Source organism: Pristiophorus japonicus, chromosome 4 (genome assembly GCF_044704955.1).
Source record: "Pristiophorus japonicus isolate sPriJap1 chromosome 4, sPriJap1.hap1, whole genome shotgun sequence".
Taxonomy (NCBI): domain Eukaryota; kingdom Metazoa; phylum Chordata; class Chondrichthyes; family Pristiophoridae; genus Pristiophorus; species Pristiophorus japonicus.
Genome location: NC_091980.1, coordinates 201,718,172 through 201,790,260, shown reverse-complemented (window position 1 = coordinate 201,790,260; position 72,089 = coordinate 201,718,172).

The following is a 72,089-nucleotide window of genomic DNA, read 5'->3' as shown; positions in this document are numbered from 1 at the left end:
TTTTAGCAAAAATGTGTTTATGACGCTAGATAGCAGTTGCACACTTCCGTGTCACTCTCAGAGTAGCTCAGCAGGATTGCTTACAAAAATAAACTTCCCTTTCAGATGTTTTGAAGGACAAATCAGCTGCCACGTGATTGAGCGGAATTTGGATCAAGCATATATACAAAGCTAGAAGCTCAGGGAAGAATGAGCAACATTGTAATTAAATGTTAGCAGAATATATAGACTGAATAAAATGCAAAGGAATTCATTATGGGTAATCATTGTGCTGTCCAAAAGACTTACTTATCAAGTATGCAGAAAGTGAGATGGTTACGAGAAATAGAGCAGGCGTTTGAGTAATGTAAATCTAACAGTATTGAGCTTAACAACCTATTTTAAAGCCTAGAAAGCAAGACTGATATTATTTGTACCATTATATAAAGATAATAAAAATACAATCGGCGAATAATAATGAGGAAGGTTAAACATATCTGCTGGTTGTTAAAGTAAAATAGAGAGGGATTGAAAAAGGAAACTAGAGAAAGAGTTAATCAACAGAATGACCAATAACAGTGGATGAATTCCTGAGCCAGTTGGCATTAATGTGTAGCAATAGCTTGGCCACATAAGGCAAATGTGATAGCATTCAACTCCATTTGTGAAGTGGTCTCTGTCCGTGACAGCTTGCTGCCAGTAAATTTAATGAGGAGAACATTTTGTGTTCAAAGGCAGATTCTGTAAAAATTTTCAGCAAGCTATTTGGAAAAATATTATTTGTGTTCCCCACTAATGGCAATAATGAGCATGCCAATGTGCTATACGTTGCAATCGAGAACTCAAAGCAGATTAAAGTAAAAGGCTGTGCTTCATGTTTTAATCAGCTTGCAATCACCCATCCCAATGTAAAATACATTGAAATATTCATTAGAACGGTAATAATATTTAATTACTCTAAACTTTTGCAAAAATAAAGTAAAACTAAATTCTTTGATTCTGAAATGACACTGATTTGATTAGAATTTTGAAGACTATTAAAGAATGACTTTCCCTCTCTTCCATTGAGTGGTGCAACCATTGCAATCTGGGACTAATACTGTGTGCAGAATTTGTTAATTACTCTCAGCGATTACTCCCAAATTCTAACAAACAGATGTTTCACAGCTATACGTGCCAATTCTAACACACAGTGAGAGAGATACCATATTAGAAACAGGCTGCTGGAATAATCAGGCAGGTTTCTATTCCCCTGACCCTCTGTTCCACAATTTGTCACTTAGTTGTTATTATGCAGTATAAATTGCCAATCATATGTAGAGTTGATTTCTCTTAAGTATATGGCGTCACTGCCACCCAAAGTCGGACATATGATTGAACCGTGTACTTAAGCCCTGGGACAGGTGCAGTTATTTTTAAAATAGATGTTATAGTTTACGCTGTTTTTTTAAGGTTACTATCTTACTGTGCTTGGAGTTGCAAGGTATATAATTGTATTGTGTACTACAACATTCTAAGCAAGGCTAAGGCTTAATCCTCAACAACTTTTTAAAGAGCAAATATTCTATCAGTCTAGTTTAAGCTAACTTTTATCCCTTCATACATCTAAGGCTAACAGAGATAATAATAGTATATAGCATTCTCAGAACAGAGCATGTCAAAACCAGAACACTCTTGGCGGTTTTCTCGGTGGTACAGCATTTTTTGGAATAGAAACCGCCCGGTGAAAGTTTCCCCTTTACTTTTTAAGTAGAACCGCCCACATTTCGAAAAGACCGCCGGGGAGCAAACCGTCCACGTGCATCTATGTGCACCGCCGAGGAAAATGTCAGGATCGAAGGAGGCCCGTACATATCACCGTGGAAACCGCCCACGGGAAGCAGCCTGAAACAGGGTGGTAGGTGAGTAACCCGCAAAGAAAGATAAGTTAAAGGTTTAAAAAAAAATTTTAAATTCGAAAACAGCCATTACATTTAAAACTATCTTGGGAATATTTTTTAATTTTTTATTTTTTTTTAAGTGAAGAAATATTCTTTGAGTTTTCCCCGCTCCCTCGGCCCAACCGCAGCCTCGGATTAAATTTTAAATACTTACCATCCATTCAGGAAAGAACCGTCCGTTTTCCCTAGTTTCAGCTTTAACCACTGAGAATCTTGGTACAAGATTCATTTTCTCGCCGGGCGGTACTTCTTACCTCATTAATGGAAATTTTTGCCGGGTGTTAATTGCAGACGCTTAGCGGTCTTTTCTGGGTGGCAATCGGGCGGTGAGGGTTTTGGGGAAAGTCTAGCCCATAGTGACTGCATAATTATTATATATATAAAATTGCAGAACTAATATTTATGTTTTGAAACTAGATAAAAGAACCAGTTATCAATTATTTTTCACCAAGCCCAGTTTATTATTTATTCTGTAATTCAACCTGAATGTAACAAAACAAATATTTCACAGAAATGTATTTTTGATATAAATCTGACATTTAACACATGGTGATATCTGCAGGTAACCCTTAGCAACCCAGTGACTATATTTTATTTGATAGGCAGTAAAAAATTAATAACAAAAAATATTTTTTTACTGAGATTTTTTTCTAGTTAGGATTAGGTAGACAATAGAATATGAATTAATGGAAACAGTTTAATACACTGAAAATTTAAGTTTGTATCAAGCAGATATTTAACTAGAGTCTGCTATATGTATAGCCCGTTACACATTTGTCATTGCTACGTGCTTTCTATTGACTACTTCTGTTAAGCTGTTTCTTTTTGTGTGCCCAGGGTAGTTTTGGAACACACACTGGCTGTATTTTAAATTTTATATTGAGAAAAGTATTGCATTTATAATATGCTGCGCAAGCTGTAGCTAGGTTATCTGAAGTGCGGCCTTCTTTTAACTTACTCACCAGAGTGTAACTGGTTTTTATTCTCCTGCCTCCCTCCCTTCCAGCAGTATGTTGTGTTTAGTTACCCTACAAACCTAATTGCTTTCAAATTAAAGCCCAGAGGCAAGTAATCTTCCATTGATTTTTCAATAGTTCCGTTTCTTAAGTGTCCAATGCCCTTTTCTTTTACTTTTTTTTTGCTTTTGTTCAAAACACATTTATTGGATAGAAAGAAAAGGAATTGCAGGATTTTTCTACCAGGCAGTGGGTGGATCCTGTTAAAGGTTCTGGGGGAACTTTATAGAGTTCCACTTTAATTACCTCAGAGCGACTTGTATCTTGAGACACTACATGGTACAGGTGATGTAGGTACCTCTGCCATCTGATTCTACCGTAGGCATTTTTCTTTGTGGGGAGGAGGGATGAGTGGACATGATATCCCGTGGTTTCCTTTTGGGCCAGATGGGGCCTATCTTTCCGAATTCAAATGTATCCGAGATGTCTGCGCTCCTTGAATTCTGCACTCTTGAACATCCCTGATTATAATTGCCCAATCATCGGTGGCCGTGCCTTCAGCTGCTTAGGCCCTAAGCTCTGGAACTCCCTCCCTAAACCTCTCTGCCTCTCTACCTCTCTTCCCTCCTTTAAAATGCTCCTTAAAACCTACCTCTTTGACCAAACTTTTGGTCACCTGCCGTAATTTCTTCTTTTGTGGCTCGGTGTCAACTTTTTTGTGTGTTTTATAACACAACTATGAAGCGCATTGGAACGTTTTACTACGTTAAGGGTGCTATATAAGTTGTTGTTGTTGTTGTAAATGTTGTTCATTTAATCTGCCGAATCTCATATTATCTGTACATTACTATTAGCACAAATTATTCCTTTAGTGTTTATACTACCTCTGTGCTATATGACATACATTCAGTGAGACAGATGACCTCTACCAGACCAAAGAGTCATAAAATATAGCCTGGGTACACAGGAGCCAAAGAAATGTCCAGCTTTCAGAAATGCCTTTTGGTTTTAGAAATTGAATAAAGTTTATGACTCTGCAGGGGCTCATAACATATTTTATGTTGACTGCAATGTCCAACGCCTATTGTGCAAGTCCTTACGCTGCATTTTGTGATGGTTTGAGTCGGGTAAGTTTGCACTGCAGATTTCTCATTCATGCTGCAACTGCATGTTGGTGTTCCATTGCATTGAAATACTACATTGCCATGTTTTGTATCATCTGCAAACTTAAAATTGTTTGCCTATATCCAAGTCCAGGTCATTTATATATAACAAGAAAAGTAATAATCTTAATACCGAGCCCTGGGGAACACCAATGGATATTTCTGTCCAGTAGAAAAACACTATTCTCTGCCTCCTATCCCATAGCCAATTATGTACCAAAGTTATCACTATCCCTTTTTAATACCATGTCCTTCTCGTTTCTGAATAAGTCTGTCTTGTGGTACTTCATCAAATGCCTTTTGAAAGTCCATAGATACAACATCTACTACACTACTTTCTTCAACTTTGTTACTTTATCAAAGAACTCAATCTGGTTAGTCAGACATGACTTATCTTTAACATATCTGTGCTGGCTGTTCCTTATTAACCCAGGTGTGGACATTTTTCTTGGCTAAAGGTAAGAAAGAACTTGCACTATTCATGAGCTTTTCATGACATCAGGACATCCCAAAGTGCTTCATAGCCAATTAATTTAGAAATGAAATCACTGTTGTAATATAGCTAATGTGGCAGCCAATCTGCGCACAGCTAGGTCCCACAATCAGCAATGAGATAATAGCCAGATAATCTGCTTTTAGTTGAGGGATAAATGTTGGCCTGGAAAAAAGATGGCACCTCCAACAGTGCAGCACTCCCTCAGTACTGCAATGAAGTGTCAACCTGGATTATATCTTCAAGCCTCTAGTGTGGGGCTTGAACCCCAATCAACCTGAATTATGCCTTTAAGTTAATAGAGTGGGATTTGAACCCACAAACTTCTGGCTCAGAAGGCAAGAATGCTACCACTGAGCCAAGGCTGACACTTTAATAATGTTGTAGGTAATAGGGACAGGATGATGGTGGAGATTTGGATGAGTTGCACTGTGTGTATGGTGGAGCATAGGAGGCCAGTGAGGAATATGTTGGAAATAAATTGAGCCAGGAATAAAAAATATATAAATGAGAGTTTCAGTAGCATTAAGGGTGATGTAGGGACAAATGCAGCTTATATTACAGAAATAAAAATAAGCTGTCTTAGGTGATGGGTGATGGGTGGGGAGTGGAAGGAGCAGCATTGCGGCCTGGCCCAGCAGTCTGCACGGCCTGCAAGCACCATCGAAGCAGGCAGGGGAGCGGAAGGAGCAGTGTGGCGGCCTACCATTCCAGGGAGCAGCACGTGCTGCAACAGGAGGGCAACGGCAGTGAAAAGGGACATCACCAAGGTCCAGGTCGGTGATTGGAGCGTCGGCAGGTACAGTAGGAGCGGCGAGAGACTGTAGAGGGACGTGATTGGGGCCCAGGAGAGGTGCGAGTTCGGGGCCCAGAAGAGACGAGGGCCCAGGGGCAGCACGGGCCAGCCCACACTGCGATATGTGAGCGCACTAAGTCCGTGCAGCGGAGTTAATCTCCAGTCGTTGTGGTGATTCCTTGCTACTGGACCAAGACCTAGCTTTGTCAAGCCTGTGTGGTGGCTGGTGTGCAACAGTCACCAGACATTAAAAAAATCCAAGCACAGGCATCTTCCACCCTTCAAGATAGAGTTCGGGACCTGGAATTTTAGGACCATCATTGAAACACCTGTGAACTTTTTGACATGGAAACAAGTCATCCTCGGTTCGAGGGACTGCCTATGATGATGGATATGGAGATTGAAGTTCAGCTCAGGGTCAGACAGGACACCAGTGTTACAGATTCTGTGGTTGACGCTGAGAAAGCAGCTAGGAAGGGAGATGGATTCAGGAGCTAAGGGATCAAGAATCAAACAGTGGTGTTAATATTTAGTTTGAAGTAGTTGTAGCTCAGACAAGGCCTGGTGTTGTACAGGCCTACTAAATATATTCGCCTTCAAAGCTTAAATTATTTCCAAGCCAAAAATGAGAGTTTGCAGAAAATGTTTTTTTTTAAATTTATATTTTATTGATGATCATTAGCTAATTTACATCACAAGCAGCTACAAATAAAATAACAGAAGTTTAGTTTCAAAGTTTTGAAAATCAATTTATGATTGTGACAAAATTCTAATATCTCTGCAGCTTACCTGACATATTAAGGGACTTATTGAATGCAATAACCTGTAGCAGTGATCCTCATTGTCACTTAATTCCGAACATGTGTGATTCCTTGTAAGGTATTTACAAATTCACAGTCTCCCTCTCTCCATTCAAAGTTTCTTAATTCACATTCTGACACCAGCACAGTTAGAAATACACAAATAAAGATCAATTGGCGTTTTGCAGTACACTTAACTGGTCAGACGAGGGAGCTGCATCGTGCTAAAATGTTCTTGTCTTCAATCTCTGTTTAAAGGAACAGTGGCACGAATTTTGCGGTGGGTGGCGTAACTAAGGATTATATCACCGGCATCCGAACCAAGTGGGCACTTAGCTGCTGGGAAACCTCCTCCGAGAATTTGCTGTCAGACACTGTGGAGCAGAGGGCAGCGTAGTGGCCCACAGATACCAGGCACACACCATTTGTGGAAGCGTACCTGGGATCACGTGGGCCGGTGCTCCAATCAGCAAACAGAAGGTCTCTCGTTAATACTATTAGATATTGTAGGGCTATTCTCCATTTAAACTTCAGTACTTCAAAAATATACTTAAATTTGGGTCTGGATCATCTACATTTTCATTTTTGTTCCTCCCAGCAAACCATTTTAGAAACCTGTGAATAATGCTTCCTTTAAAAATATATTGGAAGACAGTTCTTTACTTTTCATGCACAATAAATACTTTACGTGGAAAATAAATATAACTATAATAATCCTGTGGGTCATGTGTCAATGCTTCCATTTCGGCTTCAGAACCTCAAAGATATCAGCCTCACTCAAAACACCACCTAGCTGATGCTAAGTTTGAAAGACTGGCTTGTAGTTTAAGCTTTTAAAATTGAATATATACTTGGTTTTGTCAGGAGGTAGCCCCTTACGCTGTACAAACACTGTAACATTTTCATACGCTGGGCAGTTGGTGGGCAATTAGCAAACGTCTGCGCCAGCAATTAGGATTTCAATGTCAGGGTGGATGATCTATCAAGTCAGAACTTGACAGATCGCAAGCTGGGGATTTAGAACATGAGCAATGGCATGCGGAAATCCCAAACTTGCTGTCCTTGAAAGGCTTACTCTGAGAGTACGTCGTCATACCGACTGCAAACTCTTCCCCAGTGCATTAGAGGAAACCGATATCTTTTTATAAAACAACTCGACCCAATTAATAATCTAGTCTGTGAGCTGCACAGTACAATATCACTGCAGTCGGAATGATGGTCTAAGCCTTTCCATGCTTAATACATCTTTTCATTCACCTTTGCTCGCTGATTTTCTTAATGGTTAAAATCTTGCATTTTTAAATATATCATAAGCATTACTATAATCTGCTCCTGATAAGTGGAAGTTGTTTTTTTTTCAATAAAAACAAATGAATTACTTGAGAATTAGAGCCAATTAATGTAAATAACACAGAAAAGTGTAAATTTAGTGTTAAAAATGTAATTATTAGATAATGTGAATTAAGAAACTTTGAATTAAGAGGAGTAGACTGTGAATTTGTAAGTACTTTACCAGGAACCACACATTTTCAGATTTGGGTGACAATGAGAATCATTGTAACAGGCTATTGCATTAGCTAAACCCCTTAATATGCTACTGTTTTATAACACACTCTTACCAATTTAATATCCCTGCATTGTTCATGTGATTTATATATTATATTAGACTATTTGTTTCATTCATTAATCTCAAAACGCAAAGGACTGGTGGTCCAGGAGCTCCTGCTCACAGCTAAATCAGACAATTGAAATGTTCATATGTAAAGATAAAACTGATAGAGAGTATAATAGAGAAACAGATTTGTTGGGAATGAGGTTAAAGTGTGCTTCAGGATGACTGTGCAATAATAAGGGTTTATAATATTTATTAACCAGAAGAGTGACATTGACGGAGTCCCTTGATTGTATAATTTTCTAGTAACTCAGTCCAGTCCATTTGTTATAACAGCAATAAGGAACAAGGAAGAGTGCACATATCATGCATTTTCAAACTCCAAGCCAAAACTGAGTGTAAAAATTTAGATAAAGCCATATCTTTAAATTCATTACTGCCATTGGGTTATGTAGCTCTGTTTAGTTTTAACTATTGAAATATATTTTCTGTTTGTGACTCTTCATAGCAGCAATTCTGATGCAAAAGTTCAAAATAAAAAAGTGCTTTATTTGTGTTAACTAAAATTCCTAATTAATATGAAACATTTTTTATTTGTATCCACAATCTGATTATAGTACACACCTTCAGTGTAAAATACAGTTTCTGATCAAATCAGCCCTGGGCAAACTGAATATATGGCATACACAATGAATAAAAGTCTGATTGAGGGTTGAACACAACTTGCCAAACAAGTATGACTCAACAGCGTTTTTTAAAAGAGGGTCTGGAATACACGGTCATTAGTTCCACGTGCAGTATCTGTTTCCACAGTATTACTTGCACGTTTGTAATGTTGATTCTGTTTATTGTCAATTCCTGGATGCAAGCATTGTGTGACGTACTGTAACCATAAGGCTCGCTGCCTCAGTCATTTTAATCTGGTCAAGTAATTTTCAAAGAGATTCCAGTTAGCAGTCCATTATATTATTAAAATGACATTGATCAACAGTCAACATAATAGGCTGAGGTGAAAACCCCAACTATTTCTAAGCAAGAGGTTCGGCACCTTGCTGTTTTTTTATTGCTTAATGGGGTTCAGATTGCAAACAGAAGCTTTCAGTTGAGGAAAGCGATAACCTTCCTTTCCCAGCAGGCTATGTTATAGAGGATATCCAGCAGAGAGTCATTGAATACCATAAATATTCAACAAATGAGCTGAATTCATAACCCACCAGCAGTTTCTTACCATTGTCTCCATGTAGAGCTTCCTTCTATTATTGAAAGAACTGTGATAACGTTTTACTGGTGTGGGAGGGCAGTTTTAGAAAGTTTGTAATGTGCAGTGCTAGTTTTTTTCCTGTTCACATGCAGAGATTTCCCACCCAGCAAACACACGTACTTCTGCATGAAGCTCAATGCATTTAATTGAATGTGCAAATGGGCACATTGGCCCTTTTATTTGTGCACTGACGATTGTTATGCCTTGACAGTGGATAAACTTATGCAGGGGTGAGGGATAATTTTAACTTTTATGCCCAGGCAAAAAACAGGTGATAATGAATAGGGCGGCATCTTGCATCTCGCCTGGTTCTCTTTTCCATGTGCGGTGTAAAGCGGGCAGACGATTCCCTAGCACCCCTTTTTTTCCGGCGGCAAAAGTTAAAAATACCCCTATGTCGTTATAAACTCAGGTTGTATCAGTGACTGCTGCCTCAGATTTGACTGCTGTCCTGAGGAAACAGGAATTCAGCATGCAGGATTAGGATGAACATTTAACAAGTTAAAAAACAAAATCGATATGAACTGATATGTATGGAGTGCTGACTGCCTGAGGTAGGTTCTGTCAGGGTCCTTATTCCTATTCACATTTAGGATTGCCACTTTTTGCCCAGGCCATAACTGGCCAAATCCTATGCCTGCAATCTTTTAATACCATAAAGAAAGAACTTGCAATTATGTAGCCACTTTCAGTCCTCAGGATGGCCCAATGCACTTTACAACAGATGAAGTACTTTTGAAGTAATCACTGTTGTAACATCGGACACACGGCAGCCAATTTGCACACAGCAAGCTCCCACAAACAGCAATGACCAGGTAATCTGTTTCAGTGATGTTGGTTTGAGTGCTAACTATTGGCCAGGACCCCATGGAGAATTCCCCTGCTCTTCTTTGAAATATTGTTGTGATATATTTTACGTCCTGAGAGAGAAGACGAAGCCTTGGTTTAACATCTTGTCCAAAAGTCGTCACCTCCGAAAGTACTGTGCCGGAGTGTCAGGCTAGATTTTGTGCTCAAGCCTCTGGAGTGGGACTTGAACCCACAACCTTCTGACTCAGAAGCAAGAGTGCTCCAACTGAACCATAGCGGAGGCTTCCTACTTCAAACGTGGCCAGCTGAACACGAGATAAACTGCAACAAAGACCACAAATTTCAAATCAGCAGTAGCTGGTCACCAATTAAACCATCCACTGATATTGGCAGGAGATGAATGGTTGTATGATACAAGAGACAGCCAGGGCCAAAGATGACCCAAATTTCATAGAAGCAAGTGAGGCAAGAAGGAGCTTCTGTTTCGAAAATAGATATTTGATTCAGGTTTACATTTTGGAGAGCCATCTCAGAAACGAGTCTGCCAGGTGCAAAACTGGCTGATAGTGAGCGCATTCACACTGCTGGCACTGAGTCTATTCACACTAGCAGTGATTTCATTCACACTGGTAGTGACTCTATTTACAATGTTAGTAGTGACTCTATTCACACTGGTAGTGAATTTATTCAAACTGGTAGTGATGCTATTTACACTGGTAGTGACTTTATTCACACTGGTAGTGACTTTATTCACACTGGTAGTGACTTTATTCACACTGCTGGTAGTGATTATGTTCTTCTTTTCTTAGGCAGTCCCTCGGAGTTGAGGATGACTGATCTTTTTTTCTTTTTCGGTGAAGGTGCTGACGATGGCTTGGAGTTCGGCCTCCGATTGTGCACAGACGCAGGCACCATCTGCTTACTGTAATTCAATGACGGAGAATGCAACGACCTTGGATCTGACCTGGAGGCGGCGGTGGTTGAACAGTTTCCTGTTTGTTCTGTAATTAGTTCCACTCTGGCAGGGAGCTTACTGAGGGTGAGATGGAGCATTGCAGCAAGGAAGATCGAGAAGAGCGTTAGTGCGATGACACAGCCCTGCTTGACCCTGGACCAAACGTGAATTGGGTCTGTGGTGGATCCATTGGTCAGGATCACGGCTTGCATGTCATCATGAAGCAGGCAGAGGATGGTGACAAACTTTTGGGAGCTGCCGAATTTGAGGAGGACGCTCCATAACCCCTCACGGTTGACAGTTTTGAAGGCCTTTGTGAGGTCAAAGAAGGCCATGTACAGGGGTTGGTGCTATTCCCTGCATTTCTCTTGGATTTGCCATGCAGTGAAGATCATGTCCATTCTGCCCCTGAGTGAGCGGAGTCCACATTGAGACTCTGGGAGGAGCTCTCCAGCCACAGAGAGAAGGCGATTGAGGAGGTTTCTTGCGATGACTTTCCCTGTGGCGGACAGCAGTGAAATTCCTCTGTAGTTACCACAATCGGACTTGTCCGCCCTTCTTGAAGATGGTCACGACTACTGCTGGTCCATTCAATTGCTGGTACTGACTATTCACACTGGTAGGGACTCAATTCACACTGCTGGTAGTGACTCTGGTCAAACTATTGATAGTGACTCTATTCACACTGTGGTATTGTCTCTCTTCACACAGCTGGTCATGACTCTATTTACACTGCTGGAAGGCACTCTGTTCACACTGGTAGTGACTGTTTTCACACGTACTGATTTAATTCACACTACTTTTACTGACTCTATTGGCACTGCTGGTAGTCTCTCTATTCATACGTAGTGAATTTATTCAAACTGGTAGTGAGTCTATTCACACTGTTGATAGTGACTCTATTCACATTGGTAGTGACTCTCTTCATGCTGCTGATAATGAGTCTACTCACACTGGTAGTGACTCTATTCACACTGCTGGTAGTTCTTATGTTTTCAGTACAACATCACAACACACATGCTGGAAGATGGCTGATAACTTCAGGAAGCCAATCACGTGACTTGTTCCCTCTTTATTGTGGTAAACAGCAATGGCTGCAATGCCACAATAATCCACTGGGTCGAGCTTTTTATATATTGCACTTCTCCCTCATTAATGAAGAAGTAATTATAACAAAATAATCATCATACATAACTTGCATGGTTATACATAACAAAAGATATGGACTTATTTTGCCATATTTACAAATCAAGCTTAACCACTTGTTTTCTGTTTTGAAGAGGATACCTTTGCTCTTGAACAGAACCTTCCAAACATGGTGTCGAACTTAGGCTCATTCTCGGCTGATCCTGAAGAAAGTTTTCCTCCAAGGGATGCCCTTGATTTACATTTGAACTCTCTACAACTTCAGACTGTTTGTCTGCCTGACTCAAACTCAGAGTTAAATTCTGACTTTTTCTTGGACGTGTTTCCAGTACATTTGATGCAGGATATGCTACTGACACTTTACTTGTATCAAAACTATCTGATGAGTCAGCAATAATCGAATCATTCCAACCTTCAACGCCTTCCACATCTGTAGGTAAAATATGATCAATGTGAACAAATCTAACCTGTCCATGATCAACCATCTTGAACAAATATGTGCGAGGATCACATATCTTCACCACTCTTCCTGATAACCACTTTAACCATTTATGGTGATGGTTCTTCACTTTCACCTTCTGATTTAATTTCACACTTCTCTCTCTTTTACTCTACCTCTATCATGATTCTCTTTCTGTCTTAATTGTTTCTCTTCTACGGACTGTGCCAAGTTTGATTTTAACAACGAGAATCTGGTTTGTGGCTGTCATTTGAGAAACAACTCCACTGGTGTTCTACCAGTAGTTGTATGAGGAGTATTACGACACGTAATTAGAAAATTAGCCAATTTGTGGTCCAATGACAACTGTCGTTTCTTTGGATTTGGATCCAACATTTGTTTAATGAGGGCACGTTTTACAATTTGTACAGTGCGCTCTGCTGCACCATTCGAAGCAGGGTGGTACGGTGGAACTTTGGTATGTTTCACACCATTTTTGCTCATGAACTGTGCAAATTCTTCTGAACAAAATTGTGATCCATTATTGGAAACAATTTCTTCTGGGAGGCCAAATGAAGAAAATAATCTTCGCAAAATATCTAACGTTTTACTTGATATTTTCCGCATTGGAAACACCTCTACCCAGTTCGAGTGGCTATCAATCACAATGAACAATTGTTGTCCTTCTAGCTCAGCAAAATCGATATGTAAATTTTGCCACATTCTGAGAGGCCATTTCCATGGCTGTAATGGTACTGATGGTGGTTTCTTGCTTACTGATTGACATGTTGTACACTGAGTGACGATGTACTCTATATCTTTATCGAGACCTGACCACCATAAGTAACTCTGTGCAAAACTCTTGGTCAAGCACATTCCCAGCTGCTGGTCATGAAGATCTCCTAATAATTTGGACCTGAATTTATTTGGTATAACCACTCTTGCACCTCACATGATACAATCTTTATCGACTGATAATTCATTCCTACGAATGAACAATGGATGAAGTCTGTTACCTGGATTGGCCAGCCATTTGCGATGTAATCATACACCTATGACATAAACTGCGTCACGTTTGGTTGCTCTACCAATCTCTTCAGCTGTGACTGGCAGTTCATCAATGTATGAAAAATAGAATACTTCTTCACTATCGGGTGTAACTTTTAATGGGGAAGGCAATCCAGACATAGCATCAGCATTACTGTGATCAGCTGATCATCTGTATTCAATATCATATGTATATGCTGACAAAATCAAAGCCATCTCTGCATTCGGGCTGCAGCTAATGTTTGAAATGGGGACTTTGGATGAGGATAGCTGTCGGGGGCTTATGGTCAGTAATGATGGTAAACTTACGACCATACAAGTATTTGTGGAACTTCTTGACCCCAAAAATTAATGCCAAAGCTTCCCTTTCGATTTGCACATAATTATGCTCCCTGGCACTGAGAGTGCGTGAAGCAAAATCAATTGGTTTCTCCTCCCCACTACGTAGTACATGAGAGATCACTGCCCCAACTCCATACGGAGACACGTCACATGCTAGCTTAATCTCCTTAGATACATCATAGTGAACTAACATGGTGCTCTCTACCAATTGGCTTTTACACTCCGTGAATACTGTGTCGCATTCTTCTGACCACTTTAATGGACCTGTTTTTTCAAAAGTTCATTCAATGGATGTAACACTGTAGCCAAATTTGGTAGGAACCTCCCATAATAGTTCAAAAGACCCCAAAATGATCGAAGTTCAGTGACATTCTTGGGAGTGGGTGCATTTCTAATTGCATCCAGCTTTCCCTTGGTTGGATGTAAACCATCTTTGTCTACTCTATACCCTAAGTACTCCACTGAGTTTTGAAATAACTCACACTTGTGAGCAGTCACTCGTACTCTGTGCTTCTCTAGCCATTTGAGGGCTTCATTCAATATGTTATTATGAATTTGCCTGTTTGGTGCTGAAATTAGTATGTCATCTAAGTAACATACTATCCCTTCAAAACCTTGCAAAATCTGGTTCTTCACCCCTTGGAATATGGCAGGAGCGGAAGACATTCCAAATTAAATTGATATAGGCCTAGATGAGTATTTATAGTCAAGCATGACTTGGACTCCTCATCTAGTTCAAGTTGTAAGTAGGCATTCGTAAGATCCAACTTTGAGAAGATCTGACCACCTGTCAGTGATATGAACAAATCTTCTACATTTGGCAAAGTATTGGGGAGATTACCTGATTTACGGTTACTTTATAATCACCACACAACCTTACCTTACCATCGGACTTAGGTACAACAACAATGGGTGTAGCCCAATTACATAGATCTATCTTAAAGATAATGTTCTCAGTTTCTAATCTTTTGAGTTGTTGCATAACTTTCCCCTTGAGTGCGTATGGTACGGGACGTGGCTTGCAGTAAACTGGTCTAGCGTCCTTCTGTACCCTGACATTCGCCTTGAAGCCTTGGATCGGACTGCCTGTTTCACAGAACACCTTCGGATACTTCTTGATGACATCATCCTTTGATGCAAATCTTGTTTCAACACGAAAAAATCTCACTCCAATCCACCTTTAGTGACCCCAACCAATTTCTTCTGAATAAGGCAGGCTTGTCTCCTGCCACTACTAATAGAGGCAAGCTCTGAAATTGATCCCTGTATTTCACCGGTACTGTGGTACGACCTATCACAGGAATGTTCTCTCCCGAGTAGCCTCGCAGCTCTATCTTGGATTTCTCCAACGGGAAATCACGCAATTTGTCGAGGTATAGCGATTCGGTTACTACACTCACGGATGAACCAGTATCGATTTCCATGGGTACCTTGGTTCCTACAACATCTACGTGGATGATGATACTTTTTGAATCGCTGTTGGATACCCTTGTGCTCCTGATGATGTGTAGCTCTAAAACCTCCTCGTCCTGTTGTTTTTCTTCCATGCTATGTAGTCTCTAGGGATTTCTACTTATAGCTTTGAAAGTTGGTTTACTCTTCAGTCAGCATGCCTTTGCAAGATGCCCAGTTTTCCTGCAGAAGAAACACTCTGCCTTCACATATGGACAACTTTAAGCAATGTGTTGTCCCAGGCACCGATAGCATGACTTCAATGCTCTGTTACTATTGCCAGTTGCTGAGACTTTGGGGCCCAAATGCCTTTTACTTTTCATCATCATCATCATCATTATAGGCGGTCCCTCGTATGAGGATAACTTGCTTCCACAAGAGTTCACAGATGTTTCAATGAAGGACCCGATGTTGCAATCCTGAACTCCAATTGGGTGGGTGCCCCTGACCTGTGTGAGAACACCACTACAGGTCCGGGCTATAAATAGAGCTGGAGCCCCGGGCCCTGGAACATCGTGTACGTTTAACCTGCAGGTGATTCACCTCGGTTGTCTGTCAACTGGAAATGGTGCGAAATTCTCGGGAATATTGGTCGGTCATGTCCATTGACATAGCTGTCTGACAAGCTAAATCAAAAGTCAAGTTAGGAGTTGTCAATAACTTTCTTCTGATTACATCATTTTTCATCCCACAAACAAAGTGGTCATGCATGCTCGGTCCTGAAAGTTTCCGAAATTACATTGAATAGATAGCTTTTTTAATACTACGATGTACTCACGGATACTTTCGTCTGTTAACTGATCTTATATTCCGAAATGATAACTTTCAGCAATTCCCATGGGCTCAGGACTGTAGTGCTGTTCCATCTTAGTTAGAATCTGCTTAAGTGATGTATCCTTTGGCTTGACAGGCACAAGCACATTTTTCAGGCTTTCATACACCTCGGGCCCTGCTTCAGTTAAGAAAATAGCCTGTTTTCTTTCCAACACCACTTGGTTATGGTTTTCATCATCGGGGACTTTGATGATACTATTTGCATTGGAAAACATTTCTAGCTGCTCCACATATGTTCCGAAACTTTCACGGTCACATTGAAACTCCCCCAAACGCCCTATTATTCCCATAGGCGTGGCCATCTGGACTCTGGCATTTCAGCTAAGTGTTCATGTAATTTACCTTGGATTTTTAGCTGTTAATCAAAACAGAGACATTCTCAAAGTCTCTCTGTCAGATGTCTGAATCTTCCACCAACAAAAAATTCAGCTTGGTTATCCGATTATCCTATCCTTCGTCACCAATGTTATGTTTACGGTATGACCTCACAAACACACATGCTGTAAGACGACTGATAACTTCAGGAAGCCAGTCACTTGATTTGTTCCCTCTTTATTGTTATAAACAGCAATGGCTGCAATGCCACAGTAGTTCACTGGGTGGAGCTATATATATTACAGTAATGAGTCTGTTCACACTGCTGGTAGTGACCCGATTTACACCGGTCGTGACTCTATTCACACTGCTGGTAGTGACCCTATTCACACTGGTAGTGACTCTATTCACACTGCTGGTAGTGACTTTATTCACACTGCTGGTAGTGAATCTATTCACAATTGGTAGTGAATCTATTCACACTGCTAGTAGTGACTCTATTCACTCTGCTGGTAGTGAGTCTACTCACACTGCTGGTAGTAACTCTATTCATACTCGAAGTAGTGGCTCTATTGACACTACTTGTTGTGACTCTATTCACACGGCTGCTAGTTGTAATAGAGCTCCACCGAGTGGCCTACTGCTCCTCCTAGTGGGCTACTGTGGTAATGCAACTACTGATGTATAATAAATAAAGGAACATGTGACAAGATCACATGATTACAGCAAGAGCCATCTTGTGCAATGTTGCCTACCTACAGTGAGACCTTGAGAGGTTCTTTATTTTGCATAAACTATAAATTACAAGCACACTTGGTTGTTCTGTCAGAGTCCAAATGGCCGCACCTATGAGAAAAATAAGGTGATTGGGTGAGTTTGTGGAGCGGCTAGAAATATTTTTCATCGCAAATAGTATCGTTGAAGTCCCCGATGATGAAAACCGTAACCGGGTGGTTTTAGAAAGAAAATGGGCTATTTTCTTGACTGAAGCAGGCCCCGAGGTGTATGAAACCCTGAAAAAGGTGCTTGTTCCCATCAAGCCAAACAACACAACATTGATGGAGATCAGGACTACAATCATGAGTCCCTGGAAATTGCTGAAATTTATCATTTTGGAACACAAAATCAGTTGCATGATGAGGGTATCAGTGAGCACATTGCAGCTTTAAAAAAGTTATCCATTCACTGTCATTTCAGAAACTTTCAGCACCGAGCATTGTGTGACCGCTTTGTTTGTGGGATGAAAAATGAAGCATTCAGAAAAAAGTTGTTGACAACCTTAACTTGACTTTTGATTTAGCTTGTCTGACAGCTATGTCGATGAATATGGCCGACCAATACTCCCGAGAATTTCATGCCATTTCCAGTCATCAGACAACCGAGGTGAATCACCAGCAGGTTAAAAAGTAAAAGGCAGTTGTGCCCCAAGGCCTCAGCAATTAGCCAAGGTAACAGAACATTGAAGTCGTGCTGTCGGTGCCTGGGAAAATACATTGTTCAAAGTTGGCCATATGTGAAGGCAGAGTGTTTCTTCTGCAAGAAAACTGGGCATCTTGCAAAGGCATGCCGATTGAAGAGTAAACTAATGTTCAATGCTAGAAGTAGAAATCGACAGACACTACATAGCATTGAAGAGAGGCAACAGGATGAGGAGCATGAGGGTATCTAATGATGTTCGTGAAGTATCCTCATCCAGGTAGACATTGCAGGAACCAGGATACCCATGGAATTTGACACTGGTACATTCGTGAGTGTAGTACTGGAATCGCTATATCTCAACACGTTGCATGAGTTTCCACTGGAGAAATCGAAGATAGAGCTGCGAAGCTACTCAGGAGAGCAAATCCCTGTGGTAATAGAAACATAGGAAATAGGTGCAGGCGTAGGCCATTCGGCCCTTCGAGCCGACACCACCATTCAATAAGATCATTTCTGATTATTCACCTCAGTACCCCTTTCCTGCTTTCTCTCCATACCCCTTGATCGTTTTAGCCATAAGGGCCATATCTAACTCCCTCTTGATTATATCCAATGAATTGGCATCAACAACTCTCTGCGGTAGAGAATTCTACAGGTTAACAACTCTCCGAGTGAAGAAGTTTCTCCTCAGCTTGGTCCTAAATGGCATACCCCTTATCCTTAGACTGTGTCCCCTGGTTCTGGACATCCCAACATCGGGAACATTCTTCCTGCATCTAACCTGTCCAGTCCCATCAGAATTTTATGTGTTTCTATGAGATCCCCTCTCATCCTTCTAAACTCCAGTGAATAGAGGCCCAGTCCCTCCAGTCTCTCCTCATATGTCAGTCCTGCCATCCCGGGAATCACTCTGGTGAACCTTCGCTGCACTCCCTCAATAGCAAGAACATCCTTCCTCAGATTAGGAGACCAAAACTGAACACAATATTCCAGGTGAGGCCTCACCAAGGCCCTGTACAACTGCAGTAAGACCTCTCTGCTCCTATTCTCAAATCCCCTAGCTATGAAGGCCAACATACCATTTGCCTTCTTCACCGCCTGCTGTACCTGCATGCCAACTTTCAAATGACTGATGTACCATGACACCCAGGTCTCATTGCACCTCACCTTCTCCTAATCTGCCGCCATTCAGATAATATTCTGCCTTTGTGTTTTTGCCACCAAAGTGGATAACCTTACATTTATCCACATTATACTGCATCTGCCATGCATTTGCCCACTCACCTAACCTGTCCAAGTCACCCTGCAGCCTCTTAACGTCCTCCTCACAGCTCACACCGCCACCCAGCTTAGTGTCATCTTCAAACTTGGAGATATTACACTCAATTCCTTCATCTAAATCATAAATGTATATTGTAAACAGCTGGGGTCCCAGCACTGAGCCCTGCGGCACCCCACTAGTCATTGCCTGCCATTCTGAAAAGGCCCCGTTTATCCCGACTCTCTGCTTCCTGTCTGCCAACCAGTTCTCTGTCCACATCAATACATTACCCCCAATACAATGTGCTTTAATTTTGCACACCAATCTCTTGTGTGGGACCTTGTCAAAAGCCTTTTGAAAGTCCAAATACACCACATCCACTGGTTCTCCCTTGTCCAGTCTACTAGTTACATCCTCAAAAAATTCTAGAAGATTTGTCAAGCATGATTTCCCTTTCATAAATCCATGCTGACTTGGACCAATCCTGTCACTGCTTTCCAAATGCACTGCTATTTCATCTTTAACAATTGATTCCAACATTTTCCCCATTACTGATGTCAGGCTAACCGGTCTATAATTACCCGGTTTCTCTCTCCCTCCTTTTTGAAAAAGTGGTGTTACATTGGCTACCCTCCAGTCCATAGGAACTGATTCAGAGTTGATAGACTGTTGGAAAATGATCACCAATGCATCCACTATTTCTAGGGCCACTTCCTTAAGTACTCTGGGATGCAGACTATCAGGCCCCAGGGATTTATCGGCCTTCAATCCCATCAATTTCCCTAACACAATTTCCCGCCTACTAAGGATATCCTTCAGCTCCTCCTTCTCACTAGACCCTCGGTCCCCTAGTATTTCTGGAAGGTTATTTGTGTCTTCCTTTGTGAAGACAGAACCAAAGTATTTGTTCAACTGGTGTGCCATTTCTTTGTTTCCCATTATAAATTCACCTGAATCTGACTGCAGGATGTATCACCATACCAGTGAAATACAAGGATCAGTTTCAGAGCTTGCTTCTCTTAGTAGTGGCAGAAGACAATCCTACCTTGATAGGTAGAAATTGGTTGGGATCACTGAAGTTGGATTGGATTGAGATTTTTCGTGTGGAAACAAAATTTGCACTGAAAGAGGATGTCATCAAGCAGTATCCGAAGGTGTTCTGTGAAACAGGCAGTCCAATCCAAGACTTCTAGGCAAGTGTCAGAGTTCAGAGGAACACTATACCAGTTTTCTGCAAACTATATCCCGTACCATATGCACTGAAGGAGAAAGTTGAGCAAGAACTCAAAAGACGAGAAACTGACAACATTATCTCTAAGGTAAAAGAAGTATTCTATTTTTCATACATTGATGAACTGCCAGTCACAGCTGAAAAGATTGGGAGAGCAACCAAACGTGACCCAGTTATGTCAAAGGTATATGATTACATTGCAAATGGCTGGCCAAACCAGATATCAGAGAAAGATATTCATCCATAATTCATTCATAGGAATGAACTATCAGTAGATAAAGATTGTATCATGTGGGTGCAAGAGTAGTTATCCCAAATAAGTTCAGATCCAAATTGTTAGGAGATCTTCATGACCAGCACCTAGGAATGTGCTTGACCAAAGGTTTTGCACTCAGTTACTTATGGTGGCCTGATATAGATAAAGATATAGAGTACATCGTTAGTCAGTGAACAACATGTCAATCAGTAAGCAAGAAACTACCATCAGTACCATTACAGCCATGGAAATGGTCCCCAGTGTGCGGTAAAGGTTACATGTAGATTTTGCTGAGCTAGAAGGACACCAATTGTTCATTGTGATTGATAGTCATTTGAAGTGGGTAGAGGTGTGGAAAATAACAACAATAAAACACTAGATAATTTGCGAAGATTGTTTTCTTCATATGGCCTCCCAGAAGAAAGTGTGCCTGATAATGGGTTGCAATTTTGTTCAGAAAAATTTGCACAGTTCCTGAGCAAAAATGGTGTGAAACATACCAAGGTTCTACCGTACCACCCTGCTTCAAAAGGTGCAGCAGAGCGCACAGTACAAATTGTAAAATGTGCCCTCATCAAGCAAATGTTGGATCCAAATCCAAAGAAACGACAGTTGTCTTTGGACCACAAATTAGCAAACTTTCTAATTGCTCATCATAATACTCCTCATACAACTACTGGTAGAACACCAGCAGAATTGTTTCCCAAATGACAGTCACAAACCAGGTTTTTGTTAAAGCCAAACCTGGCACAGTCAGTAGAAGAGAAATAATCAAGACAGAAAGTGAATCATGATAGAGGTAGATAAAGTGAGAGAGAGAAGTGCAAAATTGAATCAGAAAGTTAGAGTGAAGAACCATCACCATAAATGGTTAACATGGTTACCAGGAAGATTAGTGAAGATACATGGCTCTCGGACATATTTGGTCAATATATTTGATCATGGAAAGGTTAGGTTTATTCACATTGATCATATTTTACCTACGGATGTGGAAGGAGTTGAAAGTTGGAATAATTCGATTATTTTTGATGAGTCCGATAGTCTTGTTACAAGTACAGTACAAGTAGCAAATCCTACATCAGATGTACCAGAAACAAGTCCAAGAGAAAGTCAAATTTAAGTCTGAGTCCGAGTCAGGCAGACAAATAGTTTGAAGTTGTAGAGAGTCCACAAGTAGATCAAGGGTTGCCCTTTGAAAAAACTCTCCTCAGGCTCAGCCTAGAATGAGTCTAAGTTCAACACCAAGTTGGGAAAGTTCTGTTCAAGAGCGAAGGTATTCTCTTCGAAACAGAAAACCAGTGGCTAAGTTTGATTTGTACATATGGAAACATGCGTCTATATCTTTTGTGGTGTATAAGCATGCAAGTTATGTATGATCATTATTTTGTTATGATTACTTCATCATTAAGGAGGAAGAAGTGTAATAGAGCTCCACCTAGTGGCCTACTGCTCCACCTAGTGGTCTACTGTGGTAATGCAACTTCTGATGTATATCAAATAAAGGATCCTAAGAGCCAACTTGTGTAATGTGTGTGTTAGTGACACACTGCTCATGCTGCTGGTAGTAAGTTGATTGACATAACTGATACTGCATAGTGAACAATTCACTGCATGCACATGTTATTTGCTTGACTGATGCACTTTACCAATACGAGGTTTGGCATAAAATCATGATTTAATGCATGGACGCATTTCTTTATCACCAAATATCTGCCACAAGAAAGAAAACCGCGCCTTCGGTATCCATTTTTATTCACCGGACTCTCAAATTCATTTGTTGTAAAAACTTATCATGGTCCCTTTGAAACTGCCCATGTGTTTTAAAAGAAATTGAAGTAGTTTCCTTAAAAATCTAGTGATAAATGCACTTTTTGACATGTAATATGCATACCGTTGCGTATTAATATTGAATATATTTTGTATTCCCATTACAAAAACTGAGCTAGAAGAATTTAAAAACAAATCAATAAATTTGTCATTGCAACTGAGCACAGAATTAATACCAATTGAGCTCTGTTCAACCTACAACCCTCCTGTATGATGAGAAAAGTCTGAATTAACTGCAACAGATAACTTTTTGTTTTCTCCCAAGGGATTTCTAAGAAGCATGTTTAAATAACTCAGGAAAATTGAACAGTAAATTTGTTCCCAACAAACAGGAAGGAACTTGACAGGCGGAAAAAGGATATGGGATTGTTTGCATGCGAAACCGAGTACTCACATTCTGGATCTTTCCACACTGACCACACGACAAGAAAACCCTACATTTCCTTTACTGAACAAATGGAAGGAAGGGTGTGAAACTCATTGACTGACATTATCATCTTATACTCACATCAGTGAGGAAACCAATCTTACCACAGCTGAGAATGCAAAAAATAAAATGATGCAACCCTGACGTTACTAACAAGGCATTTCTGGTGCTGCGTGTGACAGGCAAGTGGTTTCAGCTCATGTGTCGAAAGTCTTTTTGACAAAATCTCAGTTTAGTGTTGCTTTGCCTGTGTTAAATTCTGACTTTCCTTTTCACACACAATCAAAATGCCTGAGGGGTAGAAAATAAATTGTCCATTTGTGAGAAATGTTCTCAAATCCAACATTATCCATCATTTAGATAGGATAAACCCTCATATTTTGGACAATTAAAGGAATCAAATGCAACTTTCAATAATTACCAATGCCCCAAATGTGCTTCAACACACCATGAGAAAAGATTCACTAATAGACTGACTAAAATCAAAACTAATTAAAATATACCCAGATTTATTTTAACCCACATTCATGTAATTTTTAATATTTTTATTTATTCAGAAAATATCATCTATTGTTTCATTAGTGCAATTCAAAGACTAAAGAGGCACTTTATAACTCAATAATGTTATTGTTTGGTGGTTATATTGATAGCCCAACAACTCAATTTAAAAAACAATGCAGAATGCAGTTCTTTAAACCAATATCAGAGCATCATTATATTTATTGATCATTTGATAAAATTATTTTAAATTATGCAGTAAACAAACATAAATCAACACAAGCTGAAGTATTGACATGAACTATAAAGTATTTACAAGAACAGTTGAATTCCATTTCCATCATAGACCTGACTGTCAGCATAACACAAAGGCAAAAATAAGGAAAAATATAATCTAAAAATAATGAGCAAACAAATTAAATGTTATCTATACAAGAATAAGGACAAAAAAACGTTGTTATGGGTTGGAGGAAATGCAAATTAAAATATTTTTTAAAAAAAGCTAATTTTTGAATAATTTTGTATTTTGCAATGGTCAGCTAATTTTAATGCAATACAAATCAGCAAACATTCATTCCATGAAAACAACTCTATGCCTTTTAACTTAGTGTTATGAACACCTTTAAGCAAATTATTTTTTCTAGATTGATTTTTTTTGTAATGCGAGGAGCAATCCTTCCTGCTCAATTGTACAATGCATATTAATAAATTATTGACTGAGCTGTTGTACTGGGACTGAGGGCAGATTGTGGACATAAGGGGCCCTGGGCAGTGAGCTCGCCAAACCCACATCTCAGTTAATAATGTTTCAACACATCCTGTTCCATTTATGATGTCGTCAGCTAAGTGATTTCTGAAGTTCACTGGTTAATTTTTGCAAGGCTTTTAAAGGGGCACTGTCTTGATGAAAACATGTTGGGTAAGCCTAGCTTTTATTTAGGGAGGAAATTTTTTTTTAAATCAGAAGAACGGTGCGGAATAAGATTACACATACATGTTGAACGCGTGATTTATGTAATTATGTCATATATTTGTGTGCAAATCGAAACAGATTTGGCCAATACTTTTTTCGTGAAGATGTTCCCCTTTAATTTCTTTCCTGCGGAATTCTTTTGTTGGTTAGGTTAGGGAGGCAGCTCATGGCGATATCATTATCCCCTACTGAAAAAGGGGGAGTGCTTGTGCACAGGTGAAAGTTGGCATTCTCAGGAAATATATATTTTTTCTGGCCTACAAGCCAATGAGAATTTGCATTATAACTTGTAAAAATAAATGCTAATTCTAATTTTAATGGTCATTGTAAGAATAAGAAAAGTGAATGCAAGTATTTTATAATCTTGGATTACATTTCCGTAGAATTGAACATGCAATATGCTACATTTATAGGTTTATAGCTTGCAAAATTTAAAAAGGTTAAATAGGCCAAAAATTTTTAATTGCATGCAACTTGTCATTGATATTGTGACATAGAAACATAGAAACATAGAAAATAGGTGAAGGAGTAGGCCATTCGGCCCTTCGAGCCTGCACCGCCATTCAATGAGTTCATGGCTGAACATGCAACTTCAGTACCTCATTCCTGCTTTCTCACCATACCCCTTGATCCCCCTAGTAGTAAGGACTACATCAAACTCCTTTTTGAATATATTTAGTGAATTGGCCTCAACTACTTTCTGTGGTAGAGAATTCCACAGGTACACCACTCTCTGGGTGAAGAAGTTTCTCCTCGTCTCGGACCTAAATGGCTTACCCCTTATCCTTAGACTGTGACCCCTGGTGCTGGACTTCCCCAACATTGGGAACATTCTTCCTGCATCTAACCTGTCTAAACCCGTCAGAATTTTAAACATTTCTATGAGATCCCCTCTCATTCTTCTGAACTCCAGTGACTACAAGCCCAGTTGATCCAGTCTTTCTTGATATGTCAGTCCCGCCATCCCAGGAATCAGTCTGGTGAACCTTCCCTCAATAGCAAGAATGTCCTTCCTCAAGTTAGGAGACCAAAACTGTACACAATACTCCAGGTGTGGCCTCACCAAGGCCCTGTATAACTGTAGTAACACCTCCCTGCCCCTGTACTCAAATCCCCTCGCTATGAAGGCCAACATGCCATTTGCTTTCTTAACCACCTGCTGTATCTGCATGCCTACCTTCAGTGACTGATGTACCATGACACCCAGGTCTCGTTGCACCTTCCCCTTTCCTAATCTGTCACCACAGATAATAGTCTGTCTCTCTGTTTTTATCACCAAAGTGGATAACCTCACATTTATCCACATTATACTTCATCTGCCATGCATTTGCCCACTCACCTAACCTATCCAAGTCACTCTGCAGCCTCATAGCATCCTCCTCGCAGCTCACACTGCCACCCAACTTAGTGTCATCTGCAAATTTGGAGATACTACATTTAATCCCCTCATCTAAATCATTAATGTACAATGTAAACAGCTGGGGCCCCAGCACAGAACCTTGCGGTACCCCACTAGTCACTGCCTGCCATTCCGAAAAGTACCCATTTACTCCTACTCTTTGCTTCCTGTCTTGACAACCAGTTCTCAATCCACGTCAGCACACTACCCCCAATCCCATGTGCTTTAACTTTGCACATTAATCTCTTGTGTGGGACTTTGTCGAAAGCCTTCTGAAAGTCCAAATACATCACATCAACTGGTTCTCCCTTGTCCACTCTACTGAAACATCCTCAAAAAATTCCAGAAGATTTGTCAAGCATGATTTCCCTTTCACAAATCCATGCTAACTTGGACCTATCATGTCACTTCTTTCCAAATGCGCTGCTATGACATCCTTAATAATTGATTCCATCATTTTACCCACCACTGATGTCAGGCTAACCGGTTTATAATTCCCTTTTCTCTCTCACTCCTTTTTTAAAAAGTGGTGTTACATTGGCTACCCTCCACTCCAGAGGAACTGATCCAGAGTCTATGGAATGTTGGAAAATGACTGTCAGTGCATCCGCTATTTCCAAGGCCCCCTCCTGCAGACCATCAGGCCCAGGAGATTTATCGGCCTTCAATCCCATCAATTTCCCCAACACAATTTCCTGACTAATAAGGATTTCCCTCAGTTCCTCCTTCTTACTAGACCCTCTGACCCCTTTTAGATCCGGAAGGTTACTTGTGTCCGCCTTCATGAATACCGAACCAAAGTTCAATTGCTCTGCCATTTCTTTGTTCCCCATTATGATTCTGATGTTTGTCTTTACTAACCTTTTTCCCTTTACATATCTATAGAAGCTTTTGCAGTCCGTCTTAATGTTCCCTGCAAGCTTCCTCTCGTACTCTATTTTCCCTGCCCTAATCAAACCCTTTGTCCTCCTCTGCTGAGTTCTAAATTTCTCCCAGTCCCTGGGTTCGCTGCTATTTCTGGCCAATTTGTATGCCACTTCCTTGGCTTTAATACTATCCCTGATTTCCCTTGAAAGCCATGGTTGAGCCACCTTCCCTTTTTTATTTTTACGCCAGACAGGGATATACAATTGTTGCAGTTCATCCATGCAGTCTCTAAATGTCTGCCATTGCCCATCCACTGTCAACCCCTTAAGTATCATTCGCCAATGTATCCTAGACAATTCACGCCTCATACCTTCAAAGTTACCTTTCTTTAAGTTCTGGACCATGGTCTCTGAATTAACTGTTTCATTCTCCATCCTAATGTAGAATTTCACCATATTATGGTCACTCTTCCCCAAGGGGCCTCGCACAATGAAATTGCTAATTAATCCTCTCTCATTACACAACACCCAGTCTAAGATGGCCTCCCCCCTAGTTGGTTCCTTGACATATTGGTCGAGAAAACCATCCCTTATCCACTCCAGGAAATCCTCCTCCACCATATTGCTTCCAGTTTGGCTAGCCCAATCTATGTGCATATTAAAGTCACCCATGATAACTGCTGTACCTTTATTGCATGTACCCCTAATTTCCTGTTTGATGCCCTCCCCAACATCACTACGACTGTTTGGAGGTCTGTATACAACTCCCACTAACGTTTTTTGCCCTTTGGTGTTCTGCAGCTCTACCCATATAGATTTCACATCATCCAAGCTAATGTCCTTCCTAACTATTGCATTAATTTCCTCTTTAACCAGCAATGCTATCCCACCTCCTTTTCCTTTTATTCTATCTTTCCTGAATTTTGAATACCCTTGGATGTTGAGTTCCCAGCCCTGATCATCCTGGAGCCAGGTCTCTGTAATTCCAATCACATCATATCTGTTAACATCTATTTGCACAGTTAATTCATCCACCTTATTACGGATACTCCTTGCATCAAGACACAAAGCCTTCAGGCTTGTTTTTTTAACACCATTTGTCCTTTTAGAATTATGATGTAGTGTGGCCCTTTTTGTTTCTTGCCTTTGTTTACTCGGCCTTCCACTATTTCTTTTTACCTTTCTACCATCTGTTTCTGACTCCATATTACTTTGCCCTGTCTCGCTGCATATGTTCCCATCCCCCTACCATGTTTGTTTAAACACTTCCAAACTGCATTAGCAAATGTTACCCCCAGGACATCAGTTTCAGTCCTGCCCAAGTGCAGACCATCCCTTTTGTACAGGTCCCACTTCCCCCAGAACTGGTTCCAATGTCCCAGGAATTTGAATCCCTCCCTCTTGCACCACTGCTCAAGCCACGTATTTATTCTAACTATCCTGCTCTCTCTACTCTGATTAGCACGTGGCTCTGGTAGCAATCCAGAGATTACTACCTTTGAGGTCCTACTTTTTAATTTAACTCCTAGCTCCCTAAATTCAGCTTGTAGGACCTCTTCCCGCTTCTTACCTATATCGTTGGTACCTACATGTACCACGACAACTGGCTGTTTACCCTCCCTCTCCAGAGTGCTCTGCAGCCGCTCCGAGACATCCTTGACCCTTGCACCAGGGAGGCAACATACCATCCTGGAGTCTCAGTTGCTGCTGCAGAAATGCCTATCTATTCCCCTTACAATAGAGTCCTCTATCACTATAGCTCTCCCACTCTTTTTCCCGCCCTTCTGTGCAGCAGAGACACCCATGGTGCCATGAACCTGGCTGCTGGTGCCTTCCCCTGGTAAGTCATCTCTCCCAACAGTATCCAAAACGGTATATCTGTTTTGGAGGGAGATGACCGCAGGAGACTCCTGCACTACTTTCCTGCTCTTGCCTTGTCTTTTGGTCACCCATTCACTATCTGTCCTAACCTTTACCTGCGGTGTGACCAACTCACTAAATGTGCTATCCACAACATTCTCAGCATCGCACATGCTCCAGAGTGAGTCCACCCGCAGCTCCAGTGCCGTCATGCGGCCTGTCAGGAGCTGCAACTGGACACACTTCCCACACACATAGTAGTCAGGGACCCTGACTTCCCACATAGCACAGGAGGAGCATGACACAGATCCGAGCTCTCCTGCCATGACTTAACCATTAAATTAATTTACTTATTAAAATTTACTTAAACACCAAACAGCTACTTAGTAGTTTGTTGCCAATTAAACCAATCTAAAAGTCAATCTAAAAGAGAGTTATACTTACCAGTCGAACAGCCAACCACTTACCAGCTTGGCTGTGACGTCACCTCTCGATTTCGCATCCCTCTATCTTTGTCTGCAGCTGGTTGGACTGGTCTCTGGGCCTCCATCTCCTACTCTTGCACTCCTTATCAGCTGTTCTAGTGTCAGCACTGGTAGGAAAAACAGGACAAAACAGCACCTGCCCGAACTCACCCACTTACCAAACTCACGAAAGCCACTCTTTGCTGCTGCATATTTTATATTTTAAGGGTATGGAACGAATATATAGTTTAACAGTTGAGACAATTTTTAACGTGATTGATGAGCTTCAATTATATTAGAAAAACAAATTTGAAGCAATGCATTGAATCTTCAGAATAAATGCCCTTGGATATTTGTTACATAGAATTATTTAGCATTTATAGTCTGTCATGTATCCTACATGGCTACTGTTTGTACTATCACAAGGTGTACCACCAGAGGGCATGGCAGTGGGAGACTTTTAGGTTACCTGTACAGGTGTGCTTGGCCTAGTATAAAAGGCAGACTACCCAGTGTGATCCTCACTCTGGAGTTAGCAAATAAAGAACTAAGGTCACTGCAGTTCAGGTACAACACGTTGCCTCATGGAGTCATTATTAGAACATCTAAGGACATAACAATTGGCGACGAGATTATGGACTTTCACGTGAAAATGGCTACCCTTGGTATGTTGCAGCAGTTCACTGATGGTGATGATTGGGACACCTTTGTGGAGAGGCTCGACCATTTCTTCACAGCAAACGACCTGGCAGGAGACGACCCGGCCAGACTGGCTGCTAAAGGACTTGCTGGCACCATCGAAGACAATGACCAAGATGTACGAGGAGCTCGTAACACAAGTCCATGAGCAACTCAAGCCCAAGGAGAGCATCCTCATAGCCAGACACCAGTTCTATACCCACCGACGGCCCGAAGTCCAGGAAATCGCGAAATACGCCGCAGACTTCAGGAGGCTGGCGGCAGCGTGTGATTTCGGCAACCACCTCAACGATGCACTGCGGGACATTTTTGACATTGTATTCGGCCATGAGGTCGGCGGATACCACAGTCACACTGCAGAAGGCCATCTCTGTGAGCCAGGCATTCATGACCTCGACCTGCGGTTCTAGGCAGATGACTCACCCTCAGGATTCAAACCCGGCAGGTACTGTGCACCGAGTGCCGCCTTTTAGAGGCTGGGCTGTAGAACGCGAACCCTTTCAGGGAAGAAAGTACAGGTCCGCTGAGGGGGACTAATCGAGTAGCTCCATGCTGGCGTTGTGGAGGAAATCACAGGGCTCACCAGTGCCGATTTAAAGACTATATATGCAAGGGCTGCAGCACAAAGGGCCACCTCCAGCGAATATGTAAGAGAAATATGACTCACTGTGACGATGAGGAGTCTGCAGATGGCCATGAATCCAGCGCGGATTATGAAACGATAGGTAGAGAGGCAGCTCAGTCCCACGGGGAGGTACATAGCATGTTTACCTGCACCACCGAGTGTTCCCCGTTGAGGATGGAAGTCGAGATAGATGGCATTCCTGTCTTCATGGAAGTGGACATGAGGGTGAGCCAGTCAGTAATGAATCAAGAAGCATTTGAGAGGCTATGGGACAATCAAGTTCAATGACCCAAGTTGGTCCCGGTTCAGGCAAAGCTGCGCACCTACACCGATGAACTTATCCCAGTCGTTGGTAGTGCGAATGTAAAGGTACTCCATGATGGCGCGGTGCACAAGTTACCTTGTTGCAGGTGATAGAAACATAGAAACATAGAAACATAGAAAATAGGTGCAGGAGTAGGCCATTCGGCCCTTCTAGCCTGCACTGCTATTCAATGAGTTCATGGCTGAACATGCAACTTCAGTACCCCCTTCCTGCTTTCTCGCCATACCCCTTGATCCCCCTAGTAGTAAGGACTTCATCTAACTCCTTTTTGAATATATTTAGTGAATTGGCCTCAACAACTTTCTGTGATAGAGAATTCCACAGGTACACCACTCTCTGGGTGAAGAAGTTTCTCCTCATCTCAGTCCTAAATGGCTTACCCCTTATCCTTAGACTGTGACCCCTGGTTCTGGACTTCCCCAACATTGGGAACATTCTTCCTGCATCTAACCTGTCTAAACCCATCAGAATTTTAAACATTTCTATGAGGTCCCCTCTCATTCTTCTGAACTCCAGTGAATACAAGCCCAGTTGATCCAGTCTTTCTTGATATGTCAGTCCCGCCATCCCGGGAATCAGTCTGGTGAACCTTTGCTGTACTCCCTCAACAGTAAGAATGTCCTTCCTCAGGTTAGGAGACCAAAACTGTACACAATACTCCAGGTGTGGCCTCACCAAGGCCCTGTACAACTGTAGCAACACCTCCCTGCCCCTGTACTCAAGTCCCCTCGCTATGACGGCCAACATGCCATTTGCTTTCTTAACCGCCTGCTGTACCTGCATGCCAACCTTCAATGACTGATGTACCATGACACCCAGATCTCATTGCACCTTCCCTTTTCCTAATCTGTCACCATTCAGATAATAGTCTGTCTTTCTGTTTTTATCACCAAAGTGGATAACCTCACATTTATCCACATTATACTTCATCTGCCATGCATTTGCCCACTCACCTAACCTATCCAAGTCGCTCTGCAGCCTCATAGCATCCTCCTCGCAGCTCACACTGCCACCCAACTTAGTGTCATCCGCAAATTTGGAGATACTACATTTAATCCCCTCATCTAAATCATTAATGTACAGTGTAAACAGCTGGGGCCCAGCACAGAACCTTGCGGTACCCCACTAGTCACTGCCTGCCATTCTGAAAAGTCCCCATTTACTCCTACTCTTTGCTTCCTGTCTGACAACTAGTTCTCAATCCATGTCAGCACACTACCCCCAATCCCATATGCTTTAACTTTGCACATTAATCTCTTGTGTGGGACCTTGTCGAAAGCCTTCTGAAAGTCCAAATATATCACATCAGCTGGTTCTCCCTTGTCCACTCTACTGGAAACATCCTCAAAAAATTCCAGAAGATTTGTCAAGCATGATTTCCCTTTCACAAATCCATGCTGACTTGGACCTATCATGTCACCTCTTTCCAAATGCGCTGCTCTGACATCCTTAATAATGGACCAATGCTACTCGGAAGAAGTTGGATGGAGAAGATCCATTGGAAGTGGGAAGACTTCACCCCTCCAGTGATCGACGTCCTCCGCGTTCGGAGGCACAGCAAGCCCTCACTTGAGAGTGGACTCGGCACCAGAGAGCAGACCAGCACAGCACCCAAGGCACAGACCGCTCAATACGACTGCATGGAGATGATATAGCATGGAGCGACCCGAACGCATCTTCCAGGCTCCAGTGGCAGGGCTCTGGAGGCACAGTCGACATCGTGGATGGAGGAAAGATGGCGCCCAAACCACGAGGTGATGCGCTGAAGAAAAAGATGGCCGCGGCCAGACCATGAGGTGCAGTGCTGATGGAGCAACATGTGGCACCAAATGGAGAAGAGGATTGGGGTAACGAAAGCAAGGCTCTCTTAAAGGAGGCCTGCAACCCACTACAATTAAAGGAACATTCCACACACTCAAGCAATGTAATAGCAACTGTAAGTTAGAGACAAAATGTGTAACTGATGATCAGAGTTGTGTACATGCAATAAGCAAGGAAAAGTCGCACGATCATGTAAAATGTGTAATTGATGATCAGAATTGTGTACATGCAACCAGCGAGGAACAGTCAGGTGATCGCAATCGGAGCTACAGAGTATCCACCATAAGTAATGAAAAGTTGTGCGATGTAGGATTTCAACTGCACGCAGCCAATGCAGCGGGCAGACACCCATCAGGAGCACACAGGTCCAGCAAGCTGCCCAATGCTGTAGCCTGCATCCCTGAGACCAGAGTTATGCACCATGGAGTGTGGCTACAAGCAGCCAATACATACGAGCTGCAGAGCAAGCGATCTCAGGAGGGCAACCGCACCAGTATCGATACCCTGCCCCTGATCGGCTCCACATCTCAGGCACCTGATGGCACCAACTGCCATGAGCCTGAAAGAGCAAACTGTGCTAAGGCGCAGCCCCCAGACCCCATCGCCACCAAGGCCATGCCCGGAAACGTAGGGTCACTTGCTGCAGTCCTCCCAAAGGGGACCGAGATTAGCCAGGATCCCAAACCAAACAACGCCCAGGCTAGCGAGTCAGCAGTTCCCTGTGCACTGCTAGATGACAGCCCCTCAGGGAGCAGCAGCGACCCAGGGCGCAAGAAAGGACAGAGGGGGTCACAGGCATCTGTGAACCTGCCCAACGCTAGGAACCACGGCAACAGCCCCAGGAGCAGGCAACATGAGCCAACTGGGTTCCCACTGCCAGCACTGGGCACTGCGCCGTCACCAGACTGGCTGGACTCCATCCAACAGTTCTGGAACTAGTTTGTCCTTATGCACCGGTCACCGATCCCCAGTACGCATCGATAATGTATCTCATCAGTCTAATGTACTGGTCTCACAACTGAACCACAAATGAATGCAAACTTGTTTTTCTGATCTTAAATGTATATGAACACACTGAGCCTTCAACATAATCTGTATGTGGGATGGGGAGAATGGAATGGCCAGGACACACACACAAACAGCAACCACCAGCACTCTACTGCACCAATTACTCACCCAAGGTTGAAGTGACCCGCCAAGGGTCAACCAGATAGAGCTAAGCCCAGGGCACAGTCAATGCAGATGCAATTTGCACTAAAGGCTTGGGGGAGAGTGATGTCATGTATCCTACATGGCTACTGTTTGTACTATCACAAGGTGTGCCACCAGAGGGCATAGCAGTGGGAGACTTGTAGGTTACCTGTACAGGTGTGCCTGGCCTAATATAAAAGGTGTAGTATATGCAAGCACTCTAATAACGACTCCAAGAGGTAAGGGTATAGTGCTTGAACTGTAGTGAACTTAGCCCTTTATTGCAGCTCCTAGAGTGAGGACACCAAGAGGTGAGTTCCCTTTTATCCTTGGTTACCTGCAGTGTACAGGTGACCCTTAGGCCTCCAGCAGTAGCACCCTCTGGTGATACAGGTATGGTGTATATAGGGTGAAGGAACATTCAGTGGTCTAGTGTTACAGTACATACATTAACATACATACATAACAACACTCCCCCCTAAGTCTTTCCCAAGTTCTTATTGCCATGACATGGGGAGGTGATGTGTAGTGGGTGGTGGGAGGTTGTGGTGACGGTTGTGTGGGTGTGTTTGTGGCTGCACACATCCATTCCCCCCGCCCCCATACATAGACCATGTCCTTGTTGGAGGATTCCGCAGTGGTGGAGCAAGTACATGGGTAAGGTACATACATGTTTGATTGGTTGGTGAGGGTGTTTAGTGGTGGGCAGAGCCACAGGGTGATGTGGCCTCCTTGTCCTCCGCCGGGGGCTGGAGGGTAGCCCTGCTGCCCTTCAAGGTGGTGGAAGTCTGGTCATCCCAGGTCCTTCCGGGAAAGCTGGAGGGTACTGGCCTCTTGCTCCCAGTGCTGGCCCTGCTGGCCAGGGGTGGGTAGGGGCAATCTGGGGCAGGTTGCTAGTGGTGGTGGTTGTGCTGTCCATTGACCACTGTCCCTGCAGTGGGTATGCTCCTACTGGGTGTGTGTGAACCCTTCCTGGGGCATCACATTGATCCCGGAAGCGCAGGCTACATGATCAGGTAGCTCGCTGAACCTGGGTGTTTCCCACGGGAGGTTACCTTTGGCATTATCAGTATACATGTGGAACCTGGTATCATTTCTCATTCTATCATTAGCATACACGTTGCGGAACTGGAGCTGTGGGTGGATTCACTCTGGAGTATGCACAATGCTGAGAATGACGTGACTAGCATGTTTAGTGAGTTGGTCTTACCGCAGGTAAAGACTACACAGCCAGGTAGGGAATGGAAGACCAACAGGAAGAGAAGTGCAAGGAAGGTAGTGCAGGGGCCCCCTGCAGTCATCCCCCTGCAAAACAGATACACCGCTTTGGGTACTGTTGAGGGGGATGACTCATCAGGGGAGAGCAGCAGCAGCCAAGTTCATGGCACTGTGAGTGGCTCTGCTGCACAGGAGGGCAGGAAAAAGAGTGGGAGAGCTATAGTGATAGGGGATCCGATTGTAAGGGGAATAGATAGGTGTTTCTGCGGCTGAAACCGAGACTCCAGGGTGGTATGTTGCCTTCCTGTTGCAAGGGTCAAGGATGTCTTGGAGCGGGTGCAGGACATTCTAAAAAGGGAGGGTGAACAGCCAAGTTGTCGTGGTGCCAACGACATAGGTAAAAAACGCGATGAGCTCCTACGTCACACAAATTTAGGGAGCTAGGAGTTAAATTAAAACATAGGACCTCAATAGTAGTAATCTCAGGATTGCTACCACTGCCACGTGCTAGTCAGAGTAGGAATCGCAGGATAGCTCAGATGACTATGTGGCTTGAGCAGTGGTGCAGAAGGGAGGGATTTAAATTCCTGGGGCATTGGAACCGGTTCTGGGGGAGGTGGGACCAGTACAAACCGGACGGTCTGTACCTGGGCAGGACCGGAACCAATGTCCTAGGGGCAGTGTTTGCTAGTGCTGTTGGGGAGGAGTTAAACTAATATGGCAGGGGGATGGGAACCTATGCAGGGAGACAGAGGGAAATAGAAGGAGGGCAGAGGCAAAAGATAGAAAGGAGAATAGTAAAAGTGGAGGGCAGAGAAAACCAAGGCAAAAAACAAAAAGGGGCACATTACAGCAAAATACTAAAGGGGCAAAGTGTGTTAAGGCAAGCCTGAAGGCTCTGTGCCTCAATGCGAGAAGTATTCAGAACAAGGTGGACAAATTAACTGCGCAGATAGCAGTTAACGGATATGATGTGATTGGCATCACAGAGACATGGCTCCAGGGTGACTAAGGCTGGGAACTCAACATCCAAGGGTATTCAGCATTTAGAAAGGATAGACAGAAAGGAAAAGGAGGCGGGATGGCGTTGCTGGTTAAAGAGGAAATTAATGCAATTGTAAGAAAGGACATACCAAAGGGCAGAAAATGCTAGTGGGAGTTGTGTACAGACCACCAAACAGTAGTAGTGAGGTTGGGGACAGCATCAAACAAGAAATAAGGGATGTGTGCAATAAAGGTACAGCAGTTATCATGGGCGACTTTAATTTATATATTGATTGGGCTAACCAAACTGGTAGCAATGCGGTGGAGGAGGATTTCCTGGAGTGTATTCGGGATGGATTTCGAGACCAATATGTCGAGGAACGAACCAGAGAGCTGGCCATCCTAGACTGGGTGGTGTGTAATGAGAAGGGACGAATTAGCAATCTTGTTGTGCGAGGCCCCTTGGGGAAGAGTGACCATAATATGGTAGAATTCTTTATTAAGATGGAGAGTGACAAAGTTAATTCGGAAACTAGGGTCCTGAACTTAAGCAAAGGTAACTTTGATGGTATGAGGCGTGAATTGGCTAGAATAGACTGGCAAATGATACTTAAAGGGTTGACGGTGGATAGACAATGGCAAACCTTTAAAGATCATATGGATGAACTTCAACAATCGTACATCCCTGTCTGGAGTAAAAATAAAACGGGGAAGGTGGCTCAACCGTGGCTAACAAGGGAAATTAAGGATAGTGTTAAATCCAAGGAAGAGGCATATAAATTAGCCAGAAAAAGCAGCAAACCTGAGGACTGGGAGAAATTTAAAATTCAGCCGGGGAGGACAAAGAGTTTAATTAAGAGGGGGAAAATAGAGTACGAGAGGAAGCTTGTCGGGAACATAAAAACTGACTGCAAAAGCTTCTATAGAAAAGATTGGTGAAGATAAACGTAGGTCCCTTGCAGTCAGATTTGGGTGAATTTATAATGGGGAACAAAGAAATGGCAGACAAATTGAACAAATACTTTGGTTCTGTCTTCACGAAGAAGGACACAAGTAACCTTCCAGATGTACTAGGGGACCGAGGGTCTAGTGAGAAGGAGGAACTGAAGGATATCCTTATTAGGCAGGAAATTGTGTTAGGGAAATTGATGGGATTGAAGGCCGATAAATCCCCAGGGCCTGATAGTCTACATCCCAGAGTACTTAAGTAAGTGGCCCTAGAAATAGTGGATGTATTGGTGATCATTTTCCAACAGTCTATCGAATCTGGATCAATTCCTATGTACTGGAGCGTTGCTAATGTAACACCACATTTTCAAAAAGGAGGGAGAGAGAAAAAGGGTAATTATAGACCGGTTAGCCTGACATCAGTAATGGGGAAAATGTTGGAATCAATCATTAAGGATGAAATAGCAGCACATTTGGAAAGCAGTGACAGGATTGGTCCAAGTCAGCATAGATTTATGAAAGGGAAATCATGCTTGACAAATCTGGAATTTTTTGAGGATGTAACTAGTAGAGTGGACAAGGGAGAACCAGTGGATGTGGTGTATTTGGACTTTCAAAAGGCTTTTGACAAGGTCCCACACAAGAGATTGGTGTGCAAAATCAAAGCACCTGGTATTGGGGGTAATGTACTGACGTGGATAAAGAAATGGTTGGCAGACAGGAAGCAGAGAGTCGGAATAAATGGGTCCTTTTCAGAATGGCAGGCAGTGACAAGTGGAGTGCCGCAGGGCTCAGTGCTGGGACCCCAGCTCTTTACAATATATATTAATGATTTAAATGATGGAATTGAGTGTAATATCTCCAAGTTTGCAGATGACATGAAACTGGTGGCGGTGTGAGCTGTGAGGCAGACGCTAAGAGGCTGCAGGGTGACTTGGACAGGTTAGGTGAGTGGGCAAATACATGGCAGATGCAGTATAATGTGGATAAATGTGAGGTTATCCACTTTGGGGGCAAAAGCATGAAGGCAGAATATTATCTGAATGGCGGCAGATTAGGAAAAGGGGAGGTGCAGCGAGACCTGGGTGTCATGGTTCATCAGTCATTGAAAGTTGGCATGCAGCTACAGCAGGCGGTGAAGAAGGTAAATGGTATGTTGGCCTTCATAGCGAGGGGATTTGAGTATAGGAGCAGGGAAGTCCTACTGCAGTTGTACAGGGCCTTGGTGAGGCCTCACCTGGAATATTGTGTTCAGTTTTGGTCTCCTACTGTGAAGAAGGACGTTCTTGCTATTGAGGGAGTGCAGCGAAGGTTCACCAGACTGCTTCCAGGGATGGCTGGACTGACATATGAGGAGAGACTGGATCAACTGGGCCTTTATACACTGGAGTTTAGAAGGATGAGAGGGGATCTCATAGAAACATATAAGATTCTGACGGGACTGGACAGGTTAGATGCGGGAAGAATGTTCCCAATGTTGGGGAAGTCCAGAACCAGGGGACACAATCTTAGGATAAGGGGCAGGCCATTTAGGACTGATATGAGGAGAATCGTCTTCACTCAGAGAGTTATTAACCTGTGGAATTCCCTGCCGCAGAGAATTGTTGAAGCCAGTTCATTGGATATATTCAAGAGGGAGTTAGATATGGCCCCTCTGACTAAGGGGATCAAGGGGTATTGAGAGAAAGCAGGAAAGGGGTACTGAGGGAAGGATCAGCCATGATCTTCTTGAATGGCGGTGCAGGCTTGAAGGGCCGAATGGCTTACTCCTGCACTTATTTTCTATGTTTCTATGTTTCTATGATACATTGGCTCTGACCGCAACTAGCCGACTTGACATTGTTATCTCTCTACACTTTCACATTTGTCACTTACAACGCTTTCTTGTGTGCTATCAGTATCTCTGTACAAGGTTACATTTGGATACCTGCCTTTGTTCGTTACAATTTTTCACGTTAGCATTACTGGCATCACTGTTCAACAGTACAAATTTGTCACTTACATCACTTTTTGAAGTATTCGTTACATTTCTCCTATTAGCATTGCCGGCATCATCATTCAACAGTACATTTATATATCTGCATTCATTAATTACACTTTTATCCTTAATATCACCGGCATCGCTGTGCCACGAGTGGAACTGTCCCTTTAATTGTTTTGGGTTGCCGGTCTTCTTTCAGAAGGCCTTGCAATCTTTACCCCAATCCGGTTCGCTGCTCGGCAACACGTGTTGCTCCCTCAACGCTGCCCCTCGTGGTCTGGTCGCAGCCATCTTGATTCCAGGTGCTTCGCCTCGTGGTGCGGGCTCCATTTTCTTTTTCTCCACGAGGTAGGCTGCGGTGATCCTTTCCTCCCCAGGTTCCGCCACGGACGTCGGGAATCTACCTTCTGCCCCAATCTTCTTCCCTCGGAGTCCTGCCACTGGAGCCCGGAAGGTGGGGTCTGGTCATTCAGGTTGGATCATCCCGCCATTGAGTTGTGCAGTCTGTGATGTCACCGTGCAGTCGAGCTGGACGGTAGGATTTTCAGGTGCTGCGATGGATCCAAGTTTGGGGCCGCGTAGGATGTCAATCGCCGGGGCTTGGAGGCCTTTGTCACTCCAACAGATTTAGATTTGCTTCATCCATCTTCTTCTCAGCAGCGTTGGACCATCACCAGCAACGATCCACAAAGGAAGCTTGTGCATCGCGCCGCCAACGGCTGGGGATGGTGTCGTTTGTGTAAGTGAGCAGCTTCGCCTGGATTGGGGACATTTTGGGTCGTTCGGCGGGATTGTCCCAGAGTTTCTTAAAGGCCGTCTGATTCAGCAGCGATTGGCTCGCCCCTGTGTCGATCTCCATTGATTTCTACTTCCATTTTCCACGGGGAACTCTCGGTGGAGCAGGTATACACTCCGTACACCTCTTCCAGGGGCTGAGCCGCTTCGTCTTCATCAGCCCTGGAGCCCGGGTGATCGGCCAATTCTTCAGCGACTCGGTGAGTGAAACTTCTTCTACACATTCGCTGAAGGTGACCTTTATGTTGCAGCCTTTGCAGGTATAGTCTTTGTATCGGCACTGGTGGGCCCTGTGGTTTCTTCCACAGCGCCAGCACGGGGCTAGCCGGTTGGCCCCATGTGGCGGACTCAGGGTTGCAGGACTCGGGGTAGCCATTTGGTTCACTGTACTCGTCGGGGTAGAGACCTGGGGATGAGTCATCACCTTTTGAAGTCGCAGACCGAAATCATGAAGGCCTGGCTCACTTTGATTGCCTTCTGCAGGGTGACCGTAGTGTCCGCAGAGAGCAGCTTGTGGAGGAGGCCCTCGTGGCCGATTCTAAATAACGAAGATGTCCCTTAGTGCTTCGGTGAGGTGGTCACCAACATCACACGGTGCAGCCAATCTTCTCAGATTTGCAGCATATTTAGCAATTTCTTGGCCTTCGGGCCGCTGGTGGGTGTAGAACTGGTGTTTGGCTGTGAGGATGCTCTCTTTAGGTTTGAGTTGTTCTTGTATTATAGTTACGAGCTCCGCATAGGTCTTGGTTGTCGTCTTTGCTGGGGCTAGCAGGTCCCTGATGAGGATGTGGACACTGAGCAGGATGGCTTTGCGCTTGTCCACCAGCGAGGTCGGTGTGTCCCACGCCAGGTCGTCCGCGATGAAAAAGTGTTCCAGCCTTTTCACGAAGGCATCCTAATCTTCCCCATCAGCGAATTGTTGGAAGTTGCTTAGGTTAGACATATTGTACGTGGAAATTCGTAACCTCGTCGCCAGTTGTAAGCACTCTAATAACAACTCCACGAGGTAAGGGTATAGTACTTGAACTGACTTGACCTTAGTGCTTTATTGCAGCTCCTAGAGTGAGGACACCAAGAGGTGAGCTCCCTTTTGTACTTGGTTACCTGCAGTGTACAGGTGACCCTTAGGTCTCCAGCAGTAGCACCCTCTGGTGGTACATAGAAAACATAGAAACATAGAAAATAGGTGCAGGAGCAGGCCATTCAGTCCTTCTAGCCTGCACCGCCATTCAATGAGTTCATGGCTGAACATGAAACTTCAGATACGGTGTATACAGTGTGAAGGTACATTCAGTGGTCTAGTGTTACAGTACATACATTAACATACATACATAACAAAAGGCAGGCCACCAGGTGTGATCCTCACTCTGGAGTTAACAAATAAAAGACTAATGTCACTACAGTTTAAGTACAACACATTGCCTCGTGGAGTCATTATTAGAACATCTAAGGACATAACACAGTCCATTCAGCCCACCTGGTCTATGCCAGTGTTTATGCTCTACATGAGCCTCCTCCCACCTTACTTCATCTCACCCTATCAACATATCTCTCTATTCCTTTCTCCCTCATGCTTCCCCTTAAATGCATCAATGTTGTTTCTATAATACCTGCAGTCTTCTATTTTGAACGTGTGTATTACCATTCTTCATTACCAAGTTTCATGAAAGGGATTTTGACCTTATGCTACTGCTGCCGTGGTTTTAATACCCGCAGCTTTCTTGACATTTTCTTCCCTGGTTCCTCCCTTGCTCAGGTTAGCCCTTTAGGGCACATATCTGTCCGATGGTCTTAGTTTGGGTTGTTGATCTGTTACTTCCAATGACATCCAATCTTCAGAAGCGAGAGCTGAATAACTCAGGAAGGGATTCCCTCTCTCGGTACCTTTCCCATCCTCTCCCAGATGATCCAGCCAATTTGTTCTCCAAGCTATAGTAGGAATTTATCTTTTGGATTACTATCTTTCATTGCTGATGCTTGCTGATAGGATAAGAGGGTGAAACAAGTGTCCTGACCTCACACAATGAGGTGAATCCACACCACAAGATTGGTGTCAGATGCTACTTTGCAGTGTGTTAGCATGGTTTTCGTTACGTGTACAGCATGCCGTGCATTTTGGCGTGATAACAGAAGTATTTCATTTACACTGATGCAATCTATCAGTGATGTCAATGACCTCCCATACAGCTTAGGTCGCCGTCACAAAAACAGAAGGACAACACTTTGAATATCATCTTCACTTATCCAATGACAATTCGAACGAAAGGATATAATTATTTCTAACTATAACAAAGATAATAGTGGTTGTGTTTAGATCCATTGGCAGTGCTGCAATTAGCTGCAGAGAGTTAGATATGTGGCTTTTCAGATGAATGAATACAATTAAAGTTAATCTAAAAGGGTCCAGAAGAAGCCTATTCGAGCTAGTGACTGATCATAGCAAGAGCTGCATGATACTGCTGAGGCCCCTGGCTCTGTGGGGAAGACCTCACTACACAGCCTGTAGTATTTCACTCACTCCTACATCTGGTGTCCTCAGATCAACTCGAAGTGTGGCTACTGACATTTTGTAGAGATGCTTCGATTTTTTTAGAATTAAATATTCCCGATGTTGAATTGGCAGAAATAAATGTTATATTGGGGTGTTGGCATTGTTCAGAGTTCTTCAAAACTTGCCTGTTTTATTACGCTGCTGAGGTTATTACACCACTGAACAATAAGCAGCATGCTTACCCTGACCACAATCTCTTTCAACAAAATAAACGTTCTCATCATTTTTAACCTTGTTTTATTGGCAAATGCTTTAAACCTTTTAGGCCTCTTAAAAATGGCAGATGCTCTTAACATTCCTCATTTCCATTCCCCATGTTATTTATGCTAGGAATTGAGGAACTTACACTATTCATTCAGTCAGTGTGTGGTAGAAAACCATGTAACCTGACCTGCTATTATATAACCACGACATTCATAAAGTTAAACCATACTGAGTTTTATCATCATCTCTGCCACTCAGTCTTATTTCCTCATTTTCTTTCTCTCGCACACACGGGCATCAAATGCAAACCTCCAGAATACAGCTGCATGATGTGCATCTGTGAATTATGCACTTGACTGGTTTGATTTGACCACAAGCAAAATTCTTGCGTATATTAAGGTATCTGAGACATTTAATGTGGCAGCAGATCAAACCTTAATAAGCCCAATACAAACAGAAAGTCAGAGGCAGTGGCATAAAGGCTAGAGGCCCTGTCATGGCTGGCATGGTTCAATCAAGTTTAGGGCTGCGGAGCCCTGAGTATATACACAAGAAGTCATTTTGAATAATAATGGTGATTAATCAAGGAAAATTAAACTTTAAGCATCAGTAACCCACTCCTTCCTGGCTGCTTTTCGTCTGTTTATTTAGTGTAACCTCTACTGGGGCAGAGCTGACCTAGAAATATCAGAAATAGCTACAGTTGCAACCAAGCATAAACAAAGATATTTAGCAATGAAAGCAAAGGCAACAGAAAGACTTCATTTAGACTCAATCAAGCAACCACAAGATAGGCATCAGTTAAAGTACCGTATATTTATTTGTTTGGTTAAATGAAAATAAATTACATGCTAGTTGATGCACATTTTGGTTTATTTACATGTGAATGTTAGAAGACCGATCTGTATACTGAACATGGCAGCTCTGAAATTATAAATGGATTAATGCAATAAAAAAATTCTACTCTATTCGAAACAACATGTGACTACATTTCTATACTTCGGTGCTTGATGTTACATTTGTCAGTCAAAAATAATTCATTGCAGTGAGAGTATTGGCCTCTGAATCTGCCTGAACAGTCCTCCTCCTTGAATACAAGTACCTTCATAAACTAGTGGGACTGAATTGGATCGTTTCTTGTGCCTATCTCGGTCAATAGAACTTCTCTTGCTTTAAAAACATTTCCTTTGAGTATGCCAGATGACTCACTGGAGGAATGCACAAACCCCTTCAGTGAGTCGCTGAGACATACAAACTAGGAAGTTTCCAGGTTTGATTCTTGGGCCGGGAAACTGTTTCACACCCAAACCCATTGGCGGCAATGAGAGCTGCGTCAAAACTGCTGCACAAGAGGACCATGTGGAATTGCTGGGGCCGCTACTTCACTGCTTCCCAAATTATTTATTTTTTGCTATTAAGTATAAATAATATGAAATCATAGTATAATATAAAAAATTAAGGACAGCATATATGATTTCAAAATAAGAACATAAGAACATAAGAAATAAGAGCAGAAGTAGGCCATACGGCCCCTTGAGCTTCCTCTGCCATTTAATAAGATCATGGCTGATCCGATCATGGACTCAGGTCCACTTCGCTGCCCGCTCCCCATAACCCCTTAATCTCTTATCGGTTAAGAAACTGTCTATCTCTGTCTTAAATTTATTCAATGTCCCAGCTTCCACAGCTCTCTGCGGCAGCAAATTCCACAGATTTACAACCCTCTGAGAGAAGAAATTCCTCCTATCTCAGTTTTAAATGGGCGGCCCCTTATTCTAAGATTATGCCCCCTAGTTCTTGTCTCCCCTATCAGTGGAAACATCCTCTCTGCATCCACCTTGTCAAGTCCCCTCATAATCTTATACATTTCAATAAGATCACCTCTTATTCTTCTGAATTCCAATGAGTAGAGGCCCAACCTACTCAACCTTTCCTCATAAGTCAACCTTCTCATCTTCGGAATCAACCTAGTGAACCTTCTCTGAACTATCTCCAAAGCAAGTATATCCTTTCTTAAATATGGAAACCAAAATTGCAGTATTCCAGGTGTGGCCTCACCAATACCCTGTATAACTGTAGCAAGACTTCCCTGCTTTTATACTCCATCCCCTTTGCAATAAAGGCCAAGATTCCATTGGCCTTCCTGATCACTTGCTGTACCTGCATACTAACCTTTTGGGCTAGAACCTCCACTTTTGTGCTTATCGGCCAAAAACAGGCGTTATTTCTGCCGTGGGCGTTAAAAAAGGGTTTTCAGATCTCCGGCTTCTCGCCCATTCTCAAAACACCTAGTTTACATTTTTGAAAATGGGCGTTACAATGAGCGATATCAAATGGGCGGTAGCGTTACATTTTTCTGACATTCTGCCGTAAAGTGTGGCCTTCCTTAGCAACGGCATGGCAACGCTCGATTCCCGCGATTCAGGAGGTCAAGGGTCATCATGACATGCGAAGAAAAGGAGACAGAAAGAAAGGGAGCTCAGAGGGACTGAAAGCATGTGTGGCTGTGGTGTGTGCTTATCTGGCTGTTGTGGGAGGAATGATGGAGATTCACCAGCAGCAAAAAGCTTACTAAGCACCAAGAACATAGTTGGCACCGAGTTTTTGTCTAACAAATAAGAAATAACATGGAAGGGATGGAGGAGGCCCTGGAGCTGGTAGCCAGGAACACTGCACTGCATCCCAAGGTGACACACCCCCATTACCAACCACACGAGAGCCAGCAGCAACATCTTGCTTATGGCACAGAGCACGTTCCCACCTCGGGACCATCTTCTCCTGTATCCGTCCAAGCAGTGCTTGGGCTGTCACCCACTGCCCCTCGCCCCCGCCGCAATGAAGCATCGCCTGAGGATCTCCTCGGCCAGGCAGCTTGGAGTCAGGAGGGGAAGGGGAAGGGGTAGAGGTGGGGAGGAGACGAGTGGTGGGGGGGCGGGGGGAAGGATTAGTTTGTACAGAAATACTGATGATTTCAGACTAATGTTCAGATTAAATGTTTTTTATTTAACAAAACCTTGTAGCACATTGGCTCAGATCGCTGCACCATTACACGCTGGTGATTCCTTAACATCAAAGGGTATAATGACACTTAACTTCAATCAACTTAAACTTTAACTGACACCAAGGTGATGCCCACTATTGATGTATGACCTGCACACGCAGCAATGTGTCAGCCTTGTAAATAACACCAATATTCTTTCAGGCAAAGCGATCATTGATGAGCTCCTGACGTAAGGCTCTTCCAGCTATCATGCCACCATGGGCCCTTTCATGCGGTCGGGAGGGGGGCGGGGGCATGGCTTCAGCATCAGCCTGATTGTCTGGCTCGATGTCAGCGTCCGCCTCCTCATCCTCCCCTTCCTCTCTCTGGTGAGATGGACTGTCAGACTCATCAGGCTATTCTTGTCCCCTCCTGATAGCCAAGTTGTGTAGCATGGAGCACACCACCACGAATTGAGCTACCTGCTCAGGGTGGTTTTGGAGCTCGCCTCCTGAGTGGGCCAGGCATCTAAAGCGCTGCTTCAGCACTTCAATGGTTTTCCCCATGATATTGAGAGTTGCTCTGTGGCTCTCGTTGTATCGCCTCTTGGCCTCGGTATGGGTGTCACGCAGGGGTGGGGTCATCAGCCAGGTGGCAAGGCCATATCTTTTGTCCCCAAGCATCCAGATTTGACCTTGTGGGTCATTGTTAAACAAGTCAGATACAGTGCTCTCACGCAGGATGTGAGCATCATGGATGCTGCCTGGAAATTGAGCATTCACTGCCAGTATAATTTGCTGGTGGTCGACAATCAGCTGCACATTCAGGGAGTGGAATCCCTTGCAGTTCCTGAAAACCTCAGCATCCTGAAAAGGTGCCCACATCGCGATGTGCGTATAGTCTAATGCTCCCTGTACCTTGGGGAAGTTTGCAATTCTGGAGAATCCTAGCGCTCTCTCACTCTGTGCCTCCCTGGTCATAGGGAAGCTGATCACGTCCCTCCTGTGTGCGTATAGGGCTTCAGTGATCTGTCTAATGCAGCAATGTGTGGCATGCTGGGAAAGTCCCTAAATTTCACCAGCTGTGGCCTGAAAAGAACTTGAGGCATAGAACAACAGTGCTGCGGTGACTTTGATCTCGACGGACAGTGCAGTACTGATGGTGCTGGCAGGCTGCAGATCTGCCTTTATCAGCTGGCATACCTCAGTGATAACCTCTTTGTGGAAGCGCAGTCTCCGAAGGCAGGTTGTGTTGGGCAAGTGGAGGTAAGAATGCTTCTCCTTGTACTTGCGGGTAGTGTAACGCCTGGTCCTCCTCATCTGTCTGTCACTTCGTACATTGGGCACATAATGCAGTGGAGCGTTCCTTCGGCGATCTCGAGTCTGCTGCATGTATTTGGTCACCAAGAGAGGGTGAGAAAGGACAGGCCCCATTGCAGTAGCTCTCTGTTTTCCACCGATTGGTCACAAACAAGGAATGTCCCGACGAACACACCTCTTCAATTCCAATTGGTCACAGTGTGGTCAAGATGTTTTTCGAGATGTTCACATCAACTCCAACGACCTGCAGAGTACATCCGAACTCCCCCGAGGTGAAGCGCAGCAGCCATTTAAAGGACGCGACATGTGACCCACAACATGGCGTCCATAACGCTGTGATTTGTTCCAGTTAGTTCTACTTTTTGTGGGCGGATTTTTGAGCGAGCGATATTGTGGCCGAAATGTGTGCGAGTTGGTGAAATTGACGATGGGCGATCTCCATAGCCGCTAGTTTGGGTAAATATGCTCTTTACGACAAAAAACAGTGGGTGGCCGTTAATATTGAATCTCGGCGTTAATTCTGTGCGGAAAGTAACGCTGGGCGATATTGTGGCCGTTGAATTCGCCCATTCTGCTGATTCCGCCCAAAAAAAGTGGGCAGGCGGTAATATTTTTTCTTGCCGTTAAGCACATGGGGAAAGTAACGCTTGGCGATAAGTTTCCGAAAAATGCCTGCCAGTTTCCATTTTGTGCCAAAATGGGCGATATATGGGCATTATACGTCATTTCAGCGGTAAAATGGGCGATAAGTGGCCGTTAAGCAGGCAAAAAAAGTGGAGTTTTTAGCCCTTTGTATTTCATGCACAAGTACCCCCAGGTCCCGCTACACTGCAACACTTTGCAATTTTTCTCCAATTAAGTAATTTGCTCTTTTATTTTTTTCTGCCAAAGTGCATAACCTCACACTTTCCAACATTATACTCCATCTGCCAAATTTTTGTCCACTCACTTAGCCTGTCTATGTATTTTGCAGATTTTTTGTGTCCTCACACATTGCTTTTCCTCCCACCTTTGTATCATCAGCAAACTTGGCTACGTTACACTCAGTCCCTTCTTCCAAGTCGTTAATATAGATTGTAAATAGTTGGGGTCCCAGCACTGATCACTGTGGCACCCCACTAGTTACTGGTTGCCAACCAGAGAATGAACCATTTATCCCGACTCTCTGTCTTCTGTTATTTAGCCAATCCTCTATCCATGCTAATATATTACCCTCAACCCCGTGAACTTTTATCTTGTGCAGTAACCTTTTATATGGCACCTTGTCAAATGTCTTCTGGAAATCCAAATACACCACATCCACTGGTTCCCCTTTATCCACCCTGTTCGTTACATCCTCAAAGAATTCCACAAAATTTGTCAAACATGACTTCCCCTTCATAAATCCATGCTGACTCTGCCTGACTGAATTATATTTTTCCAAATGTCCTGCTACTGCTTCTTTAATAATGGACTCCAACATTTTCCCAACCACAGATGTTAGGCCAACTGGTCTATAGTTTCCTGCTTTTTGTCTGCCTTCTTTTTAAAATAGGGGCATTACATTTGCAGTTTTCCAATCTGCTGGGACCTCCCCAGAATCCAGGGAACTTTTGTAAATTACAAACGATGCATCCACAATCCCTGCCGCTACTTCTCTTAAGACTCTAGGATGCAAGCCATCAGGTCCAGGGGATTTATCCGCCTTTAGTCCCATTATCTTACTGAGTACTACCTCCTTAGAGATTGTGATTGTGTTAAGTTCCTCCTCCACATAGCCCCTTGACTATCCACTGTTGGGATATTTTTAGTGTCCTCTACCGTAAAGACTGATACAAAATATTTGTTCAGAGTTTCTGCCATCTCCATGTTCCCCATTACTAATTCCCCGGTCTCGTCCTCGAAGGGACCAACATTTACTTTAGCCACTCTTTTCCTTTTTATATACCTATAGAAACTCTTGCTATCTGTTTTTATATTTCGTGCTAGTTTACTTTCATAGCCTATCTTCCCTTTCTTAATCATTTTTTTCATAATTTTTTGCTGGCTTTTAAAAGCTTCCCAAACTTCTGTCCTCCCAATAGTTTTGGCCACTTTGTATGCCTTTATTTTTAATTGGCTCCATTCTCTCCAATTAACTTGAAGACTACTCTTGGTATTGATGGCTTGCATGCAACGCCATAGGATATGAACCAATACATTCATAGACAAACATACATGGCCAGCAGATCGCACATGGCATATCCTAGTGGGGTAGCAGGGCCCAGTTGATTGGAACCCAAACTGCGGCTGGCCTGTTTGAAACCATCGGGCTCTACTATACTCTCGCTCATCAGCCTCTTCCTCTGATCGGTGCAGCCCTTTTTCAACACATAGTTATTTCACCACACTTTCCCTGTCGTCGACCAGTTCCTCTTGTTAAGGTCCAGCTTTAATCTCTTTAAAACGAATGAACAGAAAATCATGACATGAGTGTAGATAACTTCCTGAATGAACTCCTGGAGTGCATCAGGAGCACACAAGAGGAAAATGTAGTGCACCATTAATGGGTTTGCCAACTTATACAGTCTTTAATAAATCATACATTGCCATAAACTAAAATGATCTAATAACTTGTTCACACATTCATTTAAATGGCTCATAAAGAAAGATGTTTATCTCAATTTTCAGCAATCCATTTCCTATAAACAATCTTTTTCTTTTCTAACTGTGAGCAAGGAAACCACAATTACAGGTGCTCGCCTGACTGTTGCCAATAAAGTTAAATAAATACCATTCTTGCCAGAAAGGTGTTGATAATTAAATCTCCAGTTCTTTCAAAGTTTTTTTAGAAAAAGCAAAGAAACTCTCAAACCCTCACAGGATGAGAGGACATGTCCTTTTACCTTTCAACTCCTGATGATGCACAGATTGCATAATGGAACATTTTGCTAAATACACTTGCTCACAATGCACAGATGAAATTGGATGCTCTGGACAACTGCTGTGAGCTACAAGAAATCCAGTTGAAGCCCAGGCTTTTGAGAGAGGTGGAGGCCTTTGAGTGAAAAAATGATTCACTGAGTAAATTTATATTATTGTGAAAAATACTATTTTAAAAAAAATCTTTGATTTTGTTTTAAACCTCATTTTGTACATTATAAATTAGTGAGAATAAAGTGAATGAAATGTTTTGAAAAAGTGTTAATAAGAACATAAGAACATAAGAAATAGGAGCAGGAGTAGGCCATACAGCCCCTCGAGCCTGCTACGCCATTTAATACAATCATGGCTGATCCAATCATGGACTCGGGTCCACTTCCTTGCCTGTTCCCCATAACACCTTAATCCCTTATCGGTTAAGAAACTGTCCATCTCTGTCTTAAATTTATTCAATGTCCCAACTTCCACAGCTCTCTGAGGCAGCGAATTCCACAGATTTACTATTGTGTTCCTAACACAGATGAGACTGCACACAGGGAGGTTAAAGTAACAGTGACCTCAGTCTTTTTTAAGACACTCCAGAGTGAGGAACAGGCCTTAGGGGCCGGCTTATATACAGTGCTCCCAAGGGATGCTGGGATCCCTTGGGACTTCAGGGGATGCACTCCCTGCTGGCGGAACATGGGAGTGCATGCTTTACAGATTCACAACATCACTCCGCCCCAAAGACAAAGTGAAAACTATTTACAAGATGAGGCGGTCGGGAGCCTTTCTTTCCCTGGTGGACCGCCTCGGTATAAATGTCTGTTCTGGTGTGTTGGCTGTGTCCTCGCTGGGCTGGCGTGTTGTTGACCCTGCAGGGCTGCTGGGTGAGCCTGACCGTGCTGGGCTGTTGGGTGTGGTGGGTTCAATTTCCTGGTCCGGCATGGTGTCGTTGATCCTTTGGGTGTGTGTGTTGTGGGCTCAAAAAAGGTGGTGTCTGCTGTGGGTTGTTCAGGGCAGTCTGTGAACCGCAGCCTCGTTTGGTCCAGGTGCTTTCTGCAAATTTGTCCATTGTCTAGTTTGACTACAAACACCCTACTCCCTTCTTTAGCTATCACCGTGCCCGCGATCCACTTGGGACCATGTCCATAGTTTAGCACATACACAGGGTCATTCAGATCAATTTCCCGTGACACAGTGTCGCGACCATCGTTTACATTTTGTTGCTGCCGCCTGCTCTCTACCTGATCTTGCAGGTTGGGATGAACCAGCAAGAGTCTGGTTTTAAGTGTCCTTTTCATGAGTAGCTCAGCCGGGGGCACCCTGTGAGCGAGTGGGGTCTCGTGCGGTAGCTGAGCAGTACTCGGGACAGGCGGGTTTGGAGTGAGCCTTCTGTGACTCGTTTAAGGCTCTGTTTGATTGTTTGTACTGCCCGCTCTGCCTGCCCATTGGAGGCTGGTTTAAAAGGGCCGAGGTGACATGTTTGATCCCATTGCGGGTCATGAATTCTTTAAATTCGGAACTGGTGAAACATGGCAGGCCGTGAGTGGCAAGCATGGCCCTCAGGCTTTCAATGGTGGCGGTGGTGGTGCTTCCCGACATTATTTCACATTCAATCCATTTTGAAAAAGCATCCACCACCACCAGGAACACTTTACCAAGAAACGGGTCCGCATAGTCGACATGGATCCTCGACAATGGTCTGGAGGGCCAGGACCACAAACTTAGTGGTGCCTCTCTGGGCGCATTGCTCAACTGAGCACACATGCTGCATTGCCGTACACAGGACTCAGAGTCGATATCGGGCCACCACACGTGGAATCTGGCTATCGCTTTCATCATTACTATACCCGGATGTGTACAGTGGAGATCCGAGACGAACGTCTCCCTTCCCTTTTTGGGTAGCACTATGCGGTTACCCATCAACAGGCAGTCTGCCTGAATGGACAGCTCGTCCTTTCGCCGCTGGAACGGCTAGATTGGCTCTTGCATTTCAATGGGGATGCTGGCCCAGTTCCCATGCAGTACACAGTTTTTTTACTAGGGACAGCAGAGGATCTTGGCTGGTCCAAGTCCTAATCTGGCGGGCGGTGACAGGTGATTTATCATTTCCAAACGCTTCCATGACCATCAACCAGTCTGCGGGCTGCGCCACCATCAACAAATTTGCAGGCTGCGCCATTTCCACCCCCGTGATGGGCAATGGTAGCCCACTGAGAGCATCCACACAGTTCTCGGTGCCTGGCCTGTGGTGGATGGTATATTTATATGCTGATAGCGCGAGTGCCCAACTTTGTATGCGGGCTGAGGCATTAGTATTTATCCCCTTGTTTTCATCGAACAGGGATGTGAGGGGCTTATGATTGGTTTCCAGCTCAAATTTGAGGCCAAACAGGTACTGATGCATTTTCTTTACCCCGAACACACACATTAATGCCTCTTTCTCAATCATGCTGTAGGCCCTCTCGGCCTTAGACAACCTCCTGGAGGAATAGGCGACAGGTTGCAACTTCCCTGCAACGTTGGCTTGTTGTAATACACACCCGACTCCGTACGACGACGCGTCACATGCTAGCACAAGTCTTTTACACGGATTATACAATACAAGCAGCTTGTTGGAGCATAAAATGTTTCTGGCTTTCTCAAAAGCAATTACATGGTTTTTTTCCCCATACTCAGTTCTCACCTTTACGCAATAACACATGTAGGGTCTCTAAGAGGGTGCTTAACCCCGGTAGGAAGTTACCAAAATGGTTGAGGGTCCCAGGAAGGACCGCAGCTCCGTGAGGTTCTGTGGCCTGGGCGCGTTCCTGATAGCCTCAGTCTTGGCGTCTGTGGGCCGAATGCCATCCGCCGTGATCTTTCTCTCCAAAAACTCCACTTCTGTTGCCATGAAGATGCATTTCGACCTCTTCAGTCGCAGCCCTATGCGATCCAGTCGCTGGAGGACCTCCTCCAGGTTTTGTCGGTGCACGATGGTGACGACCCGTGACCAATATGTCATCCTGAAAAACCACCGTGTGTGGTACCGACTTGAGTAGGCTCTCCATGTTTCTCTGGAAGATCGCTGTAACCGACCGAATTCCAAACGGGCATCTGTTGTAGATGAACAGTCCCTTGTGCGTGTTGATGCAGGTGAGGCCCTTCGAAGACTCCTTCAGCTCGTGTGTCATGTAGGCCGAAGTCAGGTCGAGTTTGGTGAACGTCTTGCCTCCTGCCAGCGTCGCAAATAGGTCGTCTGCCTTAGGTAGCGGGTATTGGTCCTGTAGCGAGAAACGATTAATAGTTACTTTATAATCGCCGCAAATCCTGACCATGCCATCACTTTTAAGTACTGGAACAATCAGGCTGGCCCAATCGCTGAATTCCACTGGGGAGATGATGCCCTCGCATTGCAGCCTGTCCAGCTCGATTTCCATTCTCTCCCTCATCATGTGAGGTACCGCTCGCGCCTTGTGGTGAATGGTTCGTGCCTCTGCCTCTGCCTCACCTTTACCCTGGAAAAGTTTCCAATGCCTGGCTCAAAAAGGGAAGGACATTTTTTAAGAACCTGGGTACATGAGGCCTTATCGACATGTGATAGCGCTCGGGTGTTATCCCAGTTCCAGCGGATTTTGCCTAGCCAGCTCCTTCCAAGCAGTGTGGGGCCATTGCCTGGGACAATCCAGAGTGGCAGTTCGTGCATCGTGCCCTCGTAGGTGACCTTGACCATGGCGCTGTCCAGGACAGTGATGAGCTCTTTGGTCAATGTTCTCAGTTTTGTGTGGATGGGGTTCAGGTCTGAGTGTCTTGTTGCACCACAGTCTCTCAATTATCTTTTTACTCATGATGGTTTGGCTAGCGCCAGTGTCCAGTTCCATGGCTACGGGTAAGCCATTCAATTTTACATTTCGCATTATAGGTGGACATTTCGTCGAAAATGTGTGCACCCCATGTACTTCAGCATCTGCCTCCTCTCTCTGAGGCTCGAAATTGCTTTGATCCACCATGGACTGATCTTCCTCTGCCACGTGGTGGTTAGCAGATTTTGCAGAGCTTGCAGCTCGTCTGAAGCGGAATGAATAGGCTGAATGGAAGCCTCCACTACGCCAACAAGGTATGAATTGCCTCGCATTCATCCTTTGTTGCGGATTCTGAGTCATCTGGGTCACCTGAGGCTTGCTGGCAGTTGCAGACTCGTGGTTTCTGCCCTGTACATTTCTGCTCGCAAACACAGTTCCAGCGGGAGTCGAGCAGTTCGAGCAGTCAGTCGAGGAGGCGGGAGCTCGGAGCAGCGCGAGTCCGGGGTCGGCGAGAGGCCTATAAAGGCCAGCGGGAGTCAGGCAGTTCGAGCAGCCAGTCGAGGAGGCGGGAGCTCGGAGCAGCGCGAGTCCGGGGTCGGCGAGAGGCCTATAAAGGCCAGCGGGAGTCGAGCAGTTCGAGCAGTCAGTCGAGGAGGCGGGAGCTCGGAGCAGCGCGAGTCCAGGGTCGGCGAGAGGCCTATAAAGGCCAGCGGGAGTCGAGCAGTTCGAGCAGTCAGTCGAGGAGGCGGGAGCTCGGAGCAGCGTGAGTCCGGGGTCGGCGAGAGGCCTATAAAGGCCAGCGGGAGTCGAGCAGTTCGAGCAGTCAGTCGAGGAGGCGGGAGCTCGGAGCAGCGCGAGTCCGGGGTCGGCGAGAGGCGTACCGGTGCAGCTACAGGGAGAAGGCAAAGAAAGAAACAAAGGTGACGTCACAGCCTAGGGGGTAAGTGATTGGCTGGTGATTGGTGAGTAGTTTTTCTTTTTCTTCTTATATCAGTCAGTAACTTTTAACATTGTTGTTGCCAATTTAAGTGTATCTAAGGGTTAAGTCATGGCAGGAGAGCTCGGTAGGGTGTTATGCTCCTCCTGTACCATGTGGGAACTCAGGGACACTTCCGGTGTCCCTGACGACTACGTGTGCAGGAAGTGTATCCACCTCCAGCTCCTGACGGTCCGCGTTACGGAATTGGAGCTGAGGGTGGATTCACTCTGGAGCATCCACGATGCTGAGAATGATGTGAGTATCACGTGTAGTGAGTTGGTCTTACCGCAGGGAAAGGGTCCACAGCCAGCTAGGCAATGGAAGACCAGCAGGAAGAGTAGTGCAAGGAAGGTAGTGCAGGGGTCCCCTGTGGTCATCCCCCTGCAAAACAGATACACTGTTTTGAGTACTGTTGAGGGGGATGACTCATCAGGGGAGGGCAGCAGCAGCCAAGTTCATGGCACCGTGGCTGGCTCTGCTGCACAGGAGGGCAAGAAAAAGAGTGGGACAGCAATAGTGATAGGGGATTCAATGGTGAGGGGAATAGATAGACGTTTCTGCGGCCGCGACCGAGACTCCAGGATGGTATGTTGCCTCCCTGGTGCAAGGGTCAAGGATGTCTCGGAGCGGGTGCAGGACATTCTGAAATGGGAGGAAGAACAGCCAGTTGTCGTGGTGCACATTGGTACCAATGACTAAGGTAAAAAAAGGGATGAGGTCCTACGAAACGAATTTAAGGAGCTAGGAGCTAAATTAAAAAGTAGGACCTCAAAAGTAATAATCTCGGGATTGCTATCAGTGCCACGTGATAGTCAGAGTAGGAATCGCAGGATAGCGCAGATGAATACGTGGCTTGAGCAGTGGTGCAGCAGGGAGGGATTCAAATTCCTGGGGCATTGGGACCGGTTCTGGGGGAGGTGGGACCAGTACAAACCGGACGGTCTGCACCTGGGCAGGACCGGAACCAATGTCCTAGGGGGAGTGTTTGCTAGTGCTGTTGGGGAGGATTTAAACTAATATGGCAGGGGGATGGGAACCAATGCAGGGAGACAGAGGGAAACAAAAAGGAGGCAAAAGCAAAAGACAGAAAGGAGATGAGGAAAAGTGGAGGGCGGAGAAACCCAAGGCAAAAAACAAAAAGGGCCACTGTACAGCAAAATTCTAAAAGGACAAAGGGTGTTAAAAAAACAAGCCTGAAGGCTTTGTGTCTTAATGCAAGGAGTATCCGCAATAAGGTGGATGAATTAATTGTCCAAATAGATGTTAATAAATATGATGTGATTGGGATTACGGAGACGTGGCTCCAGGATGATCAAGGCTGGGAACTCAACATTCAGGGGTATTCAACATTCAGGAAGGATAGAATAAAAGGAAAAGGAGGTGGGGTAGCATTGTTGGTTAAAGAGGAGATTAATGCAATAGTTAGGAAAGACATTAGCTTGGATGATGTGGAATCTATATGGGTAGAGCTGCAGAACACCAAAGGGCAAAAAACGTTAGTGGGAGTTGTGTACAGACCTCCAAACAGTAATAGGGATGTTGGGGAGGGCATCAAACAGGAAATTAGGGGTGCATGCAATAAAGGTGTAGCAGTTATAATGGGTGACTTTAATATGCACATAGATTGGGCTAGCCAAACTGGAAGCAATACGGTGGAGGAGGATTTCCTGGAGTGCATAAGGGATGGTTTTCTAGACCAATATGTTGAGGAACCAACTAGGGGGGAGGCCATCTTAGACTGGGTGTTGTGTAATGAGAGAGGATTAATTAGCAATCTCATTGTGCGAGGCCCCTTGGGGAAGAGTGACCATAATATGGTGGAATTCTGCATTAGGATGGAGAATGAAACAGTAAATTCAGAGACCATGGTCCAGAACTTAAAGAAGGGTAACTTTGAAGGTATGAGGCGTGAATTGGCTAGGATAGATTGGCGAATGATACTTAGGGGGTTGACTGTGGATGGGCAATGGCAGACATTTAGAGACCGCATGGATGAATTACAACAATTTACATTCCTGTCTGGCGTAAAAATAAAAAAGGGAAGGTGGCTCAACCGTGGCTATCTAGGGAAATCAGGGATAGTATTAAAGCCAAGGAAGTGGCATACAAATTGGCCAGAAATAGCAGCGAACCTGGGGACTGGGAGAAATTTAGAACTCAGCAGAGGAGGACAAAGGGTTTGATTAGGGCAGGGAAAATGGAGTACGAGAAGAAGCTTGCAGGGAACATTAAGGTGGATTGCAAAAGTTTCTATAGGTATGTAAAGAGAAAAAGGTTAGTAAAGACAAACGTGGGTCCCCTGCAGTCAGAATCAGGGGAAGTCATAACGGGGAACAAAGAAATGGCAGACCAATTGAACAAGTACTTTGGTTCGGTATTCACTAAGGAGGATACAAACAACCTTCCGGATATAAAAGGGGTCAGAGGGTCTAGTAAGGAGGGGGAACTGAAGGAAATCTTTATTAGTCGGGAAATTGTGTTGGGGAAATTGATGGGATTGAAGGCCGATAAATCCCCAGCGCCTGATGGACTGCATCCCAGAGTACTTAAGGAGGTGGCCTTGGAAATAGCGGATGCATTGACAGTCATTTTCCCAACATTCCATTGACTCTGGATCAATTCCTATGGAGTGGAGGGTAGCCAATGTAACCCCACTTTTTAAAAAAGGAGGGAGAGAGAAAACAGGGAATTATAGACCGGTCAGCCTGACCTCAGTAGTGGGTAAAATGATGGAATCAATTATTAAGGATGTCATAGCAGTGCATCTGGAAAATGGTGACATGATAGGTCCAAGTCAGCATGGATTTGTGAAAGGGAAATCATGCTTGACAAATCTTCTGGAATTTTTTGAGGATGTTTCCAGTAAAGTGGACAAAGGAGAACCAGTTGATGTGGTATATTTGGACTTTCAGAAGGCTTTCGACAAGGTCCCACACAAGAGATTAATGTGCAAAGTTAAAGCACATGGGATTGGGGGTAGTGTGCTGACGTGGATTGAGAACTGGTTGTCAGACAGGAAGCAAAGAGTAGGAGTAAACGGGTACTTTTCAGAATGGCAGGCAGTGATTAGTGGGGTGCCGCAAGGTTCTGTGCTGGGGCCCCAGCTGTTTACATTGTACATTAATGATTTAGACGAGGGGATTAAATGCAGTATCTCCAAATTTGCGGATGACACTAAGTTGGGTGGCAGTGTGAGCTGCGAGGCGGATGCTATTAGGCTGCAGAGTGACTTGGATAGGTTAGGTGAGTGGGCAAATGCATGGCAGATGAAGTATAATGTGGATAAATGTGAGGTTATCCACTTTGGTGGTAAAAACAGAGAGACAGACTATTATCTGAATGGTGACAGATTAGGAAAAGGGAAGGTGCAACGAGACCTGGGTGTCATGGTACATCAGTCATTGAAGGTTAGCATGCAGGTACAGCAGGCGGTTAAGAAAGCAAATGGCATGTTGGCCTTCATAGCGAGGGGATTTGAATACAGGGGCAGGGAGGTGTTGCTACAGTTGTACAGAGCCTTGGTGAGGCCACACCTGGAGTATTGTGTACAGTTTTGGTCTCCTAACTTGAGGAAGGACATTCTTGCTATTGAGGGAGTGCAGCGAAGATTCACCAGACTGATTACCGGGATGGCGGGACTGACCTATCAAGAAAGACTGGATCAACTGGGCTTGTATTCACTGGAGTTCAGAAGAATGAGAGGGGACCTCATAGAAACGTTTAAAATTCTGACGGGTTTAGACAGGTTAGATGCAGGAAGAATGTTCCCAATGTTGGGGAAGTCCAGAACCAGGGGTCACAGTCTGAGGATAAGGGGTAAGCCATTTAGGACCGAGATGAGGAGAAACTTCTTCACCCAGAGAGTGGTGAACCTGTGGAATTCTCTACCACAGAAAGTAGTTGAGGCCAATTCACTAAATATATTCAAAAGGGAGTTAGATGAAGTCCTTACTACTCGGGGGATCAAGGGTTATGGCGAGAAAGCAGGAAGGGGGTACTGAAGTTTCATGTTCAGCCATGAACTCATTGAATGGCGGTGCAGGCTAGAAGGGCTGAATAGCCTGCTCCTGCACCTATTTTCTATGTTTCTATGAACATTGCTAGCACTTGTGTGCTGAGAGATTTGTTTGGTGTTATCACTGGTGGACATAAACGCCTGTGCTATCGCAATGGCCTTACTGAGGGTCGGTGTCTCTACAGTCAAAAGTTTTCGTAGGATGGTCTCGTGGCCAATGCCCAGTACAAAAAAGTCTCTGAGCATCTGCTCCAGGTAGCCATCAAACTCACATTGTCCTGCAAGTCGCCTTAGCTCGGCGATGTAGCTCGCCACTTCCTGAACTTCAGATCGCTGGCACGTGTAGAACCGATACCCCGCCATCAACACGCTCTCCCTCGGGTTAAGATGCTCCCGAACCAGTGTACACAGCTCCTCATATGACTTATCTGTGGGTTTCACCGGAGCTAGAAGATTCTTCATGAGGCTGTAGGTCGGTGCCCCACAGACCGTGAGGAGGACCGCTCTCCTTTTTGCAGCCCTTCCTTCTCTGTCCAGCTCATTGGCTACAAAGTACTGGTCTAGCCGTTCGACATAGGCTTCCCAGTCCTCACCCTCCGAGAACTTCTCCAGGATGCCCACAGTTTGCTGCACCTTTCCGTTGGATTCGTATACTCGTCACTAGTTATTGTGTTCCTAACACAGATGAGACTGCACACAAGGAGGTTAAAGTAACAGTGACCTCGGTCTTTATTAAGACACTCCAGAGTGCGGAACAGGCCTTAGGGGCTGGCTTATATACAGTGCTCCCAAGCGATGCTGGGATCCCTTGGGACTTCAGGGGATGCACTCCCGGTGGCGGAAAATGATAAGATCACCTCTCATTCTTCTGAATTCCAATGAGTAGAGGCCCAACCTCCTTAACCTTTCCTCATAAGTCAACCCCCTCATCTCCGGAATCAACCTTGTGAACCTTCTTTGAACTGCCTCCAAAGCAAGTATATTCTTTCATAAATATGGAAACTAAAACTGTACGCAGTATTCCAGATGTAGCCTCACCAATCATCATCAGCATCATAGGCAGTCCCTCGAAACGAGGATGACTTTCTTCCATGCCAAAAACGGATAAGTTCACAGGTGTTCCAATGAAGGACCTAAAATTCCAGGTCCTGAGCTACATCCTGAAGGGTGGAAGATGCCTATGCGTGGATTTTTTTAACGCATGGTGGCCGTCGCACACCAGCCACCACACGGGCTTGACAGAGCTCGGTCTTTGTCCAGTGGCAAGACGACTGGAGACCTGCCCTGCTGCATGGACCTAGTGCGCACACATATCGCAGTGTGGGCTAGCCCGTGCTGCCTCTGGGCCCCTGGCCCAGAACTCCCGCCTCTCCTGGGCCTCGATCACGTCCCTCCACAGTCTCTCACCGCTCCTTCGCCCCGACCTCGCCGCTCCTCCTGTATCTGCCCCCGCTTCAATCACTGACCTGGACCTTGATGACGTCACTCTTCACTGCCGTCGCAGCTCCCTGAAGTGGGAGCCTCACCAATACCCTGTACAACTGTAGCAAGACTTCCCTGCTTTCATACTCCATCCCCTTTGCAATAAAGGCTAAAATTCCATTGGCTTTCCTGGTTATTTGCTGTACCTGCATACTAACCTTTTGTGTTTCATGAACAAGTACCCCCAGGTCCCACTGTACTGCGGCACTTTGCAATTTTTCTCCATTTAAACAATAACTTGCTCTTTTATTTTTTCTGCCAAAGTGCATGACCTCACACTTTCCAACATTATACTCCATCTGCAAAATTTTTGCCCACTCACTTAGCCTGTCTATATCCTTTTGCAGATAGTTTGTGTCCTTCTCACACATGCTTTTCCTCCCATCTTTGTATCATCAGCAAACTTAGCTACATTACAATTGATCGTTTCTTCCAAGTCGTTAATATAGATTGTAAATAGTTTTGGGAGATTTGCTTGGTTGATTAACAAAAAGGCATTAATAAACTTGCAAAATGGACATGTAAATGGCAATTTAATTTCAATAAATAAGTGTGAGGTGGTGGATTTTGGTAGGTGGAATAAGGAGGCCACATACTCCTTGGAAAACAAGTGTCTAAATGGAGTCGAGGAGCAAAGCGATCTAGGAATACAGATGCACAAATCATCAAAAGTAGCAATGTAGGTTAACAAGGCCGTAAAAATGCACACAAGTCATTGGGGTTCATTTCTAGAGGAATAGAATTGAAAATCAGAGAAGTTTTTTTTTATTCGTTCAAGGGATGTGGGCGTCGTTGGCAAGGCCAGCATTTACTGCCCATTCCTAATTGCCCTTGAGAAGATGGTGGTGAGCTGCCTTCTTGAACCGCCGCAGTCCGTGTGGTAACATTATGTTAAACTTGTATAGAACATTGGTTAACCCACACATAATAATAATAATAATAATAACTTTTATTTATGTAGCACCTTTAACATTGTAACAAGGCGCTTCACAACATCGACAGGACTGTGCACAGGTCTGGTCTCCATATTATAAAAAGTATATTGAAGATGCATAAAAGCTTTCCAAGGATGATACCAGAGATTATAACCGAGAGGTTATGACCATCAGGAAAGACCGAACAAACTGAGGCTCTTTTCTCCAGAAAAGAGAAGGCTGAGGGGTGACCGGATAGAGGTCTTTAAAATTATGAAGGGATTCAATGAGGTAGATGTAGAGAAGATGTTTTCACTTGTGGGGATATCCAAAACTAGGGGTTATAAATATAAGATAGTTACTAACAAATCCAATAAGAAATTCAGGAGAAACTTCTTTATTCAGAGAGTGGTTAGAATGTAGAACTTGCAACCACAAGGAGTAGTTGAGGTGAACAATATAGATGTATTTAAGGGGAAGCTAGATAAGTACTTGAGGGGAAAATGAATAGAAGGATATGCTGATAGGGTGAGATAAAGGATGGTGGGAGGAGGCTTGTGTGGAGCATAAACACCACCATAGACCAGTTGGACTGAATGGGCAGTTTCTATGCTGTAAATTCTATATAATTCTCTCTAAAGGGTTATAGATACTACTTGCATAGGGAAATTAAATTATAAATGTTCATTTGGAGAATTTCAAAATGAAATGTTTCTATGAAAAGTGACAAAACATCACGCCAACAGGAAATGGAGTTTCCGAACAGCAATAATATATATTTCTGTTATGCACATGTGTGTCCATACATTGATTAACCACAGTGATTATTTGTTTCCTTTCTCAGTTCACCACTCAGTGTGAAGTACAAGGATGGAATTTAATCAAGGGGGCTCTGATTATGTGTGCAAATGTACAAAGACTTTGCTCATGTTTTGTTGCCATTAGTTAACAGTTGAGTCAAATGGGCTCCGATATTTACAGGGAGACGGGAGGAAACCGGAAATGCCGGGGATACAGAGGTCCTGCCAAATTTAACAAAAGAACTTTATTATAATTTCTGTAATCAGTTTCCCACCCCATAGCCTGCCAAATTGATAGGCTAGAAGGCTGCAGCCGAGGCCCACTGGGGATGGTTTGCGGAACCCAGGTTGTTGGGGTGAGGGCAGACTGGCAATCTGTAGGGAGGGGGGACTGGACCGGCAGTTGGGAGGGTGGGGGTGCTGGGGGGGACAGGCTCGGATTGCTCTTTTGGGATGGGGGTGGGGGGCAGGAAACTGGCTCATTGTAGCAGAAGATTTATTGAAGAGCTAGGGAAAGCACTCCTACTCCTTCTGGGCCACAAGCAGTGCTCTAAAAAGCACGAAACTGCTGGATCTGACAGGGCCCGCCTCCCTACAGCTGCTAGGTTTCCTAACCCCTGGGAAACCCGGCCGGCCAGCGTGAAATTCAAATGACTGCCAAAATCTGAGGAATGGAGCTCTGTTAACATATTATAATCCCTGACCCGCCACTCTAGAGCAGGTTATTCAGATGGCCCCAAACACACTGCGGTTAAACCAGATGTAGGCGCGTTTAGCGGCGGGTTGGGGTCGGGTTTCACATATTTGCCGGTTTAGCCCATAGCGACCTCTCCCACCCATCCTCCCATGGTAACTATAGTCCAGACAGCACTTACAGTTATGATTTTTTTCACCAGCACATCACTGGTAAAATAATTGTTTCAGTATTTACTATAAGCAATATTCTCATTAAGCTTTTATGATTGACTCAGTTTCCACTAAAGTGAGAAAGAATGAAAGAGAGAATGAAAGAGAGAATGAGAGAAAGAGAGAGAGAATGAGAGAGAGAAAGAGAGAGGGAATGAGAGAGAGAAAGAGAGAGGGAATGAGAGAAAGAGAGAAAGAGAGAAAGAAAGAGAGAGAGAAAGAAAGAACTTGTATCCACCGTTACAAGGGCAATTGATGGCAAGGGGGTGGAGCCATGGTCTGGGATTCCCTACGCTGGGAGTTCCCACTATTCAGGCTAAGCTGGGGCCTGGTATTTCTGTGGAGGACTCTACACTGAAGACAAGGAGACTTTTGTTTAAAGCATTTTTAACAGATTGGCCCCCTTGCACACAGTGCCACCGTGACCATGGCTAAGGTTGGTGGGGGTCCGAGACAACCCATCCTCTGCAAGGTTGGGCAGGTTTCTAGTAATCAAGGAAGGCCGGGTGCCAGAGATGTGCCCGACATGGCATTTGTGCCACCTGTCCCATGTAACAGAGGTGCCCTCCACTGACACGGCAAATCGTGGGATCAGCATCAAAGGGTCCCAGAGGGCAAGTGAGGATTTTCAGAGTCATGTCTTACTTGTGGTTTATTTGGAGGACTGGATAGGATATTGGATAATGGACCAAAGGTAAATCCAGGAGTCCCATGCTCCCAGTCGGGAGCTACGCTTGAAGGAAAGGAAGGTCAGAGGAGTGACTGTACAGTGTAGCCAAATCTCCAATTGTGAGTGTGACCTTTCACTTGGAACGAAGGATTGGTGACTTTACCCTGTAATTCAATACAATTAAATTAATAACAGGACCTAAAAATCAGCAGACTTAGTTGTATCTATACTGCACATTTAGTGTAATTGTCAAGTTAATTCCACTTCACAGAGATGCTAAGGTTGCAGTATAACTCCACATCAAGTTCTGACCTGACACTCGAAAGAAATGATTTGCAATGTCAAACTTGATTTCAAAAGTGCATAGGCGATTTATTGGACTCGCTTAGCACTTTTAAAAACTTAGCTGAGTTGATGCTAATGTTTAGAATGTTGGCACTCTCGTCCGCGCTCTGAAAACGTTACACTTTAATGGTGGGGAGAGCAGTGCGGTGTAGGGGGTGGTGGGTCGGTCAGCTTGCCTTCCTGACCAGAGCGGTTTCGAGTCGCTCCCACCCTGTGTCTCTCGACCTTGGATTTATTAACCAGGGTATGATAAAGTACAGCAGACAACTGTTTTGTACAAAGAAGGTTTGGGTTTTATTCAAGAAAGCAAATAATACAAGTACACTCCAATAAAACTGTAAAATCTTACAAAAGGGTTCTAAACAATGGGGAATACTTTACTACAGGTAATAAACACAACAGAAATACCTCCCACCTCCTCTTTAACTAGGTCAAGCTCTAGGGCCCCAGGGATTTATGTTCACCAGATCATTCCTTTGACAACTAGGGCTGTTTCACGGTTTTGGGGTTCCTTGGTTATAGCCGGTTTGCCTTGCCGTACTCCAGACTGGTAGAAGACCTCTGCTGTGTATTGAAGCCAGTTGGGGTGAGTCCGCTGATGCAGTTAGACGCGTTTTGGATTTATCTCTGGTAAGTACCCAATTTTCTTTGTTATCAATAGGGTTTTAAGTTCTTTAGCTAATTTTTACCCGTTGGATAGTCTAGGCACAAATTGTAGAGTGGAAAACTTGCGTGGGCCCTGGTTTACTTGGTGGTTGATTTTCCTGGTTGGTTTCGTCGGTCGCGGTGGTCCGGTTGATGGCTGTTACCAAGTCAGTTGGTATTGATGTTCCACTGATAGATTTTTGAAATTCTTTTCTCCGATGTCGCGATGTTTCTTCCTGTGTTTTCTCGCTGTGTGCTCTCGATCTTGATCTTGTTGTTCCGAAGTGATGGTCAGATAGTTCTCTTGGTAAGATAGGCCCTCAGCTATACTCTGAGAGGCTGCTTAATCTTCGCGCCAAATCTAACGTTTCTTTCGTTTGAGTTTTGCTGCCCATTGATTTTAAGTAGAAACATAGAAACATAGAAATTAGGTGCAGGAACATGCCATTCGGCCCTTCGAGCCTGCACCGCCATTCAATAAGATCATGGCTGATCATTCAACCTCAGTACTCCTTTCCTGCTTTCTCTCCATACCCCTCGATCCCTTTGGCCGTAAGGGCCATATCTAACTCCCTTTTGAATATATCTAACGAACTGGCCTCAACAACTTTCTGCGGTAGAGAATTCCACAGGTTAACCACTCTCTGAGTGAAGAAGTTTCTCCTTATCTCAGTCCGAAATGGCTTACCCCTTATTCTTAGACTGTGACCCCTGGTTCTGGAATTCCCCAGCAATGGGAACATTCTTCCTGCCTCTAATCTGTCCAATCCCTTCAGAATTTTATATGTTTCTATGAGATCCCCTCTCATCCTTCTAAACTCCAGTGGATACAAGACCAGTTGATCCAATCTCTCCTCATATGTCAGTCCTGCCATCCCGAGAATCAGTCTGGTGAACCTTCGCTGTACTCCCTCAACAGCAAGAATGTCCTTCCTCAAATTAGGAGACCAAAACTGAACACAATATTCTAGGTGTGGCCTCACCAAGGCTCTGTACAACTGCAGTAAGACCTCCCTGCTCCTTTACTCAAATCCTCTAGCTATGAAGGCCAACATGCCAGTTGCCTTCTTCACTGCCTGCTGTACCTGCATGCCAACTTTCAATGACTGATGTACCATGACACCCAGGTCTCGTTGCACCTCCTCTTTTCCTAATCTGTCACCATTCAGATAATATTTTGTCTTCATGTTTTAGCCACCAAAGTGGATAACCTCACAGTTATCCACATTATACTGCATCTGCCATGCATTTGCCCACTCACCTAACCTGTCCAAGTCACCCTGCAGCCTCTTAGCATCCTCCTCACAGCTCACACCGCCACCCAGCTTAGTGTCATCTGCAAACTTGGAGATATTACATTCAATTCCTTCATCTAAATCATTGATGTATATTGTAAATAGCTGGAGTCCCAGCACTGAATCCTGTGGCACCCCACTAGTCACTGCCTGCCATTCTGAAAAGGACCCGTTTATTCCGACTCTCTGCTTCTTGTCTGCCATCCAGTTTTCTATCCACGCCAGTACATTACCCCCAATACCATGTGCTTTAATTTTGCACACTAATCTCTTGTGTGGGACCTTGTCAAAAGCCTTTTGAAAGTCCAAATACACCACATCCACTGGTTCTCCCTTGTCCACTCTACTAGTTAAATCCTCAAAAAATTCTGGCAGATTTCCCAAGCATGATTTCCCTTTCATAAATCCATGCTGACTTGGACCGCTTTCCAAATGCACTGCTATTTAATCTTTAATAATTGATTCCAACATTTTCCCCACCACCGATGTCAGGCTAACCGATATATAATTCCCTGTTTTCTCTCTCCCTCCTTTTTTAAAAAGTGGTGTTACATTAGCTACCCTCCAGTCCAGAGGAACTGATCCAGAGTCAATAGAATATTGGAAAACGATGACCAATGCATCCACTATTTCTAGGGCCACTTCCTTAAATACTCTGGGATGCAGCCTATTGGGCCCTGGAGATTTATCGGCCTTCAATCCCATCAATTTCTCTAACACAATTTCCTGCCTAATAAGGATTTCCTTCAATTCCTCATTTTCGCTAGACCCGCGAACCCCTAGTATTTCCGGAAGGTTATTTGTGTCTTCCTTCATGAAGACAGATCCAAAGTATTTGTTCAATTGGTCTGCCATTTCTTTGTTCCCCATTATAAATTCATCTGATTCTGACTGCAAGTGACCTACATTGGTCTTCACTAATCTTTTTCTCGTCACATATCTATAGAAGATTTTGCAATCAGTTTTTATGTTCCCTGCAAGCTTCCTCTTATACCCTATTTCCCCCCTCCTAATTAGACCCTTGTCCTCCTCTGCTGAATTCTAAATTTCTCCCAGCCCTCAGGTTTGCTGCTTTTTCTGGCCAAAATATATGCCTCTTCCTTGGATTTAACACTATACCTAATTTCCCTTGTTAGCCACGGTTGAGCTACCGTCCCCGTTTTATTTTTACTCCAACAGCGATGTACAATTGTTGAAGTTCATCCATGTGATCTATAAATGCCTGCCATTGCCTATCCACTGTCAACCCTTTAAGTATCATTTGCCAGTCTATCCTAGCCAATTCATGTCTCTCACCATCGAAGTTACCTTTTCTTAATTTCAGGTCCCTAGTCTCTGAATTAACTCTGTCATTCTCCATCTTAATAAAGAATTCTACCATATTATGGTTACTCTTCCCCAGGGGGCCTCGCACAACAAGATTGCTAATTAGTCCTCTCTCATTACACAACACCCAGTCTAGGATGGCCAGCTCTCTAGTTGGTTCCTCGACATATTGGTCTAGAAAGCCATCCCTAATACACTCCAGGAAATCCTCCTCCACCACATTGCTACCAGCTTGGTTAGCCCTGCTTTGTTTAAGTTTTTGCGGGTTAGCTAACTGAAACTTGATTAAATGTTTTAATCTGGCGTTGATAGATTTTGGGATCGCCGTACTCCTTATTTATGAGCTGATAAGCTCTTGTCCATTGTAGTATCACTACTTTGGCTTCGGGAAGTCTGGGCTGAGCCAGATATTTCCATGCATGTCGAAAAAGTGTTGGAATATGTATGTTCTATTTGGGTCCTGTGGGTGGGGTGGATAATGTTTCTTCCGTGGTCGATTGTTGAAATGCTAATGTTTTCTGGGAGCCTGACTATGGTTAAACAGCTCCCCCAGACAAACTGATTAGCTGCAATATCCAAATTCTAAAGGTAAAGGTTGATTCCACCTCTCTGTCTCTGCAGCTTTTCCCCACAGGCCGAAACATGCCTTTAAAATCCCAAACTTGGTTAAGACTCATAGATTTCTTCCATATGCATTTTAGTATCCCAAACTTTCTGTTTAATAGGCCCAAATTGAATTTCCTTTTCAGTGAGCCCAAACACTGGGGGGTTTCCACGAATTTTTGAATCTTACAGCGATGGCTGTAAGTGTGTTTGCTTAGATCTCTTTTCCCAGGCAGGGGTACTCCAATCAAGCAGAGCCAGACAATATAAACAAGATGCTGCCTGGCTGCTACCAGTAGTCTCAGATTGGTGATGCATTTATCATAATCTAGAACTCGGATTGATTATGAGCTTTGAATATTTAACCGTTCACTAATGGGATGGTTCCAAAAAATAAAAACAGAGTTCTGTCTGATCATTTGAGTAGAATCAGTTGCCACATAATAATCCTGTGAAAATATTCGACAGATTTTATAACTAATCCAAAGCGCCTCTAATAAGATGCTTACAGAAAGAACGAATATTGTTTCTTTGGAAATGAAACTAGAGTTGCTCCAATTCAGCAGCTTATTGAACAAAAAATCATGAGAGCTTAATTAATGGAATTGTAGCAGCTACTGAATGCTCAGCTGGGTGAGAGCAGTAGCGACAGTCAGCTCTGGGCTTCCAGAGCTCATTACTCACACAGATGCACATTTGGGTACGCAATGACATCATTACGTTGCAAGGACCCAGATGTACACTTAACAATGCAGCAAAAATTGGCCACAAACAGTAAGGAGGAGTGAGGCACAGCAGCAGCCACAGCCAGTCAGGGAAGCCAGCCAGCTAGCATGAATTCCACGGGAGTTCAGCAGTGCTGTGCTTCCTTTGTCTGAACCCATTTTATTAATGGGTCAAGCAATCGACTATTTGGCCTAAGGAAGGGTTCAATAGTCAACTTCAATAAATTACTATTTGTGACAGGCCTTGCTTGAATAGCATTTATACACCATTTCAAATCAGAGATGCAGTTTATTTCTCGGTGCCATGATTTGTTTTATTTTTCACTTTGTAATATGCAGCCTTATAATTTTATGCAATCGGTTACTCGAAGATCCAGGATAGAATGAAGAAGGTTTCCATTTTAAAAATGTCATGAGGGCAATTTAACCTTCAGGACGCAATTGATTATTTTTTACGAGAATATTTTCACTTAGTGCAATAAGAACATAAGTACATAAGAAATAGGAGCAGGCCATTCTGTCCCTTGAGCCTGCTCCGCCATTCAATAAGATCATGGCTGATCCTCTATCTCAACTACACTTTCCTGCACTATCCCCATATCCCTTGATTCCCTTAATATGAAAAAATCTATCAATCTCTGTCTTGAATATACTCAACAACTGAACCTCCACAGCCCTTTGGTGTAGAGAATTCCAAAGATTCACCACTCTCTGAGTGAAGAACTTTCTCCTCATCTCAGTCGTCTGGCCAATCCCTTATTCTACATAAGAACATAAAAAATAGGAGCAGGAGTAGGCCATACGGCCCCTCGAGCCTGCTCCGCCATTCAATAAGATCATGGTTGATCTGATCTTGGCCTCAACTCCACTTTCCTGCTCACTTCCCATAACCCTATGGGGAGCGGGCATTCTGAGATTGTGACTCCTGGTTCTAGACTCCCCAGCCAGAGGAAACATCCTCCCTGCATCTACTTGTCAAGCCCTGTAAGAATTTTGTATGTTTCAATTAGATCACCTCTCTTCTTCTAAATTCTAGCGAATACAGGCCTAGTCTACTTAATCTTTCCTCATGGGACAATCCCCCCATCCTAGGAATCGGTCTGGTAAACTTCCGTTGCACTGCCTCTATGGCAAGTATATACTTCTTTAGGTAAGGAGACCAAAATTGTACACAATACTGCAGGTGTGATCTCACCAGACCCCATATAATTGCAGTAAGATGTCTTTACTCTTATACTCAAATTCTCTTGTAATAAAGGCCATCATATGATTTCCTTTCTTAATTGCTTACTGTACCTGCATATTAACTTTCAGTGATTTGTGTATAAGAACAACCAGATCCCTCGGAACACCAATATTTATTAATCTCTCATCATTTAAAGAACTCACATTAAGAGGTTTGCACCAGCAAACTGTTAAACTATGTTTAAAACATGGACTCTTGCCATGTAACTGTAAATCAAATCTCCCATATTTGGGTGAAAGTCAATGGAAGAAACCTTCCAGTTATTGTTGTGCCAGGCCTGAGCACAATGTGATTCTGTAAGTTGCACTGAATGGAATGCTCATTTAGAGCTGAAAAATATTCCATTTATATAGCCCGATTTTCATCGCTCCACCATTGGCAACCATGCCTTCAGCTGCCTCGGCCCTAATCTCTGGAATTCTTTCCCTAAACCTTTTTGCATCGCTACCTCTCTTTTCTTCTTTAAGACGCTCCTTACAACTTACCTCCTTGACCAAGCTGTCCTAATGACCCAGAAGTTGATGGAGCATGGCATCTCATGATGTGCCTATTAGTTAAACTTTTTCATTCACCCTTCAGTTCAAAATATCTTTGCCCTGTACGTTGCTGGAAGTGCGAGCTGTTAAAGGGCAAGGTGCAATAGGGGATCTGGGATCTTGTGAGCAATGGGACAAAGAATGTAGCTCCTTAACCAATGAGATTTAAGGATTAAGAAATAAACAGAGGAAGGATTGATAAAGAGGGTGAATTAGAATAGGTGAATTCAATATCAAATCAGGTTCAGAAATAAACAGAGGAAGGATTGATAAAGAGGGTGAATTAGAATAGGTGAATTCAATATCAAATCAGGCTCAGAAAATATATAAAGAGAAGAAAAGAATGATTGGATTAAGGGAGAGAAAAAGTAGAAAGGAAAAGTAAGAATTTAAAAAAAATTTGACATCTTTAAAATCTCCAGCAACAATTCACTATCTGAAGGAATGAGACTCCACATTTTAAATTGTTTATTTTCTAGCGAGAGAGGTTGATTGGCCATCTTTAACAATTATCATATCGTCAACAGGGTACTTGCGGTAGTAATTACTAGACTTACTGTTCTGTGGCAAGTTTAATGGACAATTAAAGTGCAAATGCAACAACTTCATAAAAATCATGGGAAGGTTAAGGGCGAGATGCCGTTTTCATGAAGCTTACGGCGGAACGATGCAAATTGGCCAGCAACTTGTGGTGATTTGGTAATTCACTGGTAAAGACACTATATGAATGCAAGTTGTTGTTGGTAGTAAATGATTTAAAACATTTAAAACATTTATTCATTCATGGGATGTGGGCGTCACTGGCAAGGCTGACATTTATTGCCCAACCCTAATTGCCCTTCAGAAGGTGGTGGTGTGTCGCCTTCTTGAACCACTGCAGTCCTTATAGTCAGGGTGCTGACTTTGTCATAGCAGTTTCGTATAACTGAGTGTATTTCTAGGCCATTTCAGGGGGCAGTCATGAGTCAACCACATTGCTGTGGGTCTGGAGTCACATATTAGCCAGGCCCGGTAATGACGGCAGGTTTCCTTCCCTAAAGGACATCAGTGAACCAGTTGGGTTTTTATGACAATCTGGTAGTTTTGTGGTCTGATACCAGCTTTTTTTACTGATACTGATATGGTGAAATTTGAACATATGTGTCCGGATTATTAGTCCAGGCCTCCAGATTATAATAATAATAATGATAATTTTTATTTATATAGCACCTTTAACCGAGTAAGACATTCCAAGGCGCTTCACAACAATTTTACAACACATTAGGTGTTGACCATTGAGGGAAAGAGAGAAAAAGTGTGAGAAGGAAGTGTAAAAAGAGGTTAAAGGCTCGGGTCCATAGCAACAGCCAAAATGCGCACGCAGATAGACACAGGCGAAAAAACTAAAAAAAAAGAAATTCAAATTACATTGTAACTAATACAGTAAGGAGTATACAATAGTAAAATCAGTATAATAAAGATTAATTATAATTAAACAAAATTAAATAATATATACCATAATTATAAATTAAGTTAAAATTAGAAAATCAGCAATTGAATCAAATTAAATCAGTTATTAGCTTTCTTTAAGATTCATTCCCTGTCCAGTGATTCAATTAGTATGGAAGAACCAATCACTGTCCTCCATCCTTGTGATGTCATAATTTTATTACTTTTTATTTCTCATTTTGTCCTCTTGATAGGACCTATAATAGCTCCAGGCTCGAGCTGCTTCCATTGTCAGGGAGACGCTTATGTTTAAATCAAACTCCAGATTACTAGTCTAGCAACATAACCACTATGCTACCGTACCCCTATTGCAAATAGAAGTTTGTAATTCTTAAAAGAAAATATTTTCTGATGTTCAAATAGTTGAGTTTTTTTTTAAACAAATCCTTTCCCTACCTATTGCATCTGGCCTGCTGCTTATTCTGTACAAGGCGTTGTTGCTTCAGATTTATAATTGTTATGACACACTCGGCTTTAATGCCAAATGTCTTCCAAAAAAGGGCTTCAAACTATAACAAATTTCAGGCAAAGTATTGTCAAAAAACAAAGGTCAGCCAGCAAATAAATCTGCCTGACTTTGTAATGCAGACTTCACAGCCAAACACCTCATCAACCAAGAGTGTCATCACCAGAAATAAAATTTAGAAAATATAGAAATAAGGTAGATGGGACCTACCAGTTGCCCTGTAATTTCAGTTAGCTACATTGAAAAAGGAGCTGGATGGATATCTGGTTGAGAAGGGATTGAAGATGAATTATGAAAAAAAATCAATGGAACATTATATGTAGTTCCTGCCAGATGAATGACAATATCATCTAGTTAGGTTGGATAAATAGCCAAAATAGTAGACTATAAGTCAGAGGACGTTACACTCAAACTATGCAATGCTTTGTTCAGACAACACAATGAGTACTGGGTCCATTTCTAGTCACTAAGGCACAAAGCTGATATTAAAATGCTACAGGCAATTCAGTGAAGAGCCACAA